General features: G+C 40.7%; 2 protein-coding genes across 5 annotated transcripts; one reads left to right on the forward strand and one right to left on the reverse strand.

Moving 5' to 3' along the window:
• Positions 1-11590: 11590 nt before the first annotated feature.
• LOC149920238 (uncharacterized) lies at positions 11591-21963 on the reverse strand. Of its 3 annotated transcripts, none has more exons than XR_016462200.1 (5): positions 21088-21963; positions 20022-20071; positions 17975-18069; positions 16971-17375; positions 11591-16209 (listed from the first exon to the last, which is right to left on the reverse strand). XR_016462200.1 is itself a non-coding variant. In XM_090132242.1 (5 exons), the coding sequence occupies exons 1-5, from the start codon at positions 21403-21405 to the stop codon at positions 16125-16127; spliced, it is 696 nt and encodes a 231-aa protein (XP_089988368.1). In that variant the 5' UTR covers positions 21406-21963; the 3' UTR covers positions 11591-16124. The 3 variants fall into 3 exon arrangements, 2 of the variants coding, with proteins under 2 accessions (XP_089988368.1, XP_089988373.1); XM_090132242.1 differs by having other exon boundaries at positions 16971-17118; XM_090132247.1 differs by having other exon boundaries at positions 16971-17200.
• A 93-nt stretch (positions 21964-22056) lies between these two features.
• On the forward strand, positions 22057-59833 carry FAM124A (family with sequence similarity 124 member A). Of its 2 annotated transcripts, XM_090132255.1 has the most exons (4): positions 22057-22195; positions 32909-32940; positions 50238-50977; positions 58213-59833. In XM_090132255.1, exons 1-4 carry the CDS (start codon positions 22131-22133, stop codon positions 59014-59016), a joined length of 1641 nt encoding a protein of 546 aa, XP_089988381.1. In that variant the 5' UTR covers positions 22057-22130; the 3' UTR covers positions 59017-59833. The 2 variants fall into 2 exon arrangements, with proteins under 2 accessions (XP_089988381.1, XP_089988386.1); XM_090132260.1 differs by lacking the exons at positions 22057-22195; positions 32909-32940 and adding an exon at positions 44411-44572.
• The last annotated feature ends 1115 nt before the right edge of the window (positions 59834-60948 follow it).

Genomic DNA, 60948 nt, shown 5'->3' on the forward strand with positions numbered 1-60948 from the left:
GAATAAAATTATGGATATCTTTAAAGGTCAAAAATGTCTCTAGGGTGTTTTGTGAGAAGAGGAATGCCCTACATCTTTTCAAGGTAATTTCCTATAGGGCATTTTTGTTCTAACATGTTTCTTGAATAGTTGTTATTTATTTAAAGTCATACTCCAGTCTTCTTGTATCTGTAACTGCTCCCATTTAACTAAATAGCAGGGCAATTAGAATTTGACCTCCACAGACCACAGGTCTCTTCCCTTCTTACTGCTGTGGACAAAATATGTTACTGCATCTAAGCCAAGTGGTGATTAAAAACCATGGTTTTATTCCAGGATTAATTTTTGTGCGTGCACACACACAAACAAAATGACAACAACAACAACAACAACAACAAAAACACATCAAATGGCTAGTATGTTTGAAGAAAAATATGTGCTCTCTTAATTCAAAGTACCAAATTCACAGGCAGCTATTAAATCATAAATAAAGATCTCCCAAAGAAGAAGCTTGTGAGAAGCAGATCGAATAGACCACACTAAATATTTAACAGCATCTAAGATTACTAACTTCGACAAGACAGTGCCCATACCTTATTTGTTCACTTGGCTACTTGATTTTTACTTCACTTGCTCAATAATTTTTCAGTTGCTTTTTTTTTTCTACTACTGTTTTCAGTATTTCTGTCTGGCTTTGTACCTAATGGACTGATCTGAGTTCCATAGACCACTACTTATTAGCACACAAAATTGCCTTGATTATCTACACTCAGCATACTGGCAATTCCTGAGTCATCGTGACTGAGAAAGAAGATCCAACTAGAAAGCACAATATATGTATTTTGATATTAACTATACATAGTTAGTATCAGATGTGTAGATAAATGCTATTAAAATACCTTGATGACATGAATTCATGATTAATGGGTGGATTAAACTATAAAATCACACATCCTTAAGTTCTGTGGGTTTTTTTTGCAAAGACTTAATTGTCAAAATGTAAAGCTCTGAAACCAAAGAAGGAAACCTTTGACAACCTGTAGATGAACCTTCCCAGCAGAATTACATCTTATTTTGTTGCTGTGCAGCAGATGGAAGCAGAGAGGCAGTCTGATAGAATGGTGTCTGACATGGAACTGCATATGAAGCAAAGGTGTGGAACTGAATTCTTCTATGTGGAAAAAAATTGCACGTATTGACATTCATTGATGCTTATTGAATGTTTATGGAGACCAAATGGTAGATATGAGCACAGTGAGAAGGTGGGTGGTGCATTTCAGCAGTGGATCACCTCCACTGGTGCAGATATTTATGAGCCCAACATGCAGAGTCTTCTTCACTGTTTGCAAAAATGCATAGCTGATGGTGGTGAATGTTGAAAAATAGTGTTTTGTAGCTATGAATTAGCTCTATCAAATAGCATCATTGTGCTCTTCATATCTGTTGCAGTTTCCAGAGGCATTATTTTTAGAGTGACCTACGTGTATTTTATTACGTTTTTTAAAAAGTGGAAACATTTAGCTTTCAAACAAACAAAATAAATAAAAAAAAAAAACAGTATAAGATATATTAATGGATAGTGAATTTGTTGAGACTTGTGCTACTTCAGATGGGTCATAAATAAAGTGTTGTTGTCAACCTCTATTAAAATCTATTTATGTCTGTATAGTTAAAAAAACAGAAGATTGTCTTGTAGATAGTTAACTGAAACAATCCAAAACAGAAGAAAAGCATCAGCAGATCTTCATCACAACACATATCTGTGCCTTCATTTTGATTCCCATCCTTTGCTAGCCACATCATATCTTCCCTTGAAGTTCTGTAAAAACACGCACAAAAAAATACATACCCTCCTATGAATCTCCTATTTAATAGAAATGTTAAAAAGAAAGCAGAAATTCTGGGGACACAATTTAATACTAAATAAAAATAAGTACGTTGCATGAAAAGCAATGCCTTCTATTTATTTCTGTGGAAACTGTGAAGGTAATGGTGTGGAGTTCTGCCTCGTCAAAACTGCTGTCAGCAAATACTCGACATCTTTCCTCATTTGGGAAGTTCCCAAAGTATGGGAAGCAGTTCTGATACCATGCATTTGAAAAAAAAACGATTATTGCTTCTCTCAGCCATGAAATTGCACAAATCAGTTCCCTAAGAATTTGTCATTTGAGTTGATTTTCAGGTAAATGCAGTGAAGTCTAGATGTCATATTTAATGGTGATCTTTTTTCAAGGATATGCCTGAGTTATGCTAAAGCAACACTGACCTGAAAAACCAGCTGAGTCAGAAAAGCAAGTCTGCTGTCAGTGAATGAATAAAATTTTGTAAATCTGGAGCATATCTTCCCAGCTAATCTAGATTTGAATATCTTATTTCCATTTGACTTAGATCCTGCATATTCTCCATAAATTTTCACTGCATGTGACATTTTCATTCACTGAATAGGCTTTATTGCAGCATAAACACTGACAGTAAGTAACCAAAGGAGTGACTACATTTCCATCAGGCATGGAAAGATAAAGAAATGCCATAATTTATGTACATCTAAATGCTTAGAAAATGACTGTGCAAATTAGATATCGGTCTATTATTTTATTTCATTTTTATAATTTAGCATACCTTGGCTTTGCTCTTTGGAAATGCTATGCATGCATCTTGTGACAAAGCAGTAAAATTCACTCTAGAGAAATTCCCTTTGCCTATATCCATATCTCTATAGCTGTTGTCTGGCAGCTTTTTAAGAGAGTGAAAGGTTACTACACTTACCCACTTCTTTATTTAGCCTACTTCTTCCCTTTGTTTTCTCAAACAGCCTCACCTCATTTGTGTGACAAGGTTTACAAGAGAACTTTGTCTTGTCTTCCATCACACAGGGTCAAGGAACAGCCAGTTGTCCTTTCTTGTTTCATTGGAAGAATTTGTGTCCTTTTAATATGAACATTGTTAGGACATTTCCAAGCATTGCTAGTCTTTGTTGAATTAGTTATTCTCTCAGCTCTTGAGTCTTTTGTTGCAGAGATGGCTGAAGAATTGTTGTGATGTCTAGCTAGTTGCCTGTCACATCTATCACCCATTGATGGAGTCTTTGACAGGAGAGGGTGGTGAATAAACAGATTCCTTCAGGATGGCTCAATGAGAATGAATGCAGCAAGCAGCCATTCTTCAAAATCGTTTATATAAGGCAAACATTAAATGAACTATCTGTCTTGACCTGCTTTTCATTCCAGTTAAATTCTAGTGCACTATTATTGCTTCTCACAAAAGAAGCAGAGAGAAAGATTTAAGACAAGGGACAGTATGGACTTCTTGGTAAGCCAGAGAGTTGCCAGACTGTGTCAGTCATTTCCAGGCAAGACCCACTCAGGATACCTAGAGGCTTTTTTGTAGGCACCCTTGGATTCCTATTTCCCATTTCTAATTCCTTCCTCCTTTGCTAACACAAAGAAACAGGACAAAGACTACTTAAACTGAGGCAGCTAAAAATGAGCAGTTTGGCTGAGAGATATGAGAAAGGAAGACTTAGTGCAAGAGAAATACTATATGAACACTAGGGATACCAGATAGAAAGAGAATAAATATGCCTTGAAATAGGTCTTTTTGAACATATTTTCTGCTCAGATCACAGTCTCCATAGGGGAAAAAAATCTGTATGCAGCCTAACACAGGATGATTACTTCCTATGACTGTCAGGAGCAGTCTTTGTTGCCTCTCCCTGAGTGCTCCTTGAAGGAGGAGAATTAAGATTCCGTGTTTTCTTGCTTTTCTTGCATTTGTCATTTTTAACTGAAAGTACTGTTGCTGGCAAACGTACTATTTCTCCTTGGCTAGTTTGATCTTCTGCCTGTGCTCACTTCTTACCTGCCTTTCCATCACTTGCAAACAGCCCTGTCAGTCTGTAGATACAGCTGAAAGGAGAATGAAGAGGAAAACACAGCTAACCACCCCCATCTGACTCTTTCAAGCCAAACCTACAGAATTTCCCCTCATTTTGAACAGTCAAATTACTGCTGTGCCTGTTCACAGGGGCAAAGAGAGCTTGTTTTTCCCTGAAATTTTCAACCAACCTCATTTTCCATACTAATTAACATACTGTGTGGGATCTAAACAGGAGGAAACAGATATTATTTTAAGGCAACAGCTGCTCAGAAGTTGCAGAGACCCATCACCAGGCTGTTGGACACAGTGCAGTGCTGCTGGAATATTTGGATTCAGAAGGTTTGCACAAAGCCCTTTGGCAATATCTAAAAGTGGATGCATGATGAGTTCCTGGAATAGATGTTGCTTGCAGTTGCTTGAATTTGGAATTTTTATAAAGCTCAAAGGTGGTTCACTGATAATAATAAAGAGAGTAAGACAAAAATATCTAAACTTTTATCTACCCATGTTCTCAACACAACCTTAAAAGTCTCAAGAAAAGTAACTGGATGTCGGTCAGCTCAGAAAGTCACAAAGAGGGTATGTCCTGGTGGGCATCTGTGTCAAACAGGCCTTGCCCCCTAGCAAGATATTTACAGTAATCTGCAAAGCCAGATGATGCTTCCCAACCTAAATACCTATGTAACTCTAAATGTTAGAAATTGAACTCATATTGTGCTCAAAGGAACATGGAAATGTATGCTTACACCCTGAAATCAGGCAGAACATCTGCTTTTGACCATAAGAAGAGAAAAATATAGAGCTTCTAAACACATTTTTCTTTCACATCTCCAGGTTAGGCACGAGGGAATTGAAACTTGGGAGACAAAATGGAAGGAAATATTTGTATGAACCTTGATGAGCTGAAAGATCTGAGTCTTACAGGTTCATATTCCAGGCACCCACACAAACTGAAAGAGACTTTCAGAACTGAAAATACTGAGGCTGGTTACCTCAGCACTCCTCAGGATCACTGCTGACAGGGCACCCTGGGTGCCTCTGCTCCATCCCCTGCCCCAGCAGGGACACCCAGAGCAGGGTGACCAGGGCCACATCCAGGCAGTTCTGAGATCCCCAAGGAGACCCCACAGCCTCCAGGCAGCCTGTGCCAGTGCTCCATCACTGCACAGCACAGAAGGGCTCCTGGTGTTCAGAGGGAACCTCCTGTGCTCCAGTTTGTGCCCAAGGCTTCTGGTCCTGACACCAGGCACAACTGAGAGAGGGTTCCTTCAGTATGAAAAGTAGGAAACTCTTACATTTTTTTTCTAAAGACATTATTAATAAAAAAAACACCTGCAGGAAACTGTGGTAGTTACAAAAGTGCACAGGCCAGAACAGTATATCAGCTCATGGTGAGAGCTGGCAGCAAGAAAAGGACATTGCATTTCTGGGTCAAAACACAGCTATCGACGACATTGTGGTGGATATTTTTCACATCTAAGTAGATACAACTGGAACATCCACAGGAGTATGTTACAGTGGAAATGAACTGCAATCTCTCATCCATAATTCTTCCCGTATAGAGAGAAATCCAATTGTTTGAAAATATCAGGCAACAGGAACTGAGTTGATATTTGAGTTTAATCCACTTCCACTCGCATTATAGACTTCAACAGTATGAAGAACACAGTATTTTATAACACAAGTGTCAACATTTCTCATTTTTTGCATAGTGAATATCATTATGACTATCGATACGCTTATGAAATATGTCCTTAGATTCCTGCAGCGTATGCCTGGATTGGTGCCCACGAATATCAAGAACTGTCCTGCTGAGGCTGCTTTTTTGTTTGGTTGGTGTGGTTTTTTTGGGGAAAAGGATAAGGAGAGAAATGGCAGGATAATATTGCAGAGACGACCTTTACAAGGTCAAAAGCCTCTTTCTTTATAGAGTTCATTGCCTGTTGGATAGCCTATAATGTCATTATGTTTTCCAATAAAGGCTCCATTTGTTCCATCTCTTCAGCATATCCTTGCAGAAGTGACTTTGAGCCAGATTACAATGTAAACCATGTGAGAGGAAAAAGATTATCAAGAGCTTTTGGAAAGATGACCTCAACCAGGTAAACATCTTCCTCCTCACTCCCAAAGACTCATTTTTTTTTCCTGAAAATGAAATCCAAGAATACAGGTAAACATGAAGAGAAGAGACTGCTTTCTGCCACACCTGAGGCAATGGGTCACACAGCTTATCCAGTACACCTGATCATCAGTATTTCTTTAGAATGCCACTCCTGTCTTTGAATAAAACTTAATAATCCTGTGGCTACATTCCTTTCCTGCCCGAGCTACATTCCTCCTCCCAAGCATCAGTGATGTTGTGGGTCGCCTGGCTATTTTTTGAATAGTCTTTCCTTCTGCTGCATTCTTCTTCTGTATGCTGCCTTGTCTGTGAGCACACAGAGCATTCACAAGGACTTCAGCCGTTATCATTTTTTGCACCTTTAAGTTTTACCACTAGATGGAAGCCTTGACCTCCAGAGATACTCCGTGAGATTCCTGACCATTTAGTTGTATATCTGAGTTTCCAGATCAGCTGTTTATCTACACCCATTTAGATTTAATAATAATTGGCTGAGCTTAGGCATTGCTGTAGTTCACTGATTCTTACATGGAGGGTATAATAGTGCATAAGTTTCCCAAGCATCTCAGAACTATACAGACTAGTAGGACTACATAAATCTTCACTAAAAATATTGGGATTGGCCATGGGTAAGCAAAGGGAAGAGAACTGAATCTACCTCCAACCAGCCTCAGCACAGGTGGCAGTCACCAGGGGTGGGGTGCTGGGGGCTGCAACGTCTGTGAAGGCTATTCCCTTGAGCAGCACTGTCTTCCCAACACATCACAGATTCCCAACATTTCTGATAACATCAACATATACAGAGCTTCAGTGTTGCTATATACTCTGAGTTTCCTGCACGATTTCTGTTTGCAAGTACTGCATGAATAAAGAGTGAGTTTTCAATTGTTGGCATAAGAAATTGCTCACCAAATAATTCCTGTGGAAGGATACTTCTTATATCTTATTTTTAAGCGATTCAGTATGGATTTTTATGTTCAGAATTCAAGATGTTCAGGACATATGGCTCTCATGGGATCATCTGCTGACTGGGTAACTAGTTTTTAGTAGTGGGATATGAATTGCTGAATACTAGTAAGTATGAACTCAAAATTTGCTTTCGAAGAAAACTTATGTTGGTCATTGGCCAATATCAATGAAATCAGTGGGAGATATTTTTATTCCTGAGTGCCAAAGCAGATGCCAAAAACTGTACAGCTTTAGCAAACAGCAAATTAATTTCAATGTTCAGACAGAGCAAACAGGAAACACAATCTGTAGAAATTTCCTTGGGAAATCAGAAGGCTATTCCAGAATTTCTGATGCTCATACATATTTAGTTCATATTTTACAAGCCCATAGGAAGATCTGAGAGCAAAGGGATGAACTCCTCATTTCTTTTTCTTTGATTTTTTTTTTCCGCTTTATTTTAAATATTTTTTAATATTTCAAAATATTCTTAATATTTTAATACTTTTATTTATTTTTAATACAAGAGCAAAAATCTGATCTAATCCACTTGGTTAGCCCTGTAATTCTTCTCATACACAATACTGCAACTATTATTTCTGTGGTGCTATTAAATTGTAGAACAGTTAGATTAGAAGGTGTGCATGCCAAGCAGGTGACATGTGAGGCTACATCTGTGCAAGTATATCAAACAGTCAAAGGTCTGACCATCGGCTCTGAGGCCAACTGACATGACCATGAATCATGATCATGAGTTATAAAATCATGGAATCACTAAGGTTAAAAGACCTCCAAGATCATCCAGTCCATCCTTTTACCTATCAACATTTCCCACTAACCATGTCCCTCAGTAAAACATTCAGACATTTCTTGAACACCTCCAGGGACAGTGACTTCACCACCTCCCTGGGCAACCCATTCCAGTACCTGACCACAGTTTTGGAGAAGTATTTCCTAACATCCAACCTGAATCAACCAACCTGCTGACAACACTATTTCTGATTCTTGCAGTTTCAAGCATGACAGGGCAAGGGGCCCCTTTCTCCCCTTTCAGGGAGAAGGAAAGAAAGACAACCCAATCAAGGACCAAATAAGAGATAATAAATTTAGTACAAATGGTAAAAGAATGTAAGATAATAATAAGAAAGTTACAACTGATAACTCAAATGGGAGAGAGAGGAAGGCTCTGACCATGCTGTTGCTCACTGCACTGCTGGAACTCAGAAACACCTTCACACTCATCACTCAGAATTGTAGATCATGTGGAGGCCCTTGGGAATTGTAGTACATTTCAGTGTATTTTCCTCTTGGAGAATCAAAACTCACATGGGACTGCTGGAGAACGCAAGACTAGGAAGTACAGCACTGCAGTGCACAGTCTCTCTACATCAAACAGATTGTTGCATGGTGTCATGATATCGAATACTGATATAACCAGGACACTGATACAAGCCAAGATGCCACTGGCCTACTTGGGCACGTGGGCATACTGCTGCCTTGTGTTCAGCTGAGTGTTGACCAACACCCCCAGGTCCATTTCCTCTACACAGTCTTCCAGCCACTCTGTCCCAAGCCTGTACGGTTGCCTGGGGCTGCTGTGGCCACAGCTCAGCTATCTAGCCTGTCCAGATCCCTCTGTAGGGCTTTCCTGCCTCCCTTCCCGGGCAGATAGACACTTCCTCCCAACTTGGTGTCATCTACAGACTTACTGAGGGTGCACTCAATTCCCTCATCCAGATAATCAATGAAGGTATTGAACAGGACAGACCCAAATACCAATCCCTGTGGAAAACTACTTGTGATTGGTAGCCATGTGCATTAACTCCATTCACTACCACTCTCCGGGCCAGGCTATCCAGCCAGTTCTCTACTCAGCAAAGATTGTACCTGTCCAAGCCATGAGCCCCCAGCTTCTCTAGGAGAATACTGTGGGAGAGACAGTATCAAAGTATCAACAACAATACATCAACAGCCTTTCCCTCATCTACCAGGTGGATCATTCAATCATAGAAGATTGTTCAAACAGAACCTTCCTTTCATGAACCTATGCTGGCTGAGCCTGATTGCATGACTGTCCTGCACATCCTCCAGTTGTCCCACAGAAATGTGCAGGACAGTCATATATACATATATACATATATATATATATACCTAAAATTCTCCTTTTCCCTCTGAATGTCTTTAATGCCAACTGGAATGACTGCCTGCAGACTACTCTCTGCCGCTGTCCAAATTGTGATGGCCACTGTTTGATGGAATTCTTGTTAATACATGCTAAAATTGCTGTCACAGGCTAGTTATGATATCAAAGTGCCATTGACCCATTACATCCACCAGTACAAACACTGCTCTTAAGTTGAGACTCAGAGCTGATACAGATAAGCTTATTTAATTGATATACACACTTCTATTCTCATCAAGGATTTTGTCCACACTAGTACAAGATTAGGAAAGAAAAATTCTGTAGATTTATTTTCTTCATGGCGTACCTGGGAATTTTACACTGCCATTTGCAAATAATTTGTATGTGATAACAACAAAAAAACCAATCCTCTAACATCCTTCACAGACATCTCTTTTCTCTTGAGGTTGCTTGGTTTTAGGATTGTCCTCTCATTATTATAGCTGGCATTAATTCATTCTGTTCATCTCAGTCAGCGTTTCACAGTCCTGCTTGATTGTATTGGGTATCCTTTCTGTGAATTGAGGTAGGAAGGGAAAGATGCATCATTACTGTGAAGCAATCCATTGTTATCAGCTACACTAATTATTACAAGAAGGGAAATATCTCCTGTATGAGCTAGTCCACATCATATACATGGATTTCTCAGTGGTACAAACTACTTAATGTCTAAATGCAGTATGCTTGAACTTTAAAAAGACACTGTAAAAAAATTACTTTTCCTGGAAAATTGCTTGTTTGGTTACCACAAGTAACACTGGAGATTATTGTAATTGAAAGGAACAGAAAATCTTGGGTTTGGGCATGGTTTCGTTGTGCATTTTGTTCCTATTTATTCCTTGTGGAGAATACATATGAGTTAGGATGTGGTCCTGCAACAGCTGGAGATTCTGGCTAAGATCTCAATTTCAGCACTGAAGGACAATAGCCTGAACTAATAATATTCAGCTTATATTTATATTTTATATGGTAACGAAGAAGAAGAATCTATAGCAAAATCAAAAATAAAGCAATAAAAGTACAAGTTGGCAGGAATCATTGGTAACTGTACTAGCTTAAAATACTTTGAATTTATTTCCCAAACCAAATGCAGATTGCCAGTGCTTTTAGAAGTGCCATCTAATGTGATTTGGAGAAAAGAAGCAGAAGTCTCATGGATAATGGTATCAACATGGAATAAAGGATGTCACAGCATTTCATCGTTTTATTTTTTGGTACTGCTAGTGTTTATCATACGGAAAACTGCAAACAGCATCATTTTGTAATACTAACCATTTTCTGTTTTCGTGACTTGCAGACTCCTGTGATTTTGTCAATGGAAAATTAACACACACAGATTGTAGACTGGTGTATGGAAACAGGCGAGGATTGCAATTTGATGGCTGAAATTTAAATTACTATTCAAGTTGAGTTTTATTCTAAACTATAGTTATAACACAGTCATGTGAACATTCATTTTCCTGGCCAAAATGTTAAATATATTTTCTTCCACTAATGAGCCAGCTGCTGCCTAAAGATATTCACTATATTCAGTATATTCCCAATCCATTCCTTAACTGTTTACTAATAAAGGTTGCACAACTTTTTTAGATTGCTTGATTTTTACATAGTTTAATATATTTTTACCAGTCAGAAATATAACTCAATGTCTGAGAAACTTGCACTAGTTCCAACGTCTGATACAATTAGGTTAATGGCATGAAGCCACTGGAGTGTGGAGATGCAGGCAGACTGCTCTGTGCCCAGGAGCCAGAGCCAGGATCGTATTTGTCCTTGCTGTCAAAGAGAAGAGAAGGGCAGTGACAACAATGGCTGGAGGCACCTTTCTGGAAATAAAAACTGTCAGCCTCCCCTCAGTTTCGCATGCCCATAGGCAGCTATCCTACAAAGTACTCACACTTCCTAGAAATTTCAGCAGGTTTTGCTGGATGTGGGGGAAGGGAAGGGAAGGGAAGGGAAGGGAAGGGAAGGGAAGGGAAGGGAAGGGAAGGGAAGGGAAGGGAAGGGAAGGGAAGGGAAGGGAAGGGAAGGGAAGGGAAGGGAAGGGAAGGGAAGGGAAGGGAAGGGAAGGGAAGGGAAGGGAAGGGAAGGGAAGGGAAGGGAAGGGAAATCTTGAAAGATGTGAAACAGCTGTGCTCCTCAGAGCTCTTCCTTACCTGAACAGAAGAACATAAGGAGATGTCAGAATGAGGCCTCCCTGGAAGTCAGAACTCATTTCAAGTGTACTTACACATTCCCAGTATAGTCTCTAACATCTGAAACCTCCTGAGGCAGTCATCCTAGGTATAGGAGCTTTCTCCCCAGTTTTGTCCTGCTCCTTTCCTCCTTTTTTGTGGGTTTTTTCCCCTAGTTTCTAACAGCTTGCTTTCAAGCTGATTTTTAATTTAACTGTACAAAATCAGTACTGAAATGAACAGCATACCATCCTCCTTGGCCACTGTTCTGGATTTTCTTTTCTGTGGAAAAGAGCTGTGAGTTGCTGCAGACTTTTGCTGTAACTTGAATGTTTCCATAAGTTCTGAAGCATATAAATTCTGAAGATATTATTTTAAAAATGAATTCAGATAAACACAATAGCATCTCATCGCTCAAAACCTGCCTTCTTTGCAACTCTTTCCTGTTTGCCCCAGCCACCCAGCTGGAATAGATCAGTGATCCATAAAGATCAATAAAAAATCACACAGTAATTGCATACAGACTCACAAATCAGCATTTCAACAAACAGCTTATCTCATCATTATAGTGTATGTCTTAATAGTGACAATTTCGAGATTCCGAGACATGAAGGCAGCCTTACAAGTCAATACAGGGGCTATTGATTTCACCATCTCAAAGCAATGAAATTAGATGTTTAAGACATCAGTTACTGACAAAATAAAGTTCAGTAGTGTAGGTGGAAGAGATCAGAGTCCTCTTGTGCTGATTCAGAGCACCTATTTTTCTTCACTGACTTTGAAGGGAGTCCAGAGAAATAAGATCCCAGCCTGGGCATCTAAACTCCAGAAACCAGACCACTTCCCTACAAATCTCCAAAAACCTCTGTTATGTGGGAGGCCAGGGTGATCTCCTGGAGCACAGCCATGATGGCACCATATCTCCAGTGCATGTAGGGCAGCATAGGGAGATAGATGGACAAAGCAGACAGGCAGCCTTGGGTAAGGGCCTTACTGGAGCAGCTTTAGAGAGATATAAGGGCTACCTCTAGTGCATTTCTTTACTGCATGGAAATAGAAAAGAATTCCAAGCTGGAATTGAGGAACAGCCGTAAAAGTAGTTCAAAAAGCAATGGAATTAATTTCATTGGAAGGTTTCCTCTTATAATCAGATTGGTATAAAATACTGGGAAAAGCACATAGCAATGCCTTTCCATTACTGACTAAATAAATACTCTGCCACAGAGGATGCTGTTGAAAGTAGAGCTTTTGCTTAGCAGATAAAGTAATCAGATTGCCAGCAGGATTAATTGCCTTTCAGTTCTACTAACATACACAAAATAACAGTCAACATTCTTCCAGCATTTCATATCATCATAGCACTGTGTAAACATTACCTAGTCATAAATACCCCTACAAACCCCAGTAGCTTCTCTGTGTCTCAGAAAAACCTGCCTTTATCCAGACACCTGCTGTGTTCCCCTCCTTTTGCCTCCCCTACAGTGTGAATAGATGTTGCTTTGGTCTTCTGTCACTCACACTAGAAGGGGAACCTAAAGCAGATGGATATCTGTGTAATTATCAGACTATAAACCACTAGTATTTTTTGTTGGCTGGTGAAATGATTCAAAATCCACACTCACTTCCCTAAGCCATCCAGTACCCTTTCCACAGTCACTGCAAAATTGGTCACAAGCTCTACCATAAGCTTCTACCATTATCACCCATTGAAATTCTTCCATGCTTACAGAATGTTTAAACGTGTTATTATATCATGGCTGATATAATTATGGCTGACAATGTGGGTGGGGAGGTGAATGAGACTTTTTTAGTCCATCTACTTCTTCCAGTGCCAAAAGCTTTGCCAAAAATGCAAGAAAGGAAGCAATCACTCAGACAGTCCAATAAACATTTTCTTCATGTGGTTAATCTCACAATACAGCAACCACAGTAACTAAAATAATTACCAAAGGAAACTTTTCTGCCCCAGATAAATGATCTAACCCCACAAGAAACGTTTGTCTGGCAGAAATAGTCAGCAAGCTAACACAACTACATTAACTACAGTATATTAGTTAATATTACAAGTTTACTCCATGAATGAGGAATTTGTAGGCGTTAGTCTACATAGGAGATTGATGTTATAAACCTGGACACGATTTCCCTACCACCCATGTGCAGACTTCCTCTCTAGCAGCGTAGAAAGACCATGAGTGGTGTGAATCACTGTGAGAATGCTTATCTTTCCCCACTGACTAAGGAAGGCAGCTGACTAGGTCACATAAGCTCCTCATCAAGCAGTGCTCGGAAGGGTGCCTAAAATGAAGCAAAATGCATCCCATACCTGTTTGGTGTCATCACTGTTCCCTTAGACTACAATATGAAGCTGCGCAACAGGCCCTGCCACCTGTTTTTATGCCTAGACAATCTTTGTTTTCCCTTGTTTTGAAATTTTCTTATAGATAAATCTGTCCATTTAATCTTTTCAACAAGTAAAGACAAAATGCAGGCAAAAGTAGAGGAAACCTCTATCCTGTGCTTGTACTCTGAGCTGCTGACTGCATCTGCCTTTTATTTTGCATTGAAGTGAACACAAACTATCTTGGCAAAAAACTGTCTTTTTCTCTCATATGTTCAGCACAGACTCCTAAAGAATGAGACTGGAAAGAGATTACACAGCCCGTGTTTACAGCTGTACAGATTTTTAGTTGTGCTGAGTAGTCTCTAAACTTCATCTGACTACTTAAGGATGTGAGGCAAATAATGGAAGTGATAGAGTGAGGCATTTTCGCTACGTTTTCTTGTGAGCACTATGAAAAAGAAGTAGATTTTTGAGAAAAAGAACAGAGAACCTGAGCTAAAGAAGGTTAATCTGTAGCAGTTAATAAAATATAATTTCAGAAAAATAATCTCCTTAAGGAAATGAGACAGAAAAAGGAAGGACAATTTATGAATGAAAAAGGGAGGAAAATAAATGGATGTTATAACCTTGGATTACAAGAAGATCATCTGTGCTTTTTCATTAATCGCTCCATCCTTTCTTACATGCTTGAGACCTTCCTTATCCTCTGTAACCAATATTTGAACCAATGGCTCATATTCAGAGCAATGAAAAAAATGTGATTTTTAAGGAAAGCTGAGTATGCATTGCCCATGGACGGTAAGCTCTGAAAATCTTGTGAGTTTTATGTGAGATCCTAAATAGGGATACCTAATACAGAACAGATAGGCTTGAAAGTGATTGACTAAATGCAGGATGAGATTTTATTTGACAAATCCCATGTTTATAAACTTGGCATCTGAATCATTACACTAGGCACAGAACTTCTGGAGAGCAGTTTGGGGATCAACTTCTGGACAAGCAGGAGGAACTTGTAAAACTTATTTTCCTATTCTTTGAACAAAGGCAAGTGCTTAAAATAATTTATTTAGCTGCTTCTTTTGACAGACTTGGAATAAAATTTTTATAAGTTTTTTGACCCTCAGGTATTTCTTAAGGGGTTTTGTATCACTTGCAGCTATGGTATTATCATGGAAAATAGACAGAAAGGAACTATTTAAAAGATTTTGGAAATACAGAATACTGTCTGTGGTGCATATCCAAATAATACAATGCAGATCTATAAAATACCATGCAGTAATAGGCCACAATAAATAGTCTAAGAAATGCCAAAATGCACACATATATGTGAGGGTATAAAAGACGTATGCGTTCAAAACTAAACTTCACATTTTTCTTATTAGTGCCCATTTGGTGAGCAGACAGAAAATAAGGATGAGGGTTGTTAATCTTAACAGTGTGTTTTCAGACAATGAAGGTTACTGTTTCATTGATTTCATGCATTTCTATTTTGCCCAGAATCCATGTCTAAACCATTACATGAAAGTCACACACCATTTCTTTGAGCATAAACAACATTCCTCCCTCACAGACAAGAATATGATGACCAGCTTTCCCATGAACAGCTAGATAAAGAGATGATGACTTTATTCCCCATTCTCCGTGGATTGGCTTTTTTTTTTTTACATGCTGACATGCCGTGATAAGCACTTTATGATGCATGGCTGACTGCCTTTAATACCACTTGATCCTTCACAAATTAAGAGGCAAGAGGCTGCAGCCTATCATGTAACTCTATTACTGGGATTTGGATTGAGTGTCTTGCACATACTATTGTCTTTCTTTTAGCTGCTACACGTCAGGTGCCTTGGGAATAGTTGCTAGAATCCTTTTCCTGCCCATTTCAGCCCTCCTAAAGATTGGCCATTTGCTAGAGAGATGTGCGGACCCAACTCTGGGGAAAATCCAGCAACCAACAGAGAAAAGAGTAAGTTTAGAAATAATGTTTTCCATTTCATTTCCAAGCCTCTTGCAATAGTCCATCCTACTTAGCAGAGTAAATGCTTTCAATTGCATAATAATTTCTAGATTCATCCTGTAAATATTTTACCTATTAGCCTGTGGAAATAGCTGTTTTTCCAAGAGATCTGTTACTGCAGTATTTGTTAAATAAGTATCTGGCCCATACCTTGGGGGAGTATTTCTCCTCCTTGCAAGTCCCACTTCTTTTCATGGTTTCTGTACAAGGCTATGCTTTTGTTCCTTGCCAATTTTTAACAGAAGCTGACATTCATATCAAGCAGGATTTATCTTTCCAACCTGCCTCTCCCCACACTGATCAGTAGAGATGATGCCTTTGAAGCAAGATGTTCTTGGCTCACAATGCTTCACTGGACATCATCGCCTCCTAATGCTTTTAGCACAGGTAGAGGCATCATGTATACAAGATTACTGCACACATGAGCAAAAGGATATTTTAACATTTCTTCTCCCACCACACCAGTAAAGGGAATGATTATAGACTCAGTCTAATGAGGGTGGGGAAAGGAAGTCTGCACACCCAGCAAGACACAGCCAACGGACATTGGATCTCCTGCAGCAATAGTCACTGCAAAAAAAAAAAAAAAAATTAATGTTTCCCTCTGCATCCATAAATCTACTTTAGGCTATAGATGTCAGAAGTAGTAACAGACACAAATATTTTCTAGGAAAAAATACTTAAATTTTATTTCTGTGATCTACTTTGTGATGTTTACCGCGGCTTAAATTGTGCACTAAGCAGGCACTCCTGATGTGTACTTGATAAACTGGTTAGTAAATCCCATAACTACTGAATGAAGAGTTTCAATAAAAATATTAAACCCAATAAGCCCATTTCATTATCAATCTTACGATTAAAAATTTAAGTCACAGGTAATTCAAAACTGGATTTTTTAAAATGTGGTAAAGCAATTCAGAAATAAAATCTCCCTTGGAGATCCAACAGAGTTTTAAATGTAACTGCCTTCCAGAATAAAATGTTTTACTGTCAGGACCAGATGCAATAGAAGAAAAAAACCTCTGAAGATCATTTTTCCCTTCAGAAGTGTCTACACATAAAAGCTGCTATAACATTTAATACTGCTGCGACAGGGGCTCAGTCCTTGCTCTTTGAACACCAGTGGGTACAAAAGTGGTACTTCAAAGTAAATGTTTCCTCTGCCTTGTAAAACATGCTATTTCATGAAAAACTTTGTTCAATGGAAGTCGTCATGGTTACCAGGATAGGAGTGCTTTGGCAATACTACGATCATTTCTAGTAGGGTAGTGACACCGAATATATGTGAAAAGCTCTAGACACTCCCTAGAAGCCACAGCTATCTCACTGACCTCAGAAAACTGACACAAGGTATGATGTCTGCTGGACTGTGCTGATGTGTGACTCTCTTGTGGGGCACCAAAGGAGAGGTGTAGTGTAGCACATAGGATCTCTGACAGCTCCTGTTCCTGCTTTGAGCTTGATGCTTCTTGGCAGAGTCTAGTGAAAAAGGGGAATTCAACTGCATGACCTGACCTCCACATCCCTTCTCAGAGCTGTAGCAGGTAGCTGATCCTTGAGCCTAGGGAAGGCAAACCCACTGATGATTTAATCCACAGGGAAGATCTGGCTGACTGGGATGATGTGCAACACGATAGCAACAGGAATGTCTTCAGATCCAAAATTCCAGCTGGTTGCTTATGCAGTGATGGGTGCATTTCTGCTCCCCTTGTATTCCACTCTCATTGAGCCCCAGGCTTTGGGATGATACAGAAAAGGACTTCAAATACTCAAGTTCTTACAGCAGTTGTTACTGAGTGCTAGAAGTTTTCAATAAAAAAGTAATGCACTAGAATTCAAGTTAAAAAAGAACAATTTGCTAATAAAATACATATTTTCTGTGCTTACTGTGAACTTTGGTAGGAGCATGCATACTAGGGATTTCAAATGAAAATTAAAGTAGTGGGACCTGGGAACCAAATTCCCTTAAACTGCACTGAAAACCCTTGCCGGTGCTTTGAAAAAACAATTTTTTATTGCACAGTTGTATTTTACCTTAAAACTGTAGAATTTTAGGAGGTTGGGTGTCTGGCTTGAGACCTACCACAAATGAACCTGACCTCACCATAACCCCTAAAAAACCCCAAGAACCCAATAGCCTATGTGAGAAACTGCCACAAATATTTTGGCACCATTTACCAGTCTGAAAGTCAGCCTTTTTGGGCTGACCTAGCATGAAGACAGAGCCACATGCCAAGTTGTAACTCTCCTCCTCCTTCCAAAATTGCTATCGTCTTTATTTTTTTTTAATCTACGACCCAGCACCTTAAGTCCAGAATGTTAACAAAGTCTTGACCTGCAGGGTGCTTATTTCTTCTGGGACCACTGAAGGAGGAAACCTTTTCCACAAAGGCGAGATCCTGTAGACTAAAAATTTCCTCGCTGCAGCACCTAGAATGGGATGGAAAGTGCCAGGAGTGGAGTTCAGAATTATTAGTATGTATTTTCCTGTATTAGGATCAGAATTCTGCCTACAGACTGAGACTGAGGCAAGTGAATGAGGCAAGCATGGGTACAGTCCTTCTTGAAAAAATTTAATCAGGAATGAAAAATCCCGTCCTTTAGCATTTTGCTTTTATCAGCAGTCCAGAATCCTCTAAGCAAGGTGTCTTTTCTTGCTTTCAAACACTATAAGGACTATAATTTATGGTATAATGCCAGAAGGAACTGCAGTGCCAACTGACCCTTTTCTTCTGGAACATCACAAAAGAAAAAAAAGAAAAAAGGAGAAAGCCAAAATGCTGTATGAAAAGAACTGAATTGAGGACATTTCTTCCCAGCAGAGTGCCCCTGCATCAGAATTGAAATTATATGAGATGGGACATATTTTTCCCTCTCTCTCTGCCTGACAGTAATGTTCTGCCGCTGTATAGAAGGAAATAAAAGGTAGAGGCTAGAGATATCCCATACATGATACCCTGATCAGTAGGATATCCATATGCATGAACACAGTGCAGCCACCTCTTTTTTGCTTACTCTTCTTTGGGCTAAGAGCTAGCCTTGCACCCTACAGCATGCATTTCATTCTCCCAGCTCCTGCAGGACAGATGATAGCCCAGCAGGCAGAGAGTAGAAAAGAGATTGAAATCTGAATCCAGGTGTGAATCCATCAGGGAAATTGATGCTTTCCCTCCTCTTCTGTTTTAGCCTGCGCATGAATTGGTTCAGCTTTCAGGTTCCCACTCTGCTTTTATTTGGCTGCAGCCAGCCCTATTCTGCACCCTGCTCTTAATAGCTCAGACCAGTGCATGAGTGATGAGGAGGAGGTTTGCACATCCTCAGTGTCACTTTGATTTCAACAGCAGAGTTTTACTTCTTTGGTTTCTTTGAAGACTTCTGCTGATATTTTGTGAGCACTGCTATTAAATCAGTTTAATGAAAGGCTTTAACCCAGGAATAATTTTATTATCTTTATCTTATTTGCCTTATCTTTAAATCAATATCACAGCCACATAAGTGCAAGAAAGTCATTAAAAATTAACCTCTCTTTTCAACAGACCTTATAGAGGACCTAATGTGAAACACTGGTAACACAGAAAAGCTAATGAAAGGCTAAGACTTAGCACCTCGTTCATTAAAATCTCTGAAATGCTTGGAATTCGATGCAGAAAAGTCTCCTTTTCACCATGGTTATGTTAGAGACAGAATAAAACAGAGTTAAATGAGGCAAGTGTATAAATAAGAGAGCCTGGAGTTTGCGGTAGTTTTACTTACTATCTTAATTATATATTTCCTTAGAATGATTCTTTTTTCCCTTTCTGGGACAGATGGGATAAATTAATCTTAAATGCAGCATAAAATCTATTCCAGATCCTCTCATATGCCAGTGCTTAAACATTACTAACTAGAATAATAAAAGTCAGAGATGGAAAAGATCTATTAGCTGACCACCTAAAATTTAATGTACAGAAATGTATCCATTTAACTAAACCTATTTCTAAATATTTAAGGAGGTTTGGTTACATCTTAAATCAGTTCAACAGTGGCCACAGTCAATTTATTTCACTTTGAAATCATGCTTAAAAGTGAGTGGAAGTGACCTGTTTTTAAACACCGTTGCATTAACTAAATAAATGTACGTGTGTAGTCTAAGTGACAGCAAAGTCTGTTCAGCCCTGGTAATAGAGAATAATATAAATGCCTCCCAAACATGTCCTAAGGGGGCTCAGAATCCTCCATCACTATCGCAATTATTGAAGAATAAATTTTTAGCTATTCCCAAAATAGAGGCTCAAGATGGGAATTAAGATATGCTGGATTTTTGCATCAGTTTTGCCAGTCTCTTTCCTTGGATGAATCATTTAGCCACACACAATATCTGAAAACTTATCGATGCCTCTTACCTGAAAATGATGATTCGACAAGTTGAAAGCACAGCATTTTGGTCCCAATCCTAGAAGAAATTGTATGCATTTAATTTTACGTATGTGAGTAAATTGATTTAGATGGAAGGCAGTCTTGAAGGACAGAAGTTTTTTCCATATGTTCTGAAGGACAGCACAGTTGTGTATGAGCACTTTTTACAGCATTTTGTCCAAATAACTTCAAGAAAATTGCCTGGGAAAAGACTGAATAAATACTCTAATCAAAGGGGCTTATTCTATTACATAAAACCTTATATTTATTGCAAAATTTACATGAAATCCTTCATATAAACTAAAGAATATTTTTTACTGCTTTCAAAATGACATACATGCAAATCAAACCAGATACTCAAAATAGTTTAAATACCAAATTACCTATACAACAGAACATTTTATTTTCTAACTGCTGATAAACAGTAGAGATTGAAAGTTTCTTCTAAAGACTATGGAGATGTAGTGGAATGACTTGTGATGCTGAGAGGCTACAAGACTGCACACAAGCTCTGCAGCAAGATTTGGTAGAGAAACCATCGATTTCACAGTGGGCAATCTGGGCAAGGTATATTGCTCCTACAGTATGCTAACCCAGCTTTGCAACTATTCTCAAGCTGTTCTACCTTACTCTAATTTCATTGAACTCCTACCTATGTATAGATTATTTTAGAAAACCATGGGCACAAACATTTGGAGAAAACAGTTGCATGAACTACGCCCTGTATGAGCCCTTTAAACGATATTCTTCATTTGATTACTCTTCATTTGAGATACTGCATGCAGTATACATGACTGTATACTTGCACACTGGCAAGCACAAATGTATGAGGGACATTAATGTTGTATAAGTAGTAGTCATAGCTAAAAAAGTACTAATGGAAACCTATCACTTCGTACTCCAAAATAAGATTTGTTTTGTGTGGTAAACTTCTTCCTTCTGGTCCAGTCCAGTATTTTATGATTTTGAGACTTTCACAATTTTTCTACTTTAAACCATGTGGATTAAAGAATGATGGATTATTTTGCCAAGTGAGATCTCAGTTATACCTACATGGGTGAATATTTGCACATCGGTGCAAGGGAAAAACAGGGAAGTGTTCACCTCCAGATATGCTGGATGTGGAGAGCATGGGAGCCGCTTGCAGAGAGGTGATCCTTCCACTCTACTTAGTGTTGGTGACAGTGCACCTGGAGTACTGTTTCCCGTTCTGAGCCCCCCCAGTACAAGAGAGATCTGGATATATTGGCGAGAGTCCAGCAAAAAGCCACCAAGATGAAAAAGGGCCTGGAACTCCTCTCCTGTGAGGAATGGCTGAGAGAGCTGGGGCTGCTCAGCTGGAGAAGAGGGGGGGATCTCATCCATGTCCATAAGCACCTGAGGGAGGATGCCAGAGCCTGGAGCCAGGCTGTGTCAATGCCAGAACCAGAGGCCACGAGTGCAAACTGGAGCACAGGAGGCTCCCTCTGAACGCCAGGAGCCCTTCTGTGCTGTGCAGTGACGGAGCACTGGCACAGACTGCACAGGGGCTGTGGGGTCTCCTCCTTGGGGATCTCCCAGAGCTGCCTGGACGTGGCCCTGGGCACCCTGCTCTGGGTGTCCCTGCTGGGGCAAGGGATGGAGCAGAGGGACCCAGAGGGCCCTGCCAGCCTCAGCTGTGCTGCGATCTGTGAACTCCTCACTGCAGTCCCACCTCAGCGCATAGGACGGCTGGTAGCCTTTCCTACGCCACTACTTCTTCACAGGAATAACTCCAAGTACTGGTTTTGCATCGCCTCACTTTCCCATCATTACTGCCGCTCGGAGAACCTTTCCCCGTCAGTCTCCACGTGCGCTTTCAAAGCGATCACACGGAACGCGGCCACCGAGTGCCCGGTGAGGGCAGCGAGGGGCCCCAGCGCAGCCGCGCAGCCCGCCCCGCGTAGGCCGCAGCCGCCCCCAGTGCCGTGGCGGCGCCCGGCGGCGGGAGGCCGGGCCGAGGGAGCGGCCCCGAGCCTCGCGCGGGCGGGTCGGGGCGGGCCGGTGCCGGGAGCCACCGCCTCCCACAGACGGCGGCGGAGCGGCGACGGGCATGGAGCGAGCCGGGAGCCGGCAGCATGCAGCAGCAGCAGCCCCGCGGCGGCGAGGAGGACTGCGGGGATTCGGGAGCCGAGACGGGCGGGTGAGCGCGGGGCCGGGCCGGGGCGGCTCTGCCTTCTCCTGCCGGGGGCTGCACTTGTCGGCCGGCCGGGGGAAGGGCTTTGTGTGCCGGTACGCGGGCCGCCTTCCTTCCACCGCGCCGCAGGATGCGCTGGGGAGCGGGGAGGGCTCCTCCTTCGGGTGATGGGGAAAAAGTCCCCTCAGTATACGCGTGGGGAGAAGGATAGTGCCTGGCTGTGGCCGTGGGCTTTCGGTCGAAGCCCCACAGCCCTGCGTTCCCAGAGCCATCCCTTCTTCCCGGGACAGCTCGAGATGAGGATGGCCGGCAGCGTGCCCTGCTGGGAGCACCGACACCGGACAGTCAGCTCCTGGGCGGGGATCACCGCACAGCCACGGAGGAGCTTAGATTTGTGGCTGTTCACCATACCGACCTATGAAGTGCCGTAAGCTTTGCAGGTAGTTATCCAACCTGCAAGTGTCCTGTCAGTCAGGGAGAACGGTGGTTTTACCTGGATCCCAGGTTTTACCTGGACCCAGCAACCAGAGGTGTGCTCTGCTTGTGAGCTGGGTGACTTCTGAGATCCCGGAGCTGCAGGGATTGCCCGTGGGATACTCGTTCAGCTCCCACTTCTGCAGGACAGCAGGAAGCTCTCCGCAGTGATCCCATATGGTGCTGCTGGCTCATCTTGTTGGGAACAGCAGTGAGCCTGTGCTCGTTTTCTGGCTCCAGAAGGACAAATCCATTAACGCTGTTCTCTTCCAGGTCTGTTCTCTACCTTCCAGCTGTATTCTCCCAGCTCCTTGTCTGGGATATCTTCACCTTGTTGCATGGGGATAAGGGTGTACATACACACTGGTATTTCCCTTTATGTAATGTCATGGAATTGTAGAATATCCCAAGTTGGAAGGAACACACAAGGATCACAGAGGTCAGGCAGACTTCCTATTCCTATTGACTTTCTCCCTTATTGCTACTGTAGCAGCACATGCTGAAATTCAGGGAGAAAGACAGTATCTTGATCTCAGACTGATTCTGGTGAGTAACAGTACCCACTGGAATGCACAGTGCTGGTGGTGCATGAGACTGAAAGCGTAACAAAACTGTAAAGCTAATGGTTTGCAGAGTGATATCAGGTGCTCAGCACCCAAACTGAACTAGCAACATTACAATTAAAAAAAGAAGTAGACAGGAAACATGGCAATCTCTTTCATTTATCTAGCTATTAATTCAAATACATGTGTTTTAATTCTTCTGTGGTCGGAGAAGCGAAGGACTTTCTCCATCACTTTATGTAGTTGTCGCATTGCAGACACCTGACAGTGAAAGTTTTTAAGTATTTTATGAGAGCTGAGCTTAAGGACAAAAATCCACACCTCTTTTAGTTCTTGGGACAACAGGTTTTCGGTTCAACTTTGAGAATGTGGGTAAAAAGGAAGACAAAATAATCATGGCTGGTTCAAAGCTCAAAGCATCCTTGGTGGGCCAAGTCACTCTTAGTTTACTGTGCTTATCCAGAACAGAAAAACCTGCATTTCCTCAGGAGTGGCACTCAGAAGGATTTGCCCCAGATGGTGATGTGAGCCTTTAGACTGCATTGAGCAGCATGACAGTTTCTTATGCCTGATGCTGGTGAAATGTTGATGATTTTATGAAGCATCCCTGTCACTGGCTTGACACTGGAAGGTGCAGCTCAGCATAAAAGTGTCTGAGAAACTTTAACAGGGGCGTATGGCAATTCCTAGCTGCAGTGTGTTGCAAAGGTGTTCATTTTGAAAAGCAGTAGGTCCCTGCGCTTCTATTCTTATTTTTAGTTCTGTTTAGCAGCTATTTTAGTCTGATAAATACTTTGTGTATGTCTCTTTCACAATGTTTATGTTTCAGTTTTCTCACCAAACCAACTGCTCCCAGCACTTGCCTTTTCATCTTAGCAGACGATCTGTTTTTTGCTTTGTCTTGGTCTTACCATAGATATTGCTGAGCTGCTAAATCAAACTGTTTTCCTTTTTCTCTAATTACTCAATGGTTAAAAATAAAATTAACTATTTTGATGTTCAGCCACAGTCCTATGGAAGTATGAAGAGAGAGCGATCAAAGTGATTCAGTAAGAGGTTTACATCAAGTGCTCCCTTTCTGTCTCTGAACAATAGCGTGCAGTGATTGCAGCGAAGCCAGGCTCTGCAAGACACTGTCATCTCCAAAATTGTACATATTGTTATGTGAGCTTGTACCATGGAAGCTGTGTACAAAAAACAAGCCAGTCTGATACATCAAGTATTTCATATGTCTCATAAGGTTTTGCTGTGGCTTCCAGCTACAGAAAAGCTCAGTTACAGTTTTAAACCTTCATTTTCCTAATCTGCTGGAAAATATCTCCCTCTTACTGCATTTACCTCAGTAAACACGGTTGGCAAAGAGGTCGCAGAACAAAATAGTGTATTTTAAGTGACTGAATCCAATCAGAATGGATTGAGCTGTTGTTATCAAGTACCTAAATAAAGTGAGGAGAACATGTAAGCCAATTAGTTTATATTGGCTATTTATTAATGAGATTTGAAAGTATTTGACCATCCCTGATCTAAGAGATGTTATATGTACTAAGTGTACCTTATTGGAAACTGTATTTTGGAGCTTTCTAGTAAAAATACTTATTTCATTTACTGAAATCTTTTAGCCCAGAAGTACAGGGAATGAAGAATTTTCTGCTCTAATGTTTTACAGTGGTTTTGTACTTTTGAGACCTGAAATTTTAGGAAGAAGAAAAAGATTTTTTGAGAGGGAAGGTGTTCTGATTAGAAAGCAAAGAGAAGGGAAAACAATTAGAAGAATTTGGAGGGAATGAAAATCTTAATATTTGAAGAACGTATAAATTATGAAGAAAAGTGAAAAGGGCAGAAAATTCATACTAAGCTGCTGAAAATGAGTTGCAGAAAAGTACATTGTTCAATCTTCTTTATTTTAGAGTCTTAAATTTTTTGTTCCCTAGATTTTTGTGTTTGTTTTTTGTTTTTAATCAGGAGGAGAGCCAACTCTTTGAAAGAGTAGATAATGGCAGGACAAGGGGAAATGGTTTTAAGTTGAAGGAGGGAACATTTAGGTTGCATATCAGGGGGAAGTTCTTTACAGAGAGAATGTGGAACAGGCTGCCCAGAGAGGTTGTGGATGCCCCATCCATCCCTGGAGGCGTTCAAGGCCAGATTGGATGGGGCCCTGGGCAGCCTGATCGGTATTAAATGGGGAGGTTGGTGGCCCTGCATTGGCAGGGGGGTTGGAGCTTCATGATCCTTGAGGTCCCTTCCAACCCAAGCCATTCTATGGTTCTGTGATTCTATGACTCTGTGATTTGTTAGGTCCAGTTAGCTGTGTTCAGGAATTGCTTCAACAGGAATACTTCCTCCTGTTCATTAAGTGTATACACCCTAATTGAGCATAACACTTTAGTGAGATCAGTGACATCAATCATTTCAATATATGTGACAATTCCCATCAGAACTTCATGTGTTCCCTCAGACAGCTCTAAGAGCTGATGCTGTAAAGGTTTCACACTTTAATCATTAGCCTGCTAACAGTGCCAAAGTTTACTAAACTCTTCCTTTTTCCCTTCCTCACTAAGAATTCATTCAAAGTTTTGAAAAGTAACAGCTTTTAAATGATTTGGATTTGCAACTTGAGCCTTTCCTTTTATACTTCAAAAGGTTTATTCATCTTTTTAGAGAAAGTGGGAAAACCTGACATTTTCCCAATACACCAAAGTATGGAAGAAGTTTTTTCAGTGTAAGTTAAAAACCTAAATATTGAGATTTTATTAATGATGCAGACTCATCCACTGGTAGTTAAATGCTGAGTAGGTGATGAATTTTAGGAAGAAGGAAAACTATCCTGTTTCTTTGGTAGCAGTAAACTGTCAAGGAAAGTTCAAAGATGTGTAGAGAAACATTTCAATCAGAGAAACCAAAAGATTGCATAGGCATTGGACTTTGTACCATCCAGCAGTTATCTGGAATGTATATTTAGCAAAATCAATTACTATTTAGTTGAGGATATTGTCTTGGGGTTTAATCCATTCTTTTCACTTTCTTCTGTCTATCTTCCCTTAATTAATTGCTATAGAGGTTGTCCTAACTTCTTGGGTGTACTATACGCATTCATTGCTTTTCTTTGTGGGTCTCCTATTTGCCCATGTGACCCTAGATCAGTCACAAACTCTCTGAGCCTCTTTTTCCTTATCTGTTAAGCAGATTAAGAAAAAATCTTTTTTTCATTTATTTATTTATTTTTTTGGTTGCAATTCTGTAAGCTTTGTGAGACTGTAAAGCAGCAAATACAGTTGTTAATGGAAGACAGGATGAAAAAGAGGGTGTCCATGACTTAAAAATATTAGGAATATTATAGTCCATTTTTGTCCTTGGTAAGAATGGGCTGCTTAAATTACCAAATGAATAGATGAACTGTTTATTTGCTGAGGAGGAGTTTCTGTTTATATGTCTGTGTCAGATGGTTCTAACTTAAAGGGTTTCAATACTTAAGACTTTGTCATCTTTGTCATCTGTAAGGGAGTCCTTCAGTATGACAAGTCAGTTTCCTGTCACAGATTTCATCCATGTGTGACAAACTCACAGAACTCACTGCTGCTAAAGCCTGTTTTTTTGTTTTTGTTTTTACCTTGGGGGCTTTTTTTTTTTTTTTTCCTGAAAATTTCACTTCCTATATATCCATCACTCTGGATATGTCAAGCTACAAAATTTGCCTCATTTGACATTCAAACAATGTAAACTTGTGGTTTTTTGTCACAAATTGGGGCTGAAACACCATTGCTGATCAGATTTAAGTTGAGTGAAACTATTCTATTGAAGTTATGGGTAGATAGACCTGATGGTGTATTGCACTGGGGCTGGACACTGAAAGTAATATTGATACAGATATGGATGTAAATCACATTCTGCTGGCCAGGAGAGTTGTACTGATACACACAATGGCTAGATTGCAGTATGAAATTCCTCTCAACTAACTGTGTCTAAGAGGAACAGGACCCCAAGAAGATGACTTTGTACATCCAGCCTCATCAGGTGTATTTTGGAAGGTTAGAAGCAATAATTCATCCTGATATTTTTTACTGAGAGAGTGATGAGATGCTGAAAGACGTTGCCCAGAGAGGCTGTGGGTGCCCTGTGGCCTGGAGTATTTCAGGCCAGATTGGATGGGTCCCTGGGCAATTTGATCTAGCACTTGATCTAGGATCTGGCAGCCCTGCCTCTGGCAGGGGGGTTGGAATTTGAAAAGATCCTTGAGGTCCCTTTCAACCCAAGCCATTCTATGGTTCTATGATTCTGTAATATGCTGATATCAATAGTGATAATAACAGTGACAATGACGATGCTGATGTCTCTCACATGGGGCCTCAAACACAGTTCTTGGAAGTAAACTCTTGAGTATGAGCTGAGCTGTGGGAGTCCATCCTCTGACTTCATCGCTCTACTGGGAATCCAGAGCAAGGTGTTTTGTGATGAGTTGTTCCCAGTTATTTCACTGCAGCCAGCTTGATTACACAAGTAGAAGTACAACGAAGGTAATGGGTTTGTGTTGGATCGATATTAGTGAAACAAATTGCAATCTGACCCATAGGAATTTGGTGAGAAGAAACCCAAGACAGACTAAAAACCTAAATCTGACTCACATATTGTGCTTTAACTGCTATAAAATCCTTCGGAATGCCCCGTGGAGCAATTTCTGGGGGAGGAAAGGCAAAGAAGCTGTTAAATACAGCTTTTATATGGAACAGTGAAATTTGAAACAACTGTAGGTAGGGAAGGCAGGGAAAAATGTGACTACAGCAGGCACCATACCGTCAGTTGTAGGCAAGCTAAGGATGTAGACAACAGAGGAGCTAGTAAACTTTACAGGGTGGTGTTTTTTGGTTGTTTTTTTTTCTGGAGATTTAGGAGTCTTGGCAATGGAGACCTTGGGCAAAAGCACGGTGTTAAAATAATTGGAGAGGTGTGTTCATTTGTTAAAACACTTGAGTGGTATGTTCATCTGTCACAGCAAACTGCCTTGTGGAGATGTTGCTCAGCTCAAAAACTCTAATTCTACCTACATTAGTATAGTAAACAATATATGAATGTGTTCCTGAGCACTGGGTCAGGTTTGTCTTTACTCTTGGATATTTTAGATGGTAGATGGCATCAGTTTAGATGAGGCCATCTTGTTCTCCCGTGAATTTCTAGATACGTTTTACCATGTTAACATGAGCCAGGGGCCATTGGTAGAAGACTGCTTACTAGTCTGGATATCATGAGGCTTTAATGGTACAAGTGCAGACTTACACAGCAGTTGGCCTCGATCCCACACAGTTCTTCTGAGCACATCTGTTTATTAGCATAGATGTTGCCGCTGTTGCCCTGCTGATGTCTTTCTGTGATGCAGAGACATAACACAGCAGCTCTTCTTCCCCAAATAAATGGGCTTACAGTGTTTTTATGTATTACACTCAGAAACTTCAGGTTGTGCTAGCAGCTACTGATATTCAGTGTCTCTTTCCCCTTCCTGGGTATTCTAAGGCTTTGTATTAATAATCATCAGTGAATAAAGCAGTCTGACCTCGAAGGCCTGCTTAGGATCTTTTATGCTTGGAATGGTCTTACGCTCCCTGATAATACACACTGCTGATGCTTCAGCAGCTCTGGTGGGAATCTTGGTCCCACGTTTATCTCAAGCTTCTGCATTATTACTTTAATGCCTCTTGACATGTTCACAGCTCCTCTTTGCTGCTGGGCTGACTGCTGGATATAGATTCTTTGCCCTCCTTTTCAGTACCTCCTACTGTTTCAATGTCCTTTTTGATCATTTTTTCCTCATTATGTGCCTGTAAAAGTAACAGTTGTCCATTTGTTTGATTTCTGTCCTGAATGTCTCGTACCTTTTATCCAAACTGTAATATCTATCAGTAGCACAGAGGAAATAGCTGGTTGCAAGTCCATGTATTTGTCTAGGAACCTCTGGGCAATATGGCTCCAGTCTTTCACTGTTAAAGCCAGAGAGTGCTTTACTCTTGAGTTATCCTAATTGGAGAATTTTTCCCAAGGGAACTGATAGGAGCCAAGACTCAGGATGTTTAGAACAGGGATGGAAAAGATGGCAAGGGATAAAATTGCTTTGTGTCCATAGAGTCCACATGACTCAGGAGTTGTTTATTTCTGTAGTGTATTTAGAATTCAGTATCCTACAAAAATGACTGTAAGAAAAAAATATTTTCCATTTCATAAGCCACTTAACCATTACACACCATGAATCCGAGTGGTTTGTGCTAATGTGCTGAAAATATTCAGGATTCTACTCACTGTCATTTTTGCTCTTAAGGGCTAGATTCAAGACAAAATAAATTTTGGGAAAAAAAGGAGTCAGAAGGAGGACAAAAGGCGACGTGTGTTGGTCCTGAGAGTACAAAGAGAGACTCATATTCACGCCGTTAGGTTTTAGGCACGTAGCTGAGTGTCCTTCAGTATCTTTTCCATACAACATTAAGGGAAAGACACACTTCAGACGCCTCATTATCGACCATAGGTGGAGCTGAGGGAGGGTGCAGCCCTTATTTTGGCATGTGAGGTCGACACAAGCCTTTGTGCTTAATTATCTTTTTTTATTTTTTTAATTCCATGTATGTCAGTTATGCAACAAGCATGAATTAAATATTAGCTTGAACCATATTAGAATTACAGAAGGCCCCCAATACAATTCTAAAGCCTATTAAAATGCATCTGTGCAATTAGTCTCTGAGCACACTGTTGTCTCCTCCCTTCACACTCTCCATCTTTTTATTTTTCCTCTTGTCTCATTTTTCATGGCCTGCCTTTATGCAGAATGCCAGCTCCTTGGTTCGGGACTCATTAATTCTCCATGCCCGATAATGCGCCTGCAGCACTTTGGGATAATAAAATAACAGTGTGAAGTAACAGAAAGCTGCTTCCACTTGCAGTAAGCAAAAGACGAAGGATTGTCTTGCTCCTCTCTGAAATACAAGCAATGCAAATTCATATGGAATTAGCTATGGACTACTGAACACAGATACATGCAGGGACAGCCCCGGGCTGTTTACTAACAGAAGTGCAGATTAAATGAATCCTTGCTTGGGATGCTTGGAGGCAGCTGGATGGATATTGCTTGCCTCTGGGCTTGTGAAGAGAGAGGGCTGTGTTAACAGTCTTAACACTTTCCCAAATATACATGCTGCCAAATGGTACCCACATGATTTTCTTCTGAAAATACCCCACAGCTTTATGCTCCATACAGCACCAGCCCCTGCAATTGTCTTATCCCCTCCCTTGGAAGCTGAAAAAAGAGCATCTCCCTCTCTGCCCGTGCCATTTCTACCTCTGCCTTTCCCAGCTGTACAAGTGTCCTGGGGGAAGTGTGGTTGAGAGGTAACATTTTATTTGTGAAGGAGATGCTGTGCAGGAGGTGTGGATGGGTATTGTAAAAAAATCAAGGGGAGTCATTTTTTACTGGCCCTTCAGGATGGGGTAGTTCTTTGTGCACCTGCTCACCTGAGCAAGCAGACTTAGCATCTGACCTTCAGGTTAGTGAGTAATAACATGGGACTGTGAAATAGAGGAATGACTGTTCTTGCTTTGTTTCCTCTGCAGAGATAAGTTCATTTCAGAACCCAAATCAACTGCTATAGTTGTTGGGGGTTTATTGCTTATATTCCTTTGGATGCCTGAGAGCCTGGATTGTGAAGGTATCCTGAGAATATGCTTAGATGGTATCTATTTCCTGACAGATATCTTAGGAGTCAAGGCTCACATGCTTTTTTGATTTAAAGAAATATTGCAAAATTGTTGCAATTATTTATATAAAACAAGCAGTTAGGTTTGGATCCAAGAACTGTGTTTTGGTTCCCTGAACAGTTTGCAGGGCACTGCAGGGTAAATATGCAAGAAGGTAATAGCATCAGAGTTCTGTGGGATCTGTTCTGGGGCACTTGGAGAATAAGGGAGTGGAGGGCCTATGAATGAGCTTCAAAATCTAAACACTCAGAAGTTGTCTGGAAGGATTCGGAAATGAATTTATTGTTTGTTGGGGTTTTTTTAAGTGTATTCAGTGTTGGCATATTTGTTTTGCTTCATTATTTGTGAATCTTTGGGAAACAAATGGGTCATGTTTATGACTTTTAAGCAGCGCAGAACAGGGCATTCAGAAGTTTGGCGTTATTTGTATGCAAAGTTATTTACACTGTTGCTTGAAATACTTAACGGCTCTGACACTGGTGTATAAAAAGTGGCACATGAGCCAGCGGTGTGCTCTTGCAGCCTGGAAAGCCAACAGTATCCTGGGCTGCATCGGAAGAGGGGTGGCCAGGAGGGAGTGGGAGAAGATTGTCCCCCCCTGCTCTGCCATTGTGAGGCCACATCTGCTGCCCCAAGCACAAGAAAGGCATGGAGCTGTTGGAGCATCTACAAAGATGCTCGGTGCAATTGTTCACCTCTACTATGAAGAAAGACAGGAGTTGGGCTTGTTTAGATTGGAGAAGAGAAGGCCCCGAGGAGACCTCATTGTGGCCTTCCAGTACTTTAAGGAGCTTATAAGCAGGAAGGGGAGCAACTTTTTACACAAGTAGATGGTGATGGGATCGGACAAAATGTCTTTAAAATAAAAGGAGGTAGATTTAAATTAGATGTTCAGAAGAAATTTTTGACTCAGGGTGCAGTGAGACACTGGCACAGCTGCCCAGAGAAGCTGTGGGTGCCCCAGCGTGCCCCATCCCTGGAAGCACTCAAGGCCAGGTTGGATGTGGGACCCTGGGCAGCCCTGCCCACAGCTGGGTGTTAGAACTAAATGATCTTTAAGAACCCTTCCAACATAAGCCATTCTGTGATTCCATGATTCTACAACGTTCTCATGAATAATCCCATATGCACTGAAGTACAACCTCTAGCCACTGTTTTTGCAGAGAGATGTCTTGAAGAGGAAAAGGGTTTCCTAAAGCAAAAAATCTTATAATGTGTCCAGCATGGCAAGAGAGGTGATCCTGCCCCTCTGCTCTGTGATGTTGAGGTTTCACCTGGAGTACTGCATCCAGATATCCTCGGTACAGGAGAGACATGGAGCTGTTGGAGCACATCCAGAGGAGGGCCATCAAAATGATCCAAGAGATGGAATTCCTCTCCTACATGGACAGGCTGAGAGAGCTGGGGCTGTTCAGTCGGGGAAGAGAAGGCTCCAGGAGACCTGCTTGGCCTTTCAGTATTAACAGAGGGCTGTAAAAGATTATAAGATAATCTAAATGCTGACAGTTCTCTCTTTGGGTGTTCCCTGCCAGTTGTATCCAAAGAACAATAAAAATTCTACATTGCAAATAGAATTCTCTTCAAAAAATACATCACAGCAGCTTGAGAAGAAAGATGAGGAATAGAGTCATAATCAGGTAGACTTTTGTTCCTAACCTGCCTCTGAAGCGGCCTATTTATTTCCTCAGAGGGCCTTCTAAGCTTTATCGTTATGCCTGAAGGGTAGTAGAATAATTTGCCACTTCCATTCCTAAAAAAAACCTCAGTGCTTTAAATAAATATTTTCAAAATTCATACATAATACTTGTTTTTCTGAGGCCATGTTTAAAACTTGTTCCAGTTGTTATTACCTTAGTGAAAAACAAAACCAAAAACAAATGGTCTCTAAACTAATTTAATATGCAATGTGAATTAAATTTGGTACATTTTTAATGATTTTTTCTGTGTCTCGCAGGTCTGAGTACAGCCGCATGTCCTCTACCAGCAGTGAGTATAACTTTCAGACTTTTTTGTAATGGAATCTCAGTTTCTTGTTTTCCTAACTGCTACTATTTATAAACATCAGCCGTATGTTGTGATGGAGTTCATATTGACACAGTGAGGTCCCCATTCCTGTTCTTCGTGGATCTATGTCTAGAGGCAGCATATAAATTAAGCTAATGGGATGTTCATGACCAAAATACAAGCCATGTGTAAAATCATAAATATTAGAGGTGATATGAATGCAAAGCAAAATGAGAACAAAATCTGTAAATATGACTTGGCCTATTTGAATAGGCCCTGCAGCCAAATGAATATGTACTGCTGAATGACATTAGAGCTGGGGGATGTAGAAATAATTGAATGCTTATTGCAAGCTGATGCCATGGAAGTACATGGAAGAACAAATCCTAGGAAGCTTTTCTTTGATTTCAAACGCAATAGATAATCTAGTGAGTGTCACAGTCTTTGTAGGTGTTTAGGATAATTGAATTTCAGCTTATCTTAGTATCTGGATTATTTTTCTTTCTTTTTTCACCAAAGCAAAATGGAGTTGTGAAAGCAATATCAAGTGTCACTTTTTCAGTCCTCTATCTTCCCACTCAAACCATTTTCTTAGTTGTAGGACATACTGTACCTCACACTTGTATATAATGCAAGATGATACCTGTCTCCCTGGTACACACATAGACTACAGTTTTATTTATGCCAAGTAAGCAAATGAAGAATTCAGAGATGACTAATTGCATTTTATAATCTGGATCTTTATGCACTATGAAAATCAGAGGAGAAGAAAGCCATCAGTTTTTTTTTCATTCACACATTCGTGCTGAAACGTGGAGAGGTTTGTTTTCCATCTCCCATGATCTTCAATGGAGGGCTTTTACTGATTTCAGCAAGCACTGGATCAGACAGTGTTCGTAATGTCTGGCCCCTGAGCTGATGTGACCTGCAGGGAGCTTGCTGCCTTTTCCTCATCTGCTTTGTGTGTGCGCATACATCTGAGAAAAAGAATTCAATGCAGCTTTTTCCTAAACTTTGTTGTTTAAATACATTTCTAGCTTCCCACTGGAAAACAGAATTCTTGAAATGATTGAGAGGCAGAATGCAACCAAATAACTTTTTCTTTTTTTGTATTTTTTGAATTTGCCAGGTTACCCCAGTTGTGTGCCCTTCCCCTCAAATCACTTTTTTAGCTGATCATTTGGGGCTGCCTAGTAAGCATATTTGTTTGGCAGTTACATTCAGAAGACAAGGTTTGAGAAAGTCAGTTACATCCCATCAGATTTTGTCCCTTACCATTTTGGTGTGGCTGCTATGTGTTTTACAAATAAATGTAATACTAACTTTGTAATTCTTCATTTTTATTAAATTAGCTGTTTGCACATGTAATGTTTAGTTGTATGGCAGCTACAGTTTGCTGTGCTGAATGTTGTCACCTCGCTGTCTTGCTGACCGAGGCTGTCCATATGAATATGTGAGGATTACAGTTGCATTTCAGCACTGGTGATTTGTCAGTACAAGGATGTTTATCATTCCAGTATAGACACAAAAGTTCAGGAGACAGGGCTGTCTCTTTCTTTTTCTTTTCTGCTTCCAAAGCAAATTATATTGTTACGACTTCACAAGTAGCAGTATTTAACTTTGCATTTTGTGGTGTTGCTGTGGTCACTTTGGTCAGACAGTGAGAGAGAAACAGCAACGTTGATGTAAAAGGAGTTAAGCAAAATACAAGTGCTTTTGTGCTGGAGGCTGGAAGACAGCGAGTGCATAATGCATTTGAAGAAAAGATTACTGGGGAACAGATATTAAAAAAAAAAAACACACCATGATTTAACCATTTTAATTTATGCAGGGAAAAGATAGATTCAGAAAATGGCTCCTCTTGTAATACGGAACCAGTGTAATCCATGGTGCCATCAGAACCTAAGGTAATACCAAATAAGCTATAAAGTAAAACAGCAAAGAGTCTCTATTATCTAGCTGATTCATTTAAAGTTCCTGTTCTAATGAAGTGGAGCTTATCTGAGCCAGGAGCATTACAGGTTCATTTGGTTTTGCAGAGGTCTTATTCTCTGGAGCCAACAAGGATCTGATTTCAACATTTAATAAATGAATCATTCTGTCTTGTGAAGTTCTGGATAAGCTCCTCTGTACAAAGGTTTTACACAGACATGCCCAAGGAAAGGATAGGAAAGCTCTGGCAGGTGAATTAATGATAGATGCCTACACTGCTCTCTGCAAGGACAGCAGCTGAACAAACCAGTGCCGAGGCCCATGGGAATGCTGAAGCTGTGGGAGAAGGCTCTCCCAGGTCAGAAGTGAATATCTTGGGCTGCTTTGTGGCAATGGAAGAAGCAGTCTGTACAGGCGTTATTTAATTTTTATTTCATTTTCCCCAGGCAGTTTTTGTGAGAGATATTTAACAGTTTAAAGGCTTCTCTGGTGTGCTGTGTGGGCCTTTGGTCTAAGGCAGCATCTTAGTCCTTTTGTTCTTTGTCGTTGCGATCCAGCTTTGGGTAACCAAAGAACGCTCTTCACCACAGCATTTGTCTATCATTGGTGTTTTGTATAGCAGTTACTTTGGGACAGAGTGCTGAAGTTTGCAGAGTGCATCTGAGTTAATTTCTCTAGGAAAATGGGCCACTCATTGTCCATGCCGCTCCGACTGTTGCTGCAATGACTGTGAGCCTTTTCCCCTTTCTATTCATTGAGCAGAATAAATAGTCCAAGAAAACCTGCTTGCTAGATGCTAGGTTGTGAGGCATTATGGCTTTGAAAGGTTCAGCAGTGTGATCTCATGGAAGGTAAGAGCTAAATTAATTCTAACATTCTTTTCCTTTTCTGAATTCTAATGTGCATAACCCACTTTCTCCCTTGATCTTTAGCAGGAGGTGTGCTTCATCTCAATAGGATGTTTTGCCCATTGGTGTGCTCTTCATTAATCTAGCAAATGCAATAAGCTTTTTTTGCTCGTATTTTCAATTACCTTTTCAATTACAGTTTTCAGTTACCATTAGGGATCCCTAATCATACATGAGAGGCAATTGTGCTAGGCGTTTTGCAAACACAGAATAGACTTTTACCCAAAGTGCATAATAGAGAAATATAAAGACCACTGGCAGCTTATGGATGCAGGTAGTTGGAATCACAAAGAGATAATTAATTAGTGTTGGTCAGCACAGTGATGAACAGTCTCTGCACATCAACACTGTGATTATTTTCAAGTTGCTTTGATCTGTACATTTCAGGGATGACTTTCAAGCAGGGAGAAAGTTTTGATGGAGCCTGCTTACCTGCTCCTCTGTGCAGTCTTCACTTTTATGATAACAGAATGTCAGAAAGATTCAAACCAGAAGTAGGCATTTTGAAGAAAGATTTTTGTGATTTGTAACATTAATTATTCCACACTTAGATCTGGGGGACAATTTAACCAGGGTGTCTTAGAAATAACTGTAAAAGTAGGTGGTATTTTTTACACCGCCGATATTATTCAGTAGGCAATCAGTAGGGAACTACGTAGATACACATTGTGCTTATTCAGCTGAGTCATAAATGAAACACAGGCTGGCCCTGTGGGAAAAGACACAAGCCTGTAGCAGATTGTAAAGCATTTGAGATACCAAAACCATGTAGCAACACAGTGCTTCACGTCATGCAAGGTAAAAGAGACTTGTCACCCATCTGCTTTGCTGTTGGAAAGCTGGTAATCCACCTTGCTCCCTTGCCTTTCACTTAATAGCTAGGAAATAATTCAGTGTTTCTGATATAGTTTAGGATGGTTTGTATTCCACCTATGAGCTGGACTAGTATTTTTTTTTTCCATGGTTCTAATAATTAAGCACAAGATAATTTCTTTTAGCAGATTTACAAATATGTGAGTTATCAAGCATGTTGCTGATTTCATAAAATTTGCCTTCACCTCATTTTCTGTTTGTATTCCATTCCTATGCTATTATAATTCAAGTATCTGTTTTGGGATTGAATCAGTGTTTTCTAAGCTTCACCTGTATCAGCTCACATGGGCTATGTTTGCACTATTTTCTCTATAAGTAGCAAGAGTGCTTGTCTGCAAAATAGCAGCCTTCTGTGTGAGGTAGAAGTGGTGATGTTTCTCCTATTCTTGATAGCAGAGGAGGTGGCTGAATCTTACCTCCATGCAAAAGAAGTGCATTGAAGTAGGCTGCCCTACTTGGACAGCAGATTTTAATCCCTAAATGACAATTGCCTGAGAATATTCACCAGTTCCAATACTTCTTCCTTCTCCTGTCCTGCTTTCCCATTATTGGTTTAAAATATTACAGGGCCATAACAGAGTGGGTAACATTCTCCTTTTGTTACTTCTTTTGCTTTTTTCACCTCTCAATCGTTGCATTGAGAATAGGGAACAAGTGCTCTCCAGCATTACAGAAAAAGCTGTTTATGAAAAAAGCCTTGAAACTTCATGTTGGTGCATGTGCCATTAATTCATCCAAGACATCATATTCAAATCCATGCTTTTTCCTTCAGACTTATTCCCAGACACCTAACAACTCTCACAAATGACAGGTTAAGTTAACGGCATGCAGTCAAGTCCCAAACAGGAAAAAAAAAGGGTTGCCCAAAAAGTAGTGCTGTCCTGAATTTGAGGTAAGCTGCTGTGGTTTCCCCACATTACCTCACTGACTCAGTGCTCTACCAGGCTCCTTTCATTTTGAGCAGCTCTATCTTGAACCCTGCAGTGAGGTGGCTGCACCTAGGATTAATATCAGCAATGGAAATTTAGTATTTGCATGTGCTTACATCCTGAGGACCTGGCAAGAGCTTCTTGGGTACAGATGTCATTTATCAGAGCATGAGATATCAGTATGAGGCCACCTGTCCTCTCCGTGCCCAGAGTTTCCCAAGGCACAATTTTTATACCATTTTCAGCCCATATGCTTATAACAATATGCTACCTGTCTTCTTTGCTCCTTCCTTTTTTCTCTCTTTTTTTTTTTTTTTTTTTCGCACCCCATGTTTTCTGTATCTTGATGTCACATTGAAGAATCTGACTCTTCCATCTCTGTTTGAGTTCTTAGACTTTAACCATTGTCAGAAGAAAATGTCAGGAGAAAAAGTACCCCTAAATTGAAAAAAAAAAAAAAGTGTAATATCCAGCCAAAGGACAAGGTCCTTTATACAGGAGAGAAATGTCAGTGTCTTCAGAAATTCTTTCATTTCTAATTCTTAAAAGTTTTTATTACCCAACACTCTAGGGACTGAGGTATTATATCATTCAAAATAGCACTTAGTGGAGCTTTGGACTAGAGACAGTAGCCTGGTTGCAGAGATAATGGGAGCTACAGAAGTGTAAGGACCTGTAGCACTGTGCATATTTATAGGTATCTTCTAACAGTAGCATATGAAGAAGTGGCTTCTTGCTACTCGTGTCTCATTTCAGTATCTGGTTGCCTTCTTAACTGTTAAAACTAGTGAAAACTAGCCAGGAGCAGGAAGGGAGTGAGTTACATTTGGACTTTTAAAAATCTGTCAGAAAGATAAAAAATAGCACTGAAGTTGTGTGCTTTAAGCTCAATTACTTGAAACCAGTTCTGTCCCAGACATTGCTGGTCTGGGTGTATTTCCAGTATACTTCTCCAACCAGTGTCATGTAATAAGTGTAAGGACATAAGTGAATTATTTTACAGCAATATGAAGATATACCACAGTATTATTTCCATGGAGAACTGAGATGATTTTACAATGGCTGGCAACAGGCTCTATTAAATATTAAGATCAGTTTATGGTGGGCTTTCCAGCATCATGCTGTATTTCCAGAAAGTGTCATAAAAAGAATGCAAATCAAAGTGTAGGGTAGAATTAAACTGGAAATTGGGCCCAAACTGTGTAGAGCTCTTAGCCTGTAGCATATGCCAGTGTTGCAAATTCAGCTGTTTTTTATAGTGGTGAAATTTGAAGTGGCAGCTCCTTGGGGAAATACAGGGAGTAGCTTCTGTGTGTGTTGCCTGGCCTGTATCATGTTGCTGCCTGCTGTGGCTGTGTGAAGGCAGCCAGTGTCATTACTACTGTATGCCACATGGCAGTAGTCAGCTGTGTGAAACATGCTGGTACGACTGCTCATCATCCTGCAATGAAGGAGCAAGGGCTTGAATACGAGCTAGAAAATGTGACACAGAATTACAGAAAGCTGAGGTCAGAAAACGTCATTGGAGATGATCTGGTCCAAGCCTGTTGCTGAGAGCAGGGCCAGTTAGAGCAGGTTGCTTGGATTCAGAATATCCCCACAGCCTCTCTGGGCAACCTCTTCCATTGAAAGACCACTTTCACAGTATAAAAGAAAAAAAGAATTATTTTTTTGTTATGTTAAAGCAGAATTTCCTGTATTTCATTTTGAATCATCTACCCAGAGCAATATCAGCAGGCCAGCAACATCTTCAATCCCTAGTTTGCCATCTCCACTGCATGATGCTTAATCAACTTAATGGCACACCCTCTAAGACCCACCAACATCACAGCTTCATCCACAAACATTCATTCCTGTCCTAGAGGAGATGCCATTGGAGCCTGGCCTGTATTAGGTGCTGCATGGGGTCATCACTGCTGCTGTACCATTGCCTGGGAACCACGACAGAGATGTTCACCTTTATAGAAGCTGAGGTTAGGGTGCTGCTTTTGTAGTTTAAATGTTATATATATTGAGGATGGTCTTACTGCATGTGGTTATTTAGAAACATAAGAATTAAGGGGGAAACATATGCCCTTAAAGGTACAGTTAAAAGAACTGAGACACAGTTGTGTGTCAGATTTGATTTTTGCCTGTGAGGTATGTGGTGTTAACCACAAGCCACATGTAAAGGCTGAAGTTCCTCTTTAAATGTTGGAGAAACTCATGTTCTGGGTTGAGATCAGAGTTTCACTCTTTAGTATCATTTAGCACACACCCAAATGTGTGTTCCATGGTTAAATTACTTCCTACTGGCTTAGTGCTAGCTTGAGTTTCAGTATTGAAAAAGTGTAAGCATACCCTACACAATTACTAGACCAGAGTTATCAGCACTCTGCTTCTGTTGATGCTCATATCACCATCGTGTATTGTTTTCTTACCACATTCAGTCAGTTCTTTTTCCTGTCATATAGATACGAATAAAACTGGAAAAATTATAGAGAAAAAAATGGTTATGAATGACAACCTGTCTTTTTTTCTAGTTCCTGTTTTAGGCACAGATAGCCATAGCCAAAACCACATAATCAAATCTTTCCTTTTTCTCTTTTCCAGATGTGATTCAGAAGCACAGGAAAGCTTTGATGAATACTGAGTTGTCAAGTACTGCACAGTTCTAGTAAAAAATTTACAGGAAAAATTTCAGAGAAAGTTGAATTTGATTATTAGGTGGTGTGGATTGTATTTCTCTGTGTGGAAGTGTTATTATTTGCTGTCCCAGAAGGCCACAAGGAGCTAGGCAGCTGTTCAGTGGGTCTTTCATTCAGAGCAATGCAGGAGTTGCAGGAAAGATTTTCATGCTCCAAGTTCAGCTTGTACAGTGAGGAAAATTATCTGAAAATTGTCAAGATATCTATCTGCGATGTTAAAGCCCCAAGAGAGAAGATAAAGAAGTAAATCTTTCCCATAGTAACTTGGGAAGGCAAGTTCTCACTCAAAGGCACTAGTAGATAGAAAGGGAAAAGCCATCTGATCCATCTGATTCATTGAATCAAATGACACATGAAGAATGAAGGAGGCAATTTCTACTACAAGAACATCATGTTGACAATGCAATTAATTTTCTCATTATGTTGTTGCCTCATTTTCTTTTACTTGAACTCTTATAAATAAATAAATAGAATTATTTTGCAGGTTCAGTGGGGATCTGGGGCATTTGCTAGTTGGTGTGGTCCACATTCCAGAGCAGTAGATATCAAATGCCTGCTTTATTTTTGTTGGTGTCTTTAGAAAAAAAGCAGATGTACTTCTGTCTGTAATTTCTTAAAGGTCCACAAAATTTTTGCCTGATTACTCCTGGCTGTCACTGTATGGGATCAAAATGAAACACTGACCACAAGACTTTCTATTACTGCTTCCCTACTTTTCCCATCAGCTGGGGTTGGTCTTTTGAATGGCACCCTCCTGTCAGCTGAAAGGATCCTGACAAAATTGTTTTTGAATTGGAGAGTCTAAGTGTCCTTTTGCTGTGAAGATGATTGTTTAGAGAGGCACAAATATGGCAAATCATTGACCATGCCTCAGGGCGTGATCCCATGTTTTTATGAGATGCATCTCAATTGTAGCTGCTTTGTCATGGCTCCTAGACAGGTTTCCCCACTACCTCCTTGTGATAACAAGCTGATTAAGAGGAGTCTTCCTGAAAATTAACATTGCTAGCCAGATCAGTTCTCTGACTGCCCCTAGAAGACACAGTCCTGATTATTCTTGTCTGAGTTTTTCTTTCCAATCTGTTCAGCAAGCTGTTTCTACTTGCATCTAGATCTGACACATGGGAAGCAGTGGAAATGCTTAGCTGGGAATTGTAGGGGGAAGAGTGCCAGCAGTGAAGTCTTAAATTGTCTTAAGCCAATCATAAAATCACACTCTCGGTTAGCTAGAGTACATTGTGTGAGGTATGGAGCTCACTGTTGGACCAAATTTGACAGCTGCTCAAGTGTACAGAATTTCTTGTTTTTCAGACACCATGTTCTTTCTGTGCTTTTATAAAAACGTATTTTTGAGAATCCCAGCTTTATATACGAGTTGGATTTTAAGAAAATACAGTGCTTGCAGTCATAGGACTTTGAATTCTGTGTTGTTGATGAATGCAATTTGAATGTCAACATGCACAGTAGTGATTGCTGATGAAACTTTTACTGAATTACAGCACCTTAGAACTCTGTCCAGAGATCTGAAATGAATGCCAAAGATCAGCATCTGAGTTCTTGCCCAGTGCAATAATCCATATCATTATTTAGGAAAATTTTATCATCAGAAAGGACTTACATCTTTGTAAAGCTTGAACTGTCTAAGTTGCAAATCTGGAGTCATCTGGAATATTACTTTCAATCTCCATTTCAGTTTCAGACCCTCTTTCCTCCTCTGGCCCCTTCAGAAAGAGGGGCAACTCTTTTTCAGTTCTATATGTGATATAAAAAAATGATAAAACAGATTCATTTAATGATTGAACATTAACAGTTAATGCACTTTTCCTCTATTTCTCCACTGGACTGAATATAATACAGGCTGCTACATAAAGCTCCATGCTTTATCCTAATGATGCAGGCTCATGCCAGCAGCATCACAAGCTCACTTGGGCAAATCTTCTGAGCAGCAGCTCACTGCTACAATGAGTTTCCCGCAGAGGGTTTTCTGATTTTTTTTTATGAGAGATGCAGAATGACAATTGCCAGCTGTTTTCCACAGATCAGTAATATTCTGTCAGTATTCAAAAAAGAATTTACTTAACATTTCTTCTGTGGGTATCAGGTCTCATGTAAGAATTCATTTCTATGAAGTGGAGTTGTTTGAGCCCCTAGATGGAGAAATGGAGGGAGATTGTGGCTACTGAGTGAAGACAGGTAATGAAGATGCCAAATCACGAAAATCCGTTTTGTGGTTTGAACACACATGCAGTGCAAACTGGGCTGAGACTCTCAAGATAGCTTTTGAATTGTGGTGAGCAGTGTGGGAGGAAAGAGGGGAAACAAAAATAATTGGCTTCCAGGAGAATACCCCTGAATTCCTATAATAATACTTTACACTAATCTTCCCATCCTGGCTTATGTAGATGTTCAGTGAGCAGTTGCCGTAGACCATTTTGTGTGCTTTGCATGCACTGAACTACAGATAACAACTGCAGAAACTCAGCACCTCAAACATCTCTCTTCAGGATGTTTTTTCCTGAAGCGGTGGGTCTTGTCTGCAAACTCTAAAATGATTTTTATTCATTCTGAGTACACATAGCAAGGTGAGGATGTGAGACGTGCTGAGAAGGGTTGAGGGTGGATTTGATGCTATTGAGGGTGAGAAGCTGGCATCTCTGTCTAGAATGAGGGTTTTGTGCCAGGTTTGGATTCACCACAGAGTGTTCATGGACATATCCAAAAGTACAAAAAGCTGTTTTGCTTCAGGTATCAGCGGTAGGTAAGTACAGGTTGAGGACCATGAGTTGGGCTGACAAGAAATACTCTTAGAAAAATTGTTCAGGAGGTCCTGGCACCATCATAATAGATGCAAGTGTAACCAAGCTGGGCTGGCTTAACAGTGTTGCCAATTTCTGCCTTTTTACCACTAGTCTTGCTTTATTAGTGTCTGCCTCAGAAATGTGTGAGTACATCAGCATTTTGGCATTCTTGCTTTTTGACAAGTTTGTAGCTAAATCTGTGGTTGAGGTGAGCACTGAAATAAGACTGCAATTCTCTCCAGACAGTAAGTAGATGAAAAGGATTTTTACTTTTTTAATGTTGAAACACTATTTCTAGTGTAGCAGTTACCAGTGTGAAGTATGGTGTCAACAGCGTGTTTTAGGGGAGGAGAACAGATTGCAAGGATGACAAGCAGCATGAAGAATAAGGAGCTGATGAAGGAGACCACAGCACTGGTGGGAAGATCCTTATTTGGGGGATATTTGTGAGAAACTGCCAAGTGCTTTTCCTGATTATAACCACTGTCTGAAAGCACCTACCATAGGTTCCTACTGTTTGGCAATAGTTCTGGACACCAGATTACACAGCTAGAAGAACAATGTGGCATTCCAGACCCTTCCTTTTTAGCCTGCTTTGAAAAGAAATGTGATACAGTTGTGCCAGTTCTCTTCACAGAATCATTTTTTTGCCCCTTACCCACATTCAGGGAATTTCAGCGGAGAAATAAAGATTATATTAACATTCCACAGGTTTCCTCAGAATTGGAGGAATGGCAGAGGGACAAACTTCAGCCTCCAGGGCTGCAATTTGAGTTCAAGGTGTATGTATTCTTAACCTCCAATTGGAGAGTCAGCCCACAGTCAACACAGGTATATCTTTATACCAAGTGTGAGCTGTTTCTTGTCTGCCAGGTTGTTAGGGCATGGGTGAGAAAGCTGAAACATAAGTGCATAAGGAGTTGAGGGAAATAGGGAAATCCATCAACTAAGGAGCCTTTGAGTGTTCACCTTGGTGTGATCATCAGCAGTTTGACTAAAAGAATCTGAGTAGTTGATTTCAGAGAATGCAAACACATAGTTCAAGAGTATTCATCCAATAATGACCATCACATCTTGTTAGTTGACAAAGTGATACAGCAAGAAAAGTTACTAGAGCAGTGATCTTCAAGGTCAAGGATATAGGCTCACAGACTTTTCCTGTGAATTGAGTTGCATAGCTGAGGGGTTAAGATGGAAGCGCAGTTACTCATCTCCCACCACAGCTGTAGACAGTGGAGAGCGGGGGGTGTCATCTCAGGTTTGATTCTGTTTCTCAGCTTTGACTACAAAAGGAACCCAGGATAGCCCACTTCTTCTGGAGGGACATCTGTTAGGCACCTAATCTTCCACAGAATGACCGTGGTCTGCAGTGGTTGTGATCCAAAGAAGAAGGGGGGAAGAAGGGAGGTGTGTGATTCTGAAGACCAGCTGAGATGACAGTCATGACCCCATGGACTCGACAACTGCAGACAGGAGAGCAAGTCAAGGTGCTTAGCTTAAGATGTTTAGGCCCTTAAGTTACTAGGCAAGCAAAACAGAGTGTTCAAGAGTGCATGGAGAGATGAATGGGAGTGAGATGGCCCCTTTCAACTGCAGCTTGAGCTGATCATGAAACATTGCTCGAGGTGGGTCAGGGCAGTGGAGCTGGTGGGGAGGGATGTGAGTTCACTGGGTCTGTAGCATAGCGGGGAGTTTCAGCAATTGCGTCACCATCTAACAGCAATGGTACCACATGGAGAGACCTGCCATTGCCTTTGTTTGATCACGCAGTGTCTCTGTGGGCATTAAGGATCACTTTTTGATAAGATTCATTCTTGCAGGATTGGCTTCTTGCTGAACACTGAGGACAGTGACATCTCCTCATCATATTAATGTATCAGAAAGCTTTTTATCTCCATCAGACAGATAATGGTCTTAATTTTCCAGCTTTGGTTTTACTCAATAACTTTCTTGGGTCCTAGAGCAAATAGATAACAGCACAAAGAGCCTAATATTATGTGCCCATCTGAAGGAGCAGATTGACAGTTTTGCCATGCTCATCAGCGTGCTGTTCTACCTGTGATGCATTTTTTAAACTATTTCAGCAAGGATGGAGGAGTGAGCATCTTGGCACCATTACCTCCATTAGAGAACATTCAGCTGCAGCTCCACAGGAAAATTCTGCTCTGACAGTAGTGTGAAAGGTGTTTCTCCTCTTGTTACTGTGGCATGCAGATCATCTCCCTTCTTATTGTGTCTGAGCATCCTTCCTGAGCTTGAGGTGGTGTGCCAAGCAGAGCATGCTGAGAAACACATTATCCTGCAGTCCTGCATTTGTCAGATGCTATTAAACAGAGGGGAAAGACAATGGAGGAGCTGGTGAATCTGTCAAATCCTTCTTGTTCAAAAGGTTATTAATCAAAGCATGACCTAGCAGTGGATTCTGCTGCTAGAGTTGTCCACTAACCACCTCTGTTGCAGCTGCCCAGAGAATGATGGTCCTTGTTTCTGAAAATAGCCTCTGCCTTTATGTCTGCCCTAGAGCCTTTCAATTAAGACACCTGAAAGGCTCAGTCTTGTGTTAGAGTCAAATGAAATGCTAAAGTCCTGTTCAGTGAGAAATGTTACCATTTCAGCATTGCGTTTTGGAACTGAAATGAATTCTGGAAAAATTGAAATGATCTGTGCAGCAAAAATCTCAGGAGGTCTCAATCAGGAAATATTAGTGTTTCATTTTTTTACTGACGTTATTTATACAATGGACTTCATTGTTTTCTTTTTTTCTTTTTTTCTTTTACATTCCCACAGTTGAAATACTTTGATTTGTTGTCAGTGAAGAAAATTTGCTGATGTTCAGTACTAAATTATTTCATTATCTTCCCTTTAGCAATTATTTCTCGATAATGAAGTACTGCTTGATGGGAGCTGCATTTGTGGAGCTTGACACATTCATTCTGTTCCTCTCTCCATGCCTGATTTACGTCTCCTGTAGCTCAGGCAGTTTGGTCAGAATTCAATCTGAAATCTTACTGTCTGATGTAGTGCTGAAAGAATCTACTCTGTAAGGTATAAAAGGCTGAGATTTTGTTCCCATGAAGCAGTATGCTACAGCAGGGAAATGAAAGGCCATGTTGCAGTGCTGAGATTCAAAATGCAAGGTTGCTGCTCAACTCAGAATATTATGTCAAATATTTATAGATTGAGTACTTCCTCTCAATTTCTTTGATATAAAAATAAAAATGTAGACACATAGAAGATTGAAAATATCTGCCTCTGTAAATGTACTTTCCCATGAAGAAATTGGGGTTGAGATCCAGTCTGTTTAAAATCTCACTTTGTTCTAGACTCCATCCTACTTCCCATATTACCAAGTTTGCCTAATCCTGTAGGTAAATCTTCATGAAGTATCACCTGATGGGTCTTAGGAGCCTGTAGGTCCCTATTTTCATTCACCAACTCAGGTTTAGGAGGGATGGAACAGGATGGCACAGGCTGTCCAGAGAAGTTACTGATACCCTATCCCTGGAGGTGTTCAGGGCCAGGCTGGATGGGGCCCTGATATAATGCCTGCTACAGCAGATGACAACTCTGCATGCAGCAATGGGACAAGATGATCTTGGAGGTCCTTGCAACCCAAGACATTGGGTTCTTTGATACTACGGTTTTGCATTTCAGGAAGGCAGGTGCTTATCTCATTCCTAAGATCAGCTATGAGATGAATTTAGCAATTCCAGACAAGTCCACTGGAGAAGACAGGAAGACCAGGCATCAACCTAGGCTGTTGATGGTGACTTATGAAATAAGGAAGTATTTGGAGCCCTCCCCTGAAAATGAAAAGACCAGCGTGCAGAACAGCTTCAATGGGAAATGGATCTGTAAAAGAGTGATCAGCTGCCATGCTGTGGCTTGATAATGAGGGACCATTCTGCTAGAGCTGGGCACAAAAGTCTTGTGGCCAAAAAGCAAAAGCAAGAGGGGAACTTCTCTAACCTAGGGTTATTCAGCTATCATGAAGGAAACCTCCTCTTACAGTTTCCAGAGATGTGATGTATCTCATGTGTTTTAATGTGAAATGCATGCATGTTCCATGGGGGAGGAGCTGCAGCTCCAATTGTGTGTATTCTCAGCTGGGCTGAGCTGCTGGAGTCACTGACCCAAAGGAACTCAGGCAGCTGTGGCATGGTGTGCCCTGCATTCCTGGCCAGCATCAGCAAGAACTGTGTTACCAGGATACCAGGCTCTGAATGCCTGGCATCTCGTGGGGGCAGAGCCTGTCCCCCTAACCTTAACTGTCACCTCTCCAGGCTGACAGTGCTACCTGGCAGAGAAGCAAAAAGTCTGGAATTGTGAAATGCTCTTTCATTTTTTGGTAGTGATTACCTCTAAGCAATGTTGCTGCTTTGCTAAGTCAAAAAGAACTAATCCCCTTCTGTCATGGGGGAAAAAATGTCATGGTTGTGAGAACCACGGAGCTTATTTCCAAATAGATGCCTCAGCGTTTTGATATTTTCTGTGGGATTAACCAGCAATGCAGAAAGCCTAATGCATATGCAGAGCTTTCATTTGCTTCTGTGACAATTTGCCAGGGGGCACATTGAGCTGTGTCATGGGGAATGGTGCCATTTCCCCTCCTTCCCTGTGAGGTGAAGCAAAAAGCTTTGTTAGTAACATAGAAACACTTCGCAGCTTATCATCAGCTCTGGGAAGTTTTTCTTAGCTCCTTGCTTCTCATTTCTACTTTCCTTAAATTTCTGTTTCTTTTACCAAGTCAGAAAGGGTGGCTTGCTGTTTTATAAGCACAGAAGCTACATAATGAAAGGTGTGAAAGTGGCACCCATACTGCAGTCAAAGCATCTTTGCTAACATAAAATAGACACTGAAGAGCCTCTCTGCTGATTTGCTACACTTTTCTCCCTTCAGCATAGTTAGCTGTTTCTAGCTTAAAAGAAAATAACTAAAGAAAAATACGGTTTTCTATGCTATGCATATAAACCTAACTTCTAATGATGGTTTTGAGCAGTGCTTTGGGGTGGCCTTCTGAGGCTGCCTCTGAGCAGCTGGTGCTGATGGACACAGGCAGCAGTTGCTGCAGAATACTAATGCTGCTGCTGGTTCCTCCAATGGCTCCTCTGCTGAAAAATGCTTTAGACCATTCAGCATCCTTACACCATGCTGAGCAACAGGATGGCAGAGATGCCATGCTCAGGGATTTTTTTTTTCCAATTCAGAACAAGAAGCCTGCAACAGCAATGGCTCTTTGTTTTGCATTGTTGTGCCCAGGCTCCTTTTAAAGCTGCAGTCATTTGTATGCATAAATATCAAGCCTGTGGCTTGTTGCATGCTTTCATAGCATTCGTGTGGCAAAGGAAATGAAGAGAGAGAAGAGCTGAACATCTTCTATTCCAGTCCTGGGAAATGAATGGCTGCGTAGTTATGGTGATTATTTTCTTTCTGGTTTTATTAGGTCAGTGTCCTCCACAATTTGTTTTCCTTCCTGTCCTGCTGTCCCACATAGAGGGCCACAAAAGGACCTCCCCCTCCATCCCCTTTGTCTTTCTCCCACACAGACATGGGATATCTTTCAGAATACCTACCGGTAACAATTGTCACAGCAGAGCCTCTTGTCATGTCACAGATTTATTTTGTCTCATTCTTATATTAATCATCTGACGAAGTCACTCTTCATCGCTGTTTAATGCAGAGATACAAGAACTCTGCTGTAATTGTATTTTCCCTTGAGTTTTCTCTGTTTGCCCTGGGCAAAATGTATGCTTGTTGTTTGCTCTGCATACTGTATATTTCTGCATCTTCTAGATTGATACTATATTTACTGGTCATTTCTGGAAAGCTTTCTCTGTGTTTTAAAAGACAACCAAAATATGCTACTTGTATAGTGCTGGTTTTCCATTAAAGGAGTTGCTAAAGTATCACAGGAATGTTGTTCTGATGCCAGGAGGGAGGAGGGAGAGCTTAGTAGAATTGCCAATAGAAGGGGAGGCAGCCTGTGAGACAATCCCTCTATTAAACGTGGTCTGCACAATGAGAGGTTGGGAAGCCTTTCTAAGCCCTCACACACTTAGGCTTTGTGCCCAGGCTTGAGGTCTCAGACATGTAGGTAGTTTCTGAATACCACATAGAGGGAACTATTTCAGCAAAATTATCCAGATTACCTGGATGATTTATTGAACTGTCTTGGATCTTTGTTTGCATGCGTCTCTCTTGGCATGCAACTCCAGCAGAACAGAAGTGGTAATTCCACCCCTGCCCTCCATCCAGCCAATGCTGCTGAACTGTCAGAGAGGTCTTGGGGTCAGCAGCACACGCAGCCCCTTTGAGCACTCTCACTGCTAAGTAGGGATTTCTTTTTTCTCTTGAGTAAGGGTAACTTTTTGTGTTTCTTGCTTTTATCACTCTTCCCTAATCTTATAAAAACCTTGAAGCAGTAGTATTGTAGTTATGATGGTCTAAAGATCTAAATGGTGCAGGATTTATAGGAAGGAGTAATACCTTTTCCTGAAGAAGGGCTTATGTGCCTGAAGGCTTGTCTGTTTTTTTTCCCCCAAATGTATCAGTTGGTCTAATAAAATATATTGCTTCTGCCTACGAATTTTGCCTTACTTATTAAACCCATTGCCTTCAGGACACAGAACACTTCTAACTTGTTGGAAAACTCTGGTGTCAAGGTGATAGAGTGAAGTTCAGCGATGTAATTTCCATGCCCCAAGCCAAGTGGTACAAATTAAAACAAGGTGGGGTGAACACTATCCACCCCAGTTGTTCTGCACATCGTTAGGGGTCCTTTCATCCCCGTGCTACATCAATATTTTTGTCTTTCCTACATCTTAGCTGTAAGGGGCAGCTCTTTTCTAACACTGAAATGCACTTTGGGTAATGTGTTTTGTATGCTTCTTCAGTAGAAAGAGCAACTGTTATGGTATACTTAATGAAACTTCTCTGTCTTCTGGCTATTTTCTCAACTGATGCATGTCTGCATCATTGCAGTTTATATATATAAGACATTAATTTATTGTGAGCTTGAGGGAGGTGAGAAAAAAGCCCAGTGGGACTGAGTAGACTGCTTCTCTGTGAAGGATCAGCTCAATGTTGAAAACAATCAAGGAAATTAGTATGTTTGACACCTTCAAGGGCTTTTTTTTCTTTTTATACTCACAGGCGAACTTTCTGTGGAAGACATACAGGACCCATTCCTTGTCAGTGTACATATTATCACAGACCCCGGTGAATCCAAGACTCTTCAGCAAGCGATCGATAAGCTTCTGGCCTGGATCCATCCAGAACTCCAGCTGTTTCGAGTCTCAGAAAGACGTGTGTCCAAGAAGCACAGGAAGCCAGATAAAGCTGGTGTTTCCCAGCCAGCCCTCGCCGTCATTCTGTTCCTGCAGGAGGAATATGGAGAAGAACCCATCTTGCAACTCCATGAAACCTTTCAGCGGCCGCCTTGGCATTACCACCACACAGAGCGAGTGCATGGGAAGTTCCTCCCTTACATGCCATGCAGCCAGGACTTTTACACTTTGGCTCCAGAGACTCCTCTGTGGGCTATTCGTCCAGTGCATTATGGAAAAGAAATTATCCGCTTCACAATATACTGCAGAAATGAAAACTTTGTTGATATTTTGAAGTTTTATGAGTTAATACTGAAAAAAACAGTATGTCAGAAAAAAGCAGACTTTTGTGTTTTTCCTGTCTATTCTAACATGGAAATAGACATCCAGTTTTCTTTAAAAAAACTTCCAAAGGGCCACGTACCAATGCCAACTGAGTCAGCGGTGTTGGAGTTCAGAGTGAAAGATGTTGGACAGCTTGTTCCTCTCCTGCCCAACCCTTGCAGCCCAATCAGTGAAGGCAGGTGGCAGACTGAAGATCATGATGGAAATAGGATCCTTTTGCAGGTGAGCCCAGTACAGAGTGAAACAGAAGCACAGTGATTGACTTTGTGCAGAAAACCTTAGCCTACTTCAGCAACAAGAAGTGGAGGCTCTTCTACTGAAAGAGTCGGGACATTACTGCTGAAGAACTCAAAAGCCCTTGCTGTGTGTGTAAATACTCAGGAAGGCAGTTGGTAATACTATCCAGATATCAGTCAACCTCAGTTTATGCAAAGAATGATGTGATATGAGGTAGCTGTTTTAAAGAACAAGGACAGAGGGAATTATGAGTCCAAGTAGAGAAATGATGGCTGATGGGTAAAGTTTTATAAAAAGTATACACACAGAACTGATAGTTCTATGAAATAGCTCTCAGCTGTGAAATTTTTGTGGGAGACAAGAAGAATTCCTGATGGTTTAAGTTATTTTCTAGCATCAATTTGAAAAAAAACAAGGTGACAGCACCTATATCTTGCCCAGTGATTATCAGGATGGGGAGAAAGGAGGTAAAGGAAAAGAAATGCAATCTGGAAAGCAGCCTGGGATACAGATTCACACATATTCTCCATTCAGAGTAATCTCAGGTGCTCATAATCAAGTCGTAGAAGATAATTTGTTCATTAAGATGTCTGTAGCCATGATTTCTGGACAGCGTATCAGCATGCATCACATCTGAGGGAGTTAAGCAAGAGAACAGGAAGGAAGTTTTAAATAGCCACCTGCTCTGCAAAGGGTTTGTGTGGCAATCCTGAGTGAGGTTCACATCCATTCCTTCTCTGTAGAGGTGAAGGTGTTTATTGCTGCTTAGCGTATGAAACAAGGAGTATAGACCTTGAGAAGACAGTTGTTCAGTTTTTGAGGAAGAGTATTTGTTTTGGAGTGCATTTCGTTTGTGAACTCAGCTTCCTCACCCTTCTGCCAAAATAAAGACTAGTTTGTCAGGGTTACTCATCACTCTGTAGGCATATCTGTGTTTGAGCTAGCCTGTTAACCTGAGCCACCACCACTACACCTTTAGACAACAACCACTTTCACTCCTTTTCCTTTTTTTTTTTTTTCTTGCCAAGTGTTATCTATGTGATATAACTGGTTTATGGGACCTTGCATTGATTTCAAGTAAATTGAACAGAAAGAAAATTAAAAAAAAAAAAAAAAGGAAAACACAAAACAGGCCTTGTAAATAAGGCTTTTAATTTCAAAACAGTACATTTTCAGAAACAACAGGCACCACACAATATGGAGGCAAAGTGAGATTTACCAAACTGCCAACTAAGATAAGCCTTACAAAAAAATTAAAACAAGATTTTAATTATAGGCATCAAAAGAGAAGAATGAAAGCCTCCAAATGCAAGATTTTTATTTCTGTTTTCAGTGAGGGTGATGATGTGAAGCTGAAGTGCAAATGGGAATGAAGTTGAAATGAAAGAAATGGAAATTATCACATAGAACTGTAGAATCATCTGGGCTGGAAAAGGCTTTCTGGGAGTGGAATGAAGCAAAAGAAGTTCAATATGAGCAAAATAGGGGGAGAGCAGAGGCTGTAAAGTCCTGTAGTCAAGGTTCCATTATACAGGTTTAAGAATTTCTTACTATCAGAAGAGGAATCAGGAAAATGTCCTGTTTGTACTCAGACATCTTGCAGCCTCCCTATGAAAACAGGAATGTAGTCTCCAGTATGCATGAGAGTTTGCATTCCCTAAGGCATGTGGACAGTGCTTGTGCCACTGCACAAGGTGCTGCAGGTCTCACACATGCTTGGTCTCTAGAAAGGCAACTTCAGAGAGGTGCACATGCAGGGAACAGCTCTATGTACAGAGGAGAGATGCTTAGAAATAGAAATTGATGGAGTAAGTCATGGGAGTCAAGCCAAGGTCAATCTGTGGGGACTGTGCTCTGAAAATACGTCAGAAAGTTAACAGCAGGAATGGGAAAAGGTGGTTTCACCTAAATTACTCTTCTGGCACAGGAGCAAAAACCTGTCAAAAAGCAGATTTAAGTCAGCCATTGCTCATATTGATGGCCAGCTTCGTAACAGCCACCCAGCAAGTGCAAACAGGTTAACATCTTAATTCAAGACAGGGTGGTCATTTAAGGAAAAGGGATTATATGATGGGGCATGGGTTATAGGAATTATTTGATTTGGAGATCTGTGGACTTCTTTATGCTCTTTGAACTCTTCCTAAGTTAAAAGCAAATTATAGCATCTATCTTTTAAAGTAAGATACAGGACTACCTTTCAACTTCTTGCAGAGTGGTGTTATTAACAGTACTATCAATACCACACCATTAGTAATAACTTTCACCTCTTCGTAATTCTGCAAGTCCAAAAAATGACTGCACCACATTTTTCAGCCTGCACGTAATTTGGTGCTTAGTGATTAATGGAATATTTTTATTTACTAGCTGTTGATATTTGTACTTCTCTATAGAGTACAATTCACTGTTATACTTAGAACTGTAGATATATGACCCTGTCAATAACAGGCAATGATTAATGTTTGAAATTGGAGTATAATTCCACGATTAGACTAACGAGATGTGACCTCTGTTTTCCTTTGTGCATTCACAGGGACTCAGATACTTGCGAGCCGAATTGATTCATTTTCTTCAAAACTGCATTTTGCAAATGGAATTATCGAAGGGCTTAAATAGAGTCAGTGCAGGAGAAAATAAGGTTATTTACGGGCAGGATAAGTCCGTTTAATATCACAGACTTCATTCCTTTATTTGCTTGGAAGCCAATTAAAATTGTTTTGTCGCAGTAACTTTTGCACGTTGGCAAGTTAGCTCCAATGGTGTACCTGTATATCAACCAATGCTAAGGGGTGAGCAAGGATTAAGAGCAACACTTACGGGTAGGAAGACACCCAATCTGCTTCACCACTGCTAAGCCCAGAAGCAGGAGCTGTGGAAAAATATGTAAATATTGTGGCAAAGATTATACAAGATATTGGTACAAAGAATATACTGCTAGTTTCATAGGTCTTATCCAAATTCCTGGCTGCCTCTGGGCTGCCTCACAGGGGCATCTGAAGAGCTGATGAATGTGCATTCCTGACCATGCAGTATGGGAAGCAGGAGAGGTTAATAAGTGATGGGCTGGCTTAGTCATGTGTGGCTGGCAAGCTAAGGCTAGTGAGCAGAAAGAAGAAAGTGTACAGATGATAGACTCTTTAAATTAGGAGAGTGTCTTTAGATACGGTAGAAAAATAAAGGAAAGAAGCACAGTCTCACTATAGCAGTAGAGTTCTTAATACTAATGATTAGTTTTGGTGGGGACGCAGTTGAGTCAGTCTGTAACTCAGATGGGAGGTGATTTCTCAGGTTTTTTTAATCTCTGTCTTCTCCACTGGTGCAGTTATATTTCATGGCGTAGTAAGATCTCTGATAACTCTTTACATCCAGCAAAATCTCTTGACAAGTGTTACAAGACACCCATTCTAGTTTTGTAAACATACAACATACCATTCAAATATGATCAATTCAGATTTAAATTGCATTTGTGGATTTTGTCTTTTTATATTCTGTCCTTCTGAATACATTTTACCTTACAAGTAAAACTTATTATGGTGATGTTAAAGACTAACCTTTGCTACTTTTTCTCAAGTTGATTTTTTTAATATATTTTATTTCTGAATCAATCCCACTGGTTTAAATTCACTGATTAAACGAACACTATCGTGCTCCTATTGAGTAATGCTGGGAAAACCTGTGCTGCAATAGTGACATCATTGCAGTACAGCCCATTTGACTGGTTATGATCTTTTTTTCTTTATAAGCATACGGGAGCACTTGTGGAATGCTTGTCCAGTATGGGCAGCCCATGTTAAGCTGAAAGTACTTCTCTGTGAGGTTCACCCCAAGTTTGTTGCATTCCTGGATTACTTTTCATGAAATTCTTCTACAACCTATTGTAATGCATAAAGACTCTAAATCCCTCCCTGCTTCACAAAGATTTGTGCAGAGATTATAAATGAGTAGCAGATTAGCATTAGATGAGAAAGCCTATTCTGTCAGAGAGCTGATCAATTCAGTCTACAGCCAGTTCTGATGTGTGTGTTTTTGACAGGGTCTGGCAGATCTCTCTCCCTGAATTTAGAGTTCCTATCAAAACCTACTTTCTTGGTGTGGTGGAAGCTGTGCACACCCATTTAGATCAAGTTTTGTTGTCTCAGGTGGCTGATCCTTCTTGCCAGCATCTCCACCAGGTTTGCTCCTGATGCCAGCAGTTGGGTTAGGCTGTGGCAAGACAGCAAGCAATGGAGAAATCAAACGGTGAGAAGGCTGAAGATAGGTAATTAAATAAAGGAAATAATTCAGAAAGAAATTCAGCCCATTGAATTGAAAGGCCAAGAGAAGAGCTGAGAAGCAGAAAGAAGGCTGAAGAGTAGCTGAATGTGCATGACATAGAGTCATGGAATGGCTTGGGTTGAAAAGGACCTTAAAGATCATAAAATCGTAGAATTCTTATACTTGGAAGGTACTTTAAAGGCCATCTGGTCCAACTCCTCTGCAGTGAACAGGGACTTGCACAGCTAGTTCAGGTTGCCTTGCTCGAAAGTCTCCTGGGATGGGGCATCAACCACAGCTCTGGGCAGCCTGTTCCAGTGCCTCACCACCCTCACTGAAAAAGACTTTTTCCTTATATCAAGCCTAAATCTACCCTCTTTTAGCTTAAAACCATTTCCCCTTGTTCTGTTACATCAGACCCTGCTTAAGAGCCTGACCTCTTCTTTCCGGTAGATTATCTATTAAAAGGCAAGACTTCCATAGTGCCCACAGAATTTGCCCAAGTGAAAGTGTCAGATCTGTCTACAAAAGCCTTGTGTTTCCATGTCAGTTTTGTCTGAGTGTTGCCATTGTTTATCCTTTCACAAACGAGAAGACTGCATTTGCTTGCATCCTTGGTTTCTTTAGATGCCTAATCTTCTCTGTTACCAACAAGTCTGCTGAAACACAAAGACATTGCATGGGAGCAAGTTGTGTCAGACAATCACAATCTTCTCTCTGCAAAGTAGGAGAAGCTGAGCTCCTGCTGATTCATCAGGAGTTGTAACTGATTCCACGTAGAGTATCTGATAGCAGAGTTAATGCATAGAAAAAAGAAGTACCCTTGATTATGCAACCAGCAACATAATAAAGAGTGCTGTCTTGTACAAGCCCATCAAAAGAATGGGGTGATGTGCTTTATACTTTCAGAATGCTGTGTGATCATTTCTAGGTTACCCAGAAATGTCTTCAGATAAGAAACTGCTGGTATTTTCTTCATGGACACAAATCTTTTATCTTGTTGAGAAATTTCTTAAGCAAATTAACTCATCAACTGTGTAAATAAACTGATGTTACATAAAGACATCTAAAGTGACTTCCAGTCATATCTTCTTGACAGTTTAACTCATTTTATTTGATTCTTTTGCACCCATGAATCCCTATCAGTTTATGAAACTGTGGTTAATTTACTCATGAATACATTTAATTCTTTATGGCATTAAAAAAAAAACATTTTGTTAAACAGAAATAGGTTATGGATTAACATACTTCATTACAGATACGCTGGAATATATATTTACATTCATCAACAGTGCCTAATTGAATTCCTAAGGATTGGCTGTCCTGTAAATCACCTCCAGATAGGCAATCAGAAACAAGCAAAAAAATGTTATAGACATGAAAATTCTTTTTCTTTTTATCTTGTATTTTCCTCCTGTAAAATCACTGCAATGAGAAAGAGAGGATTGTTGTGACAGATCTAGGTCACTAAGATAATATGATGTGCACTAGCAAGATGTTTGAAGCAGCAGTGTGTGGAGTTTTTTTGGAGAAAGGGGATAACAAAACAACCTCCTTGGCTCCCAGGCCTCATCCATTTCTGTCATGTCTTTTGTAAAATGATCAAGCTCCATTTTACCATTACTTGCCCCAGAAAACCCTTCTGATGTGATTAGAAACCCTTCAGTAGTTTGTCATACATGTTTCTTAATGGATAATTTGTCTTATCTTTCTTTTTTCTTTTGCCTGCATCTTTTTCAGTTTGAATTTATTCTTATTCATATAGGGGTGATTTAAGTCATGTGCAGCATACTGGATAAGGCTTTACTAGTGTTGTATGCACTGCATTAATACTTTCTTTTATCTAACTTGAAACTGCCCAGAATCACGTTTCTCACAGCCTTGTCACTTTAATATTGCATAGTGACCAAGATCTCTAATTCCTCCTCCTCTGTTATTTCTGACTGACAAGTCCCATAGCTGAGATAATTGTTTATTTTCAAGGGTTTTTGCGGTTCGTCCCATTAATTCCTCTCCCTTTTGGGACTGAAATCAAGCATTTTGTATTACATGAAAAATGTAAGAAAGAAGAATCTCAACCAAACTTTTTAAAATGCAAACTTCTAAAAGCCTTGCTGAGATGAGTGGGATGATGACAAGAGTTTATAATTGCTTCGACACTGGGGGCTTAGTTTACTTATCAGTGTCTAATCCCATACGATAGTCACCTGGCCTCCAGCTACTCCTTGAGGACATTGGCTCTCCACATGTAACAACCGTTCAAGAATCCAGCAGGTAGGCAACTGAATCCCTCTGGAGGGATGAGATTTGGAACCAGATTCAGATCGTAACCATCAGCTCTCTTCGTCCTAGGTGTCTACAAGCAAGTTAGATGTCTAAAGCTGTCCTTAAAGTCCTTAGGAGCTATCTTATTGAGCAAGTGGATTCTGGAGTATTCTGCTCAGCAAACGGGATGAAAGAGATAATGTCCCTGTTGAAAGAAGTGGTATATTCCCATTGAGATGTCAGAGAATTAGGTTACTTGCTAAAGGCTTTTTGATGTCTCAGAGGAAAAATAAAAACATTTGCACCACAGTAATAAAGAAATGAGGAATAGTGGTAGTACCATACATCTCCCATTTCTTTATTTTTGTTCTTTAGCTGTCACTAGGGTATTAGTGTTGGAAAGCAGAGTATGAATGAATCTGAACAAGTCAATATTATGTGAGGTTTTCAAGCTAGTGTAATTCAGCCTGCAAGGCAGGGATCCTCTTCCATTTATTCTTGTTTCCTTCAAGGCTCCTTATGTAAATATTTGGGATTTTGGCAGGGTGATTTCTCTTTGTTATTGAAGTGAAACATTTGCTGTGAGCATACTGAATGAAGCGTGCTTCGTAATTATTTGCAGTAACAACTCAGCATCGGATTACAGTTGTAAGACTGCCAATTCTGTATTAATATGATCTTCTTTTCTCCTTCTCCTGCTGCAGCAAGCACGCAGTTGGTGTAGGAAGTCTGCGAAGCAGAACATGCATCCATATCCATCTGTGTCAACAGATTCCCACTTCACCACTTTGCCAGACTTTCATCCTCAGAGCCACCAATCTGTCCCTGAACCGCCAAAAGAAGTGAGTCAAAACAAGGTGCATCATGCAAATGGCCTTGGTCATTATCTTGGTTTGTCCCAGCAGGACCTCAGACACAGTGATCAAGAAGACTTCACACGGAGATCCAGCAGTGCCTCCAGCATTTTGTGGTCATTTCAACGGAGCAAGTCTCTGTTCTGCTTGCCTACAGTGAGCTCCCCCTCAGCCTCAGAGACTGCTCATTTCGGTGAAGCGTTTCAGTTTTTAAATACTGAGTCACCTGCAACCAGGTTAAAAACATGGAGATGCAGCCCGAGGCTTAACATTGATGACTTGGAGGATGCACAGGAGACAGATGTAGACACAGGGAGGAAGCTGTCCTTCTCAGACCTGTCTGTGGTCTCTGCGTACTCTGCCCTTAACAGATTTTGCAATGACTTGGAAGCCTCTCTTCCGCCACAGAAACAAGTCTGCAGAACGAGTACAAAGGCTTCTACCAGTGGAAGGCCTGTATCCTCCATATGCAGTACCTTTGATCCTATGGATGGTTTGCTGCCATCTCTCTCTCAGTGGTCTTCCAGTGCACCCATGTCAACATCTCTCTCTACGCAGCCCAAACAGTCTTCAAGAACAGCCCCTTGTTCCCTTGATGACTGTGGTAGCATTTTCCCAGCTTCACCAACTAATGATGAAGAATTTTACATCTGAGGTTTCTCTGTCTCACACCTTCCAGAGCAAATTTCTTTTTGTGATGTCTGGGCCCTCCTTGAGCTTACAGGATTTTCCTCATGAAAGAGAAGGTGATGCAGAGGAGTATGCTAGATGTTTGAAGAGAGCTCCTGAATCCCTCAAGAGATGAATGTTCCCAGAGTATGTACCAGAAAGTCTGAGCTGGTGCCCAGTACCTTTGCATGGGGGGAGATGATCTGCACAAAGGCTTGTCCATGCCAGTGCAGGGCAGAGGATTTCTATGGCTGACCCTTAGACTGTTGGTGAATAAAATTCCAGAAAAGGTGCATAATAATCCAATTCTCTTTGACACAAAGTGAAGAGTAATTTGTGACACCAAACCGCTTTAAATTTTCAGAGAAATTCCCTTAACTCAGAAAGATGGGAGTACAAAGAGATCTTCTTTCCTGCTTGCAAGTTCTAAATGTAGCTATAAGGATGCAGGTCCTAGTAACGTGTCTCCAGTAGGCTCAGAGAAGTTTCCTGTGAGGTTGCCCATCATTCTGTCTAATATCTGAGAGTTTACACTGCTGGGAAGAAAGAAGCTCCATTCCTTCCACAGGGAAGAGGAAGCTCCACTGGATATCTTTGCTTTGACTGTACAGAGTATGGAAAGTGCCAAACTGGAAATTTTATGTAGCTTTTTCTACTCATCTGCACATGAAACTCGTTCTTTCCAGCTGGGACTGTAGTCTGAACCACTTTATGTAAGCCAGTGGTAATTCAAGTAAACAATATTTACTACCTCTAACTCAGACAATTCCGAGTTTACCTTTTTGGAATAAAAACCAAGAAAAATAACCCAGCATTTTTATACCTTGCGACACCACCAATCCAGAATATATAACAACTTCATTTTTTAAGGGTTGTTATTTTTCTGTAAAAATAATTGATGCAAAGATGTATTCTTCATATTTCCAGAGCAAGCTTATTTGTTCTTCTCAAATAAGTCTGTCCAAAGGGAAAACAAGTCAAAATTTACTGGCTTTTCAAATTGTGTTTTTAAAATAAATATTCTTGATAACCCATTTTGCTACAATTAAATTGATATTCAAAAAAGAATAAATTGTAAGTAAAAAGCCATTAATCTGGCAGCTAAGTAACTACAGTGCAACTTTAAGCTCAAGGAAGGAAATTTTAGATTGGGTATCGGGGGAAATCTTTTACAGAGAGAGTGGTGAGGTGCTGGAACAGGCTGCCCAGAGAGGCTGTGGATGCCCCATGCCTGGAGGTGTTCAAGGGCAGGTTGGATGGGGCCCTGGGCAGCCTGGTCTAGTATTAAATGGGGAGGTTGGCGGCCCTGCCTGTGGCAGGGGGGTTGGAACTTGATGATCCTTAGGGTCCCTTCCAACCCAAGCCATTCTGTGATTCATTCTGTGATTCATTCTAAGTCAGATTTATAGATTGCGTCATGCAGATTCTGAAAACTTAATTTTGTGCCAGAGAGAAGTGACACTGACTGCAGCTTTGGTCTAGCCAGTAAGAAAATGGCTGTGTTAAAAGGTGGATGTTAGATGCTGCATGAGATCTATACAAGGTTATATGAAGTTATATGAAGGCTTACCTTGATGACACTGAATAAAAATGCATTTGTGAAGAAAATGTTAATATTGCTAGGGAGTCTCACTGTCAAGAATTGCTGCTTTAAAGAAACAAACAAACATATATAAATTATCACACACACAATCTAAATAATAGTTGTGAAATTTGGAACAGATCTCCTGGCCCACTGTAATTATTTGAGTAAGTGCAGTTTGTGCAAACAGTTCTGGAAGAAAATCTGAGTGAAACTGAATACATGCTTATAGTGGAAGGAGGGGGATTCCATTAAACTTGTACCTCAAATCCAGATGAGGCCAGGATATCACTCCCAAGACTTTTTCTTTTTGCTGTTACTTTCTCCACATAGAG

Source organism: Phasianus colchicus, chromosome 1, assembly GCF_987193195.1.
Source record: "Phasianus colchicus chromosome 1, bPhaCol1.hap1.1, whole genome shotgun sequence".
Classification (NCBI taxonomy): domain Eukaryota; kingdom Metazoa; phylum Chordata; class Aves; order Galliformes; family Phasianidae; genus Phasianus; species Phasianus colchicus.

What these genes read in the sequence shown, in the direction of transcription:
- LOC149920238 (XM_090132242.1), bottom strand. Translation starts at nt 21,405, where the DNA reads ATGGACATGGATGAGATCCCCCCCTCTTCTCCAGCTGAGCAGCCCCAG. An exon ending in TGTCGAATCATCATTTTCAG is followed by an intron (nt 18,070 to 20,021) that starts GTAAGAGGCATC and finishes ATCCCATTCTAG; the next exon opens with GTGCTGCAGCGAGGAAATTT. An exon ending in CCTTGTGTCAGTTTTCTGAG is followed by an intron (nt 16,210 to 16,970) that starts GTCAGTGAGATA and finishes TTTTTTTTGCAG; the next exon opens with TGACTATTGCTGCAGGAGAT.
- FAM124A (XM_090132255.1), top strand. Translation starts at nt 22,131, where the DNA reads ATGCAGCAGCAGCAGCCCCGCGGCGGCGAGGAGGACTGCGGGGATTCG. An exon ending in TCGGGAGCCGAGACGGGCGG is followed by an intron (nt 22,196 to 32,908) that starts GTGAGCGCGGGG and finishes TGTGTCTCGCAG; the next exon opens with GTCTGAGTACAGCCGCATGT. An exon ending in GAAATAGGATCCTTTTGCAG is followed by an intron (nt 50,978 to 58,212) that starts GTGAGCCCAGTA and finishes CTCCTGCTGCAG; the next exon opens with CAAGCACGCAGTTGGTGTAG.